This window comes from Diadema antillarum, unplaced genomic scaffold, assembly GCF_040938485.1.
Source record: "Diadema antillarum isolate AM-2024a unplaced genomic scaffold, OU_Dant_1.0 scf00000013, whole genome shotgun sequence".
Classification (NCBI taxonomy): Eukaryota; Metazoa; Echinodermata; class Echinoidea; order Diadematoida; family Diadematidae; genus Diadema; species Diadema antillarum.
The window spans coordinates 1,121,347-1,182,294 of record NW_027270902.1 but is presented as its reverse complement, the minus strand read 5'-3'; the positions used below and the strand labels follow the sequence as shown (position 1 = coordinate 1,182,294).

At 38.1% G+C, this 60,948-nt stretch overlaps 1 protein-coding gene across 1 annotated transcript; it reads left to right on the top strand.

Annotated features, from left to right (window-relative positions):
• Positions 1 to 2,431: 2,431 nt before the first annotated feature.
• Positions 2,432 to 33,454, top strand: LOC139721166 (presequence protease, mitochondrial-like). The gene is made up of 26 exons (XM_071632498.1): positions 2,432 to 2,606; positions 3,869 to 3,998; positions 7,236 to 7,342; positions 7,835 to 7,986; positions 8,873 to 8,987; positions 11,321 to 11,417; positions 12,325 to 12,485; positions 13,064 to 13,190; positions 14,138 to 14,226; positions 16,645 to 16,773; positions 18,253 to 18,366; positions 18,912 to 19,008; positions 19,722 to 19,995; positions 21,500 to 21,616; positions 22,393 to 22,522; positions 23,100 to 23,220; positions 23,981 to 24,057; positions 25,126 to 25,291; positions 26,128 to 26,228; positions 27,078 to 27,189; positions 27,816 to 27,928; positions 28,565 to 28,618; positions 29,597 to 29,668; positions 30,537 to 30,651; positions 31,693 to 31,826; positions 32,825 to 33,454. Exons 1-26 carry the CDS (start codon positions 2,548 to 2,550, stop codon positions 32,919 to 32,921), a joined length of 3,060 nt encoding a protein of 1,019 aa, XP_071488599.1. The 5' UTR covers positions 2,432 to 2,547; the 3' UTR covers positions 32,922 to 33,454.
• Positions 33,455 to 60,948: the final 27,494 nt, after the last annotated feature.

Below are 60,948 nucleotides of genomic sequence, written 5' to 3'. Positions count from 1 at the left end.
GTATTGTGATGTATACTCTCAATAACTTTCCACATGCAGATTTGAGCTACATGACTACCGAACTCTCAACAAGGATTAATAACCTAAAGATGCCGGTCAAGTTCGAATATGGGTAAAGTCCGACAAGGTCAGAGGTCAAAATGTTAATGAACTTTAATTCCCTGATAAGCATTGCTCACACAGAATTATGGTATTTTCTCAACTTTCTATAGATTTGAGTACATCACCTAAAGATGTTGGTCAAGTTGGAATGCAGGTTTATTTGGGTGGATGGTTTGGGGACATTCCTGATTACATGACAGCAGTAATTTGCCATGCATGACTGCAAGCACGGCTGCAAAGCAGAAACAAAACATACAAACAAACAAACAAACAAACAAACAAGCAAACAAACAAACAAACAAACAAACAAGCAAACAAACAACAGGCTGAATAAGTGGATATCGGTTACGGCTTCGTACCCTTGCGTCTCTGTGACCGCTGTATCATATGTGACCGTGCAACTCAAAACCAATAAAAAGTGGCATTTTTACGAGGACTCAGAATAAGGTGAAGTGGGTCTAACGGTCAATCTTTAGATGTTTTCTGAAAGAGCAGTTCTTCTACTTAATTCTGAAGTTTGAGATCATATAATTCATGGGAAATTGTGATTTTTGCAGTTTTTCAGCAACATGTATAGATTGTTAGTGAAGAGTATTGTAATTTTTATCTATCCATTTATTCTTCACGGGATGGATTGCCCTTTCAGCCATAGTTAGGGATGATTTTCAACTGTTAGGGGTCCTTGCTGTACAGTAAAAACAAACATTTTTATTTATAGGCCTACTTGATGTACATTCAACATTGTTTCACTGAAACAGAATAACTTAGATATACACACACATAAAAAATAAATACAAAATGATAACATTAATCAATACCAAAATCGAAACCTAGTGTACCATAATGCGAGTAGGGGCCTATAGTACTATATGAAAAAAAATAGCAATAGAAACATACACTTAACAAAGAAATACAAGCATAAAAAGAAGGGGCAGCTATAAAAGAAACATTATTATGGTGAGAAAAGAGGTGAATCATTTCCAATAGAGGATTTCATTTGGTGTCTATGTATTGATAATTGCAACTTTAAATTTCTTATAAACCCTCTGTACATACTTCACTTTCAACTCTAAGAACTTTTAAAAGTTAATTGAATAGCAAATGGTGTTCTTGGCGTGTGCAAAATTTCAGCTTAATCTGATAATCCGTGCATTGTGGTTACTACGTGTTGTACATCCCGTTTTCCCCCATTGATCATTACGCTTAGTGCAGCTTTGAGACTACGTTCTCAAAAGCCTCTTTTCTCTGTAACACTTTTCTGGAATGTGTCTATACTTTCTTTCCATTTCATATTGAGATGGGTTTGGGAACTCCATTCACATACCAAGTACATCATTTTAAAGCTCGGTCCGTTTCATGAAGTCATTACAAAAGTCTTCTCATTCAGAGTGGCCAAAGGCAAAATCGCTTGAAGACTTTCCTATCCATTGAAGTCTCATGTGTGTCTTCATGATGAGCGAAAAATCTCTCACAAGACTTTCAAGAAACGGACCCCAGGTCTGGCGACTTTTTAGTGTTTTTTCCGCTGGACGCGTTGGCCGCAAGAGTCTTCACCACGGTTTCATCTGTTTTTGTTTTTGTTTTGTTTTTAGATGGCTGCGTGTTTGCTGTACAGAAACAGGTGGTGACTGTACTGGCCCCCAGCAGGGAGGTCTTACCTCCCTGCCCCAGACAGGTTTGACTACTGGTAATTTCCCAGTGCCCGATGCCGGTAGGAGAGCGTGCAACACACGTGTACTGAATTTGTACACACCGTCACACGCAAGTCTCCCTCTTTCTTACGCAATCATTATCATGCCTTGGGTACAGTGTTGCCAGATGGTGATTTCGGGAACCAAAAAGGGTGAAATTTGGTGATTTTTGAAGTTGTTTGGTGACAAAATTTTAGCCTGGTAACCAAATCAAAATTTGGTGATTTTTGGTAACTTTTTGGTGATTTTTAGACCCATAAAAAATAATCACACTAATTGAAAAAGAAAATGCATTTTGCCCAAAGTTTTCCCCTTATTTCCTGCAGAAACATAACATGTGCCCCCCCCCCTTTTTTTTTTTTGGTCACAGCGACACACACAAACACTCATAGTCATATATCCATACACATCGTACACATTTTGCACTTAGTGTGTGTGACTACGGTGCGCCGAAAATTGCACCGAGACTCGCGCAGTGTTTGATAAAGGTTTATTGATATAATTTTGTCTTGAAATTGAAGCTTTACCTACGCTTTTCCAAATTTGGTGATTTTTGATGGCTTTTGGTGATTTTTACAAGCCTTTTGGTGATTTTGCTCTGTTGGGACCTGGCAACGCTGCTTGGGTATGGCGTTTTGTAAGCAGCTGTAGTGTAGCGCCTAACAGATAGTCCTTAGCATGCGGCGACGAAAGTATTGCTGAACATCAATATTCTCCGGGCAAGTCAGCAATCTATGGTGAACTGACATTAGAAATGATGCGAGCATCACTAGCAAGATCTTGGTCACGATGTGCAAGATCAAGAACATCCAGGTTGGTGTTTCACTCGGATTGGTCTCGACGTTAGAGCATACGAGCAATTGTGCAAAAGGAGTACTGTACGTAGTCCCACGTGTATAAATGCATGTTGCATCAGACTTTTTCAATTCAATGATCGCCTTGGAATTGGATCCTTCGTACAGCTACAGTCGACCCCGTTCACAGCAGCCACACTCAAATAATGCTCGGATATAATGGAATATTTAAGAATCAATGCCAATTTTATGTAAATTTATATGGATTCAGTGAACGTGCGCTAAATTTAGTGTAAATTCCTTTCACACCTAATTGTCAAATGATCTCGTAAACATGCACAAACTCACGCTTGTTTATTCAGTAACTACATTGTACCTTGCATCAGAGTCACCAAAGTCGCTCTAGCTGTGCGTTCAAGGATTTTGGTCTGTCGAGATGTCTGTCCATGTTACGCGCATTCACCCCTAAGTCTAGAAATGGTATGTAGAGCTAAGACACAATGTTCATGAGACTTTTACAGAGCTGTCAAATTGAGCTTCTCTCATCAAAATTAAGCCATTCAATTGAAAAACAAAGTTTCATTGACTTTCAATGAGCATTCATAATTTGACCGTAATATGTTAGTACATAGATTTCTGTCCAGCGTTACACACGTTCACCCCAAATCTTAAATTTTGGCATAAATTCTAATAGATTCTGATTGCTTGTGTTGGGGCAGGGGCAGAGTTCGAGTTATCTCTCATTAAAGTGTTCTAGAACAGAAGATCAGATTCAGATTGTATGGGGGGAGGGGTGCTGCACATTGAAAACAGAAAATAAAGAGACATCCCTGAAAAGTACCCTTTTACTGCGGAAATGCCCAATATAAGTATGCTACCAACTGAATGACAAGTCAAACTTAAAAAACAATGTGTAGACTCTACAGAAAACAAATTAGATTTTGTGGAATTACAGTATCTTTATTTACAATTTTGTAGAATGCAGTTACAAATGATCTAGATGTTTATGAGCGGCTTGTATCTACACAGTAGGCCTATGACAAAAACAGAATGATGATATTTTGAAGTAAAGTTTATTTTTTTCTCTCTTTTCGCTATTTCAAAAATAATTCAAATATTTTCAACATTTGACATAGCTTACAGTGTAATTACAAAAAGTTCAGTTCTGAATCGTTAAGTGTCTGGCATTTTTTTTTTTTAATTATTTTATTTTTATCACAGGGACCAACAAATGGAATTTTATGCACTGAAAGTAAAATTTTATCATGTAACTGATTTCAGGTCATTTGGGAGATTGTCACATGCATTGCCCACCATATCAACTAGAGGCTACATTGCAGGAAGCAGAGCTCATGAGCGAGTGTCGGGATATCAACCAGGGCACAGAATTCATGGATTCTCAGTTCAGAAGGTAAGCTACATGTATGTCTGAAGTAAGCTTTCACAGCATCCTGAAATGGAATGAAAACTTAAAAATGTTAAACAATGAATTGTGGCACCATTATTATAAAATAATTTTTCATCAAATTTCATTAAATGTCATTTGTCATTAATTACGACTGGTTAAAGTCAGGTATAGGAAGTCAACAGAACAATAGAAGTTTGAATTGAAGTGGTGCAGACAATAAGAATGATGTGCACACTGAATGTTTCATATTAGAGTGATATGTGTGGGAAGTTCTTGATGTTCTGGGATACATGTTTTAAGCAGCACTTGATTTTCTTGTGTTTTAATCTTTGTGCACTTGTAATTTTTCCTTACCAAATAATTAATGATAGATATTGGGTTTTACATGATGAGTGATAAATTGTATAAGGGGCAATGGATACCATCACATATATTTTAACCAGTTGAGGATGAGTAAATTTTGCTATGAAATAAACACCTGCCTGAGTATACATGTACTTGGAAATAGTCTTCAACGGGTCAATAATTGCCATCACTCTTTTGTCGTCATTAACATTTTGTGTGTGTGTGTGTGTGTGTGTGTATGTGTGTGTGTTTAGTATACTTTAACTGTTTTTTTGCAAGAGATGGGAAATGGTATGCAGTTTATGGAATCAGTCAAATAATACATCGCAAATCTTTTTTTTTTTCCAATTACATGCATCCCTTTTGCATATTGTTGCATTCAATCCCTTGTAGTCCATAGTGAAGTTGTCCTCAACAGCTGTATGTTGGTTAAAGGAGTATGAAGTAGTAAGTTTAAAGTACTGTAAAGTGGGGGGACATTGGACAGGCGGGTGACTTTGGACAGTTCAGAAAAAAAAAAGATTGTTTCACTTACATTTATTTTGCTGTTGGTGTTTCTGAAAATGTTTTTGTAGGTTATGAAAGGGGGATATGTGAATATTTGAATGACTGCACTTCTCTTGTATATTGCATTACCTTTAAATGTTTTTGGGGCTTTTCTTTGCAGGGTCCATGGAATGCTTGAATTTTGTGGCCGTCAAACTTTTGGTACTCTAGGAATACAGAACTATGGAAGCTCAAGCCTATTTGTTGGATAGTGAACATGAAGTGGTCATGAACCCACCTGTATACTCAGGATACCTGACCACCCTTACAAATTTCAAAATAGGTCATGTCCAATTTCACCCCTGGATTTGGGGTCACTTACGGGGTGACTTTGGACACCACAAAAGTACCAAATGTTCGACGGCTATTCAATGTTTTTTCTTTCTTTTACAGATGAAATAGTTAGGATGGGGAGATCATGTAAAAGATGATCTGGGTCAAGAGACTATAGAAACTCTTCAGAAGAAAGCATGAAAGATGCTGTGAAAGCTTGCAAAAATAGAATGTCGATCAGGAAAGCATGCGCAGAATTTAACGTTAAAAGAGGGACTTTGTGTAATAGACTGAACAATTGGCACACAGGCACACAAGATTTCCAGTAGACATTGGTTTTCATTTGTGAATCTAGGTCCAAGAATTTAAGCAAATATTTCCTGTATTTGGTTTTACTTTTGTGATTTCTAGGGCAAGGAAAACCTTGTATTTCCAATAGACATTGGTTTTAAATTTGTGATAACTAGGGCCAATAAAAACCTTGTGTTTCCAGTAGACACAATTTTGTTCTTTCTTTCCAAAGGCATTTAAAAATGAAATAAAAATGTGTTATTTTGCAAACATTTCAAACTGACCTAAAGTTACAATGAACAACATTCAAAGAAAATTACGACATTTTCTTGTAGAACTACATACCCCGGTACTTGAATCTGGCCAACCTCATGTGTACATGCATTTCTTGGGGTAAAACCCCAAATTATTCTTTAAAATGACATGAAAATGATCCATGACCCATTTAGAGGGTAGTTTACCTTATTAACATCTGTAGAATTTGACAACTCAGTGATGGTACATGTACATTGTACAGTACCTCACTTATCCATGTGATCAAAGTTGCTAAGTAGCATCCTTTTTCATTTTTGTTCTAAACTATAATAAATATTTATGTGTTTTGAAAATTCAGATTTTCAAATGTAGGGGTACCAGTAATTCTAGTACTAGTATCTTGAAAAAATTGTGCAAGCAAATATCTGTGAATGCCTCTTTAAACTGAAATTCTTCACATGTTCATTACTGCAGAATTTTGCTTCTAAAAACCACCATACACAATGTATACATTGTAATTCATTAATGTGTACCTGGTATTTGGTATTTTGTAAATCATATTTGCTAGTTGTTATGAAACATTTCAACATGTTAGAGTTGTTAAAACTTTTTAAAAAACTTGTTAGTAGTCAAAACAACCCCCAGAGGGAGTTTATCCTTGGACACTCAACAATCCTGCAGGGTATATTGACAAGGTGTCTATAGTTGTGCAAAGTTGCCCTGAACCCCGTAGGCACTTTGGACAAACTTTGACCAAAAAAAATTAAGATGAAATAGAATAAACTGAAGAAGTCTCTGTATGGCATGATATCCTCTTTATTAGTACTTGTTAACCCCCACATTAACCCCAGAATTCCTTTGTTCTTAATGAAGATACATGTATTGATAAAAATAGTTCAAATTTGTCCAAAGCCACCCCGGTTTACGGTACTGTAAAGAAAAAATGTTTCACACTTTCATACAGATTCATTTACATGTAGATTTTTATAAAGGCTGCATGGCAAATTTCATTTTCCCTAAGGTCTACTGTTTGCAACATATTTCTTTTTGTTTTACGAAGGAAACAAAAATCTCAGGCTGTGTATTTGCCAGAGTGTAGGTCAATAATGAGCTACCTGAATCTACAATATTTAAAGTAGGGTAACATCATAGAACCATCCTGTGCTTAGAATGCATTTTACATTTTCATGTTTTGATGGGAGTGGAATTTGTGCAAAACATGCAGAGATTTTACTATCAATCAGAGTGATAGTGAAATGACCAGCAGTTGCCAAACATCATTTCCATATTTAGTGTAGAGTAGTTTTAATATGTAATTTTACAAGAGTTGTGTACAGCTGAATAATGAAGTACTTTTCTTTTTGTTACCTCCCCAAAAATATTTACATTGAAAACAGCTACAAATATCCTTGCTTACTCCAGGATTGACTTCAAAATTACAAAGATCCACCCAAGCACATCGTTTATCCAAATGTAGCAAGACATTCAATATGCTATTTAATATGATTTATTCATTCTGTGGTCTACCAGGTAGTTCCTATCCCTGAGCTGTACTTGACTGCATTGCAGCTGACTCATGACAAGACTGGTGCACAGTATCTTCACGTCGCTAGAGAAGACACCAACAATGTCTTCAGGTAAGGCTCCCCCCCCCCCCCCCCCCCCCCCCATATCAGGATATGATACAACATACCTGTAGATCATGATGCATGGAAGTTTGTGTTGTTTAACTACCCTGGATAAAAATTTGCAATGTGTGAAATTTGCAGATTTTATGAGTGGCGGTGCTACAATTGTGCAATAACTTAATGCCTCCAATAGATGTCTGTTATACTTAGCTTTTTAGTAGAAGGATAATTGCCATTATCAAATAATGCTAATATGAAGCATGCATGTATGAAATTATGCAACAAACAGAAGAAATATGTGAGTAATGCATTTTGGCAATTTCATCTATGTATTGCTTTCCATTTCATGCCATTCACAAAAGAAAACCGGGACAGATTCATCTACATGAATACTTACAATTGAATCTACCTGACTAGGAGCATGAAAAGCAAAATAGCAGCATAGTTGTCTTCTTTCGGTAATATCAGGTATATCTGAACATGTGTTTGTCATTGATGTAGTGTTGGATTTCGGACCACACCCATGGACAGTAGTGGAGTTTCACACATCTTGGAGCACACAGTCCTCTGTGGTTCTCAGAGATTCCCCGTCAGAGATCCATTCTTCAAGATGCTCAACAGATCTCTCTCAACTTTCATGAATGCTTGGACAGGTAATTCACCATGTCACTTTACTTAGCTCTTTCTAGACATTTTTCAGGGTGTATCATTGAGAGCTCTGTACATTTGTAGTTGCCAAAAGTAATTTGTTGTAACATATGTCCAATTTGACTGAACCTTCAGAGGTAAGTTTAGGATTCATATTTGTGAATTTGCTTCACGAGAATATGACATTTTGTTGTCATTTTAAATAAATGAAAACAGAAATGAGTTTGGTATGAAAACACTGAATACTTTTGAGGAAATGCAAGTGTTGTCATAGTTTCCCTGTACTCGTAATAGCAAATCAGATGTAACGTTCTCAGATACCACTATTATAAATACCCTATATTGTCATGCGCATGGCAGATTGTCATTACAGCGCTTCCTTGCGCCTGGTAGATTGTTGTTACAGTGTGGGAGTGCGCATGGCAGATTGTCGTTAGGGTGTGGGAGTGCGCATAGGGTTAACAACATTCTGCCATGCGCACGGAAGTGCGCTAACAACAATCTGCCATGCGCATGACGATATGTGCATAGAATATGACTCCTAATTTCACACTCTTGAAGACCTAATGTTGGATTTCTTCTTGTCCTGCTTGTATGCTGATTTTTGTTCTGTTTTTGCTGTTGTGATCAATGTGATGTGAGAATGAATGAACTCATAATTGTTTGAAATACAATACTGTGATGTAGTGAATATAGTTCAGAATTTCAGAACCTCTGTGTGAATTACTTATCACCAAGTCATTGGCTTGCAAAAAAAACCACAACAGCAGTATGCATGAAAATATTAATAACTCAAAGGTTTGTACACATTGAATGTCTATTGGAAGTTAAGCAATATTCAGCAGTTTTCAGCCAACAATAATTGTTTCTTTCTGATGATCATATCCACAGCTAGTGACTACACCATGTATCCATTCTCAACCCAGAATGCCACAGATTTTGAGAATCTGCTTTCAGTCTACCTTGACGCTGTGTTCTTCCCTAGATTGAGACAACTGGATTTCATGTAAGTCTACCCTTTGAGGCTCTTTATTCAGACTGATTCCCAAGGAAAACAACAACAACAACAACAATGTTTTGAACTACAACAAACTAGAAGAGCTGATTACATGTGTGTGCAGAACTAGATCCAATAGAGAAAGAGAGAGTTCAGTGAATAAATGAAAATAATGCCAACAAAGGGTAATGATGACTGTCCGGGTTGTGGAAAATGTATCCCACCTTTCTTCCTTGTATGCATTATTTGTTGAGTACATGCTTTGGTGGATTTTGATGATACCATGTGTAGGGATCAATGAATATAAAAAAAAGCAAACAAACAAACAAAAAAGCCACACACACAAACTTGTTGTCAAGGTCAAATGTGCCTATAGAATTATATAACGAACATATACTTGTATGGACCGTGGAGATACAGGCATTGGGTCAGGAGCTGCCCTGAAATTTATGCACTTACTGTATTTACACAGGTATGCATGCCCCCATATACAAGCGCATTGTGACTACAGTGCATAACCTTTTCCTTTTACTTGTTACATGTACATTAGTCCCAAATTCACTCCCTAGGAATTTAACAGTAACACGTATTTAACACGTATGTGAATAACATACTTACATTGTAAATCCATACAGCAAACAGGGTTTACAGAAGACTACATAGATCTGAGGGGAGTTTGATAGTGCAGCTTCTCTGAATGTGTGTAGATTAGTGATATAAACATACTGACCTCACTAGATCCTGATAGACTGGTCCAGATTTGGTTTGTTTGTGGAAATTTTGAGAGCTTGAAGAAAACATGGATGATTGTATTGTGCTGCAGAAGCTGTTATTTTTACAACGATGGGGTTTAATTTTCATGCGAATCACTGTTGGACTACAGATTTAACAACACATGAAAATATTGTGACGGGGCAGGCATTTGTGCACTTACAATAGCCTGGGTGTCAAATTGCGAAAACAACGTCTCACAAAAAATATCTTGTGACCTTATTCGCATAAAAAATATCTGCATGAAAATAAGAGCTCTGACAGTATTGAAGGTACATTGAATGACCATGACTAATGCTAAATGTTTGTGAGGTGAAGTCAAGGAGACAGGTGAAAGATGATTTCTGAGGAACAAATGCTGCCTGCCTCTACATAAACATGAACCCTGTGCATAATTCTCACTCTTGAAACTTTATTGCTGTGAAATGTGTTGTGAATTCATAATTGGATCTAAAAAAAACAGTGACACTGTTTAGGATTAAATATTCTGCTGCAACTGAGTATGGGTGTATTGTGTTGGCCATGGTCTTTACCTCCATTGATGGTGCATGGTAGCAAAGCCTTGGGATAGCACCATGGCAACTATTTATAACTTTTTTTATGTGTCTGATAGTGTGTTATTAAGTCACATTTTGTACCTTTTTTGATAAGTGCCTTGATAATGACCATGCAAGTACAGTATTTCAAGGGCCTAAAGTTTGTTTTTCTAATAAAAGTACCAGTGAAAGGTATTGCCACTTTTTCCATCATCAAATGACAACTATTCAAGATGGGTTTTTGTCCCCGCCGAACGAGTTCGAGCAGGGGACTATGAAACGGGCTCCGTACGTGTGTGTGTCGGTGTGTGTGTGTGTCCGTGTGTGCGTCTGTGTGTGATCAAAATGTTCAATTTGCTACTTCTCTGTCATTTGTGAGCCAATTTTGATTCTGTTTGCTTTATATGATAGCACTACATGGGAGCTTTGAAACTTCTACACAGAATTTCAGTTGTGACCTTTGACCTATATTGTACATTTTGCTACAAAATGCTACTCCTTCGCCATTTCTAACCCGATTTCGATTCCGTTTGCTTTATGTGATAGCACTAGGTGAGGGCTTCAAAACTTCTACACAGAATTTTGACCTTTGACTTCTTTGACCTTTGACCTTGATTTTTGACCTATATTGTACATTTTGCTACAAAATGCTACTCCTTCGCCATTTCTAACCTGATTTCGTTTCCGTTTGCTTTATGTGATGGCACTAGGTGAGGGTTTCGAAAATTCTGCGCAGAATTTTGACCTTTGACTTCTTTGACCTTTGACCTTGATTTTTTACGTATATTGTACATTGGCTACAAAATAATACTCCTTCGCCATTTCTAACCCGATTTCGATTCCGTTTGCTTTAAGTGATGGCACTAGGTGAGGGCTTCAAAGCTTTTGCACAGAATTTTGACCTTTGACTTCTTTGACCTTTGACCTTGATTTTTGACCTATATTGTACATTTTGCTACAAAATGCTACTTCCGGCAGGGACATATATTACGCACCGCGTAATTTCTACTTTTCCTTGTTCCAACCTGATTTCAGGCAGGAAGGCTGGAGGTTAGAGCATGAAGTCACACAAGATTCATCATCTCCAATCATCTACAAAGGTGTTGTCTTCAATGAGATGAAAGGAGCTATGGTGAGAAGAGTAGAGCTGTTCTGACTGCCTCATACGTTTAAAAGCTCAAAAGTAATGATTAAGGTGTAGATAGCTTGAGGATTGAAACTGCAAGGAGCTAAAATGTCTTAGGATTACTGTACAGGTAATATGAGGTCACGTGAATTAATAAAAATGACAAGAACTTCAAACCTTCACTGGTGTCTTCCAGCGACTTGACAGTGTTTTCAGATCACTGGTGTATTCCAATGACATGACGGTGCCTTTAACCCGTTGAGGACGGACTGATTTTGCTACAACATGCATAATTTCCCATTGACACTTGCCCGAGTATACTCTGGACTCGTCCTCAACGGGTTAAGATAGCATGTGATCTTCTGTGAATTCCCTAGTCTTTTGTCAAGGCCCTCTCACTGTATGATGGCTATAAATGGGTGAGCGAAGCGAGACCACCCAAGTGTGACAGCATGAGGGCCTTTTGAGGTCTGCTGTTATTCATGACACATGAACCCTCATCTTAACGGCTTCTAGTAGACCGCTCCCCACATCTTCTGTCTTGCGGTGTCCAGCGTGTTCGCATGCATCTCTGACCACCAGTAGAGGTCTTCGGCATGCATTCGCCGTATGCAAATCGGGTTCGCTCAGAAAGACATGCAAATTGGTCGATTTTTGCTCAAGTTGGTAATTCTAAGGTATGTCAATTAACCCATATTTTCATGACACAACGTATGCACTAGCCAAATAGTTGCTCACAAATCAAGTCAAAGTTGACAAAATGACATTTATTCAATATATTGATACACTGCTCAAATGAAGTTGCATTTTAAAATTTGTTAGTGTCTGTGTTCTAAAGACCAAGCAAGTCATATGACCCGTGATTATCTCTGTGTTTCAAGAGCAATGTCATTTATTTTCTTCTTTCCCACAGTCCAGTCCTGATCAGCTGTATGCACACTGTGCTCAATCAGCTCTTCTTCCATCTCATACATACTCACACAATAGTGGTGGGGATCCACTTCAAATACCTGATCTAACATGGGATCAACTCAAACAGTTTCATGCTACACACTATCATCCAAGCAATTCAAGGTAAAATGTTGTGTATTCATATCCTGGCGTGCAATAATGTAATTGGGGGGGGGGGGGGGGTGGGAGCTTGCAGAGCTTTTATTAAAAGGAACTATCGGTGAAGTCCTTAATGCTAGGCCTGTAACAATGTTACCAATGGTTTGTAGAACACAATTCAGAAAATGAGACTAAAAGCTAGTAGGTTTCAGCACACCATTACAGTATTGTATTGTGAAGTCAATTTGTGGTTTTGTAGATTTTCTATTACTGTGTTCATAAGAGATGATGTTGTAATCAGGATCATATTCTGGTTTGCTCTAGCTCATCAAGGGAGGATAGTTTCAATAGTCATATGTTTCAATGTGAAGGAGTTATCGTACATGTGTGTATGTCAGTCTGTGGTGTGCAGGTACCCAATGTATTTAGGAGCCATTGTTTGGAGAAGATATTTATCCTAATGTAACCCCCCTTTTTTGTGGATGGAAATATGTTTTAAGCAGAGTTTTATCTTCATGGTCACTGGCTCAGTTTGACAAAGGAGTAACTCACTTTATAGATGACTCCCTGTGTTTTCTGCTTGATACTATCCTGAATTACAGGTTTTATACGTATGGTGACTTGCCAGTAGAGCGCCACCTAGAGTTGATAGAGGAGAAGGCACTGTCTCACTTTGGCAGCATAGATCCCAACACCATGGTACCAGATGAAGTGAGATGGACCAGTCCAGTGAGTTTTAAATTCTTAGTTTACCATCTTGTGGTACAAACGTGTATATACCTCTATTTACTCCATAAACTTGTTTAGTGCACACCCTACAATGTCACTGAGCTTCAATGTGTCATTGGTTTAAGTATACTAAAGATTTACACAGGTGAGAAAAGTGTGAACAACTATTGATATGAAATGATCAAATTCAGACCATGGAGGCTGTGGATTTCTATTGTTTTTTAGACTAAACTACATGTAGGTCTACAAATTACCTGCACAGTCAAATTGTACTGAATAGTATTACAACTGTATTAGTTTTAGTATGCTATGGTATAATGCCCTGGCTTTGTTGTCATCCAAACAAATGTACAACAACCATTATGATGTAGAATATAAATGTTCTGATGATGAGGTATTTTCTCTGGACATCTTCTTGTAGAACATAGACTCTTTTTAAAAATATTCTCCCATACCTTTGCTGTCGTCCTGGACCCCGTTTACAGTGCAGGGCCGGGCCGAGCCTGGGCCGAGCCTGGGCCGAGCCCGGCCTCAATTGCGGTACTCGGCCCCGCAATTTTGTCCATTTACAGTGCCGGGCTTGGCGCGGGCTTTTAATTCAAACCTTTCAATATTCTGTCGTAGTGGCGCTCTGCTTGTAAACAAACGACTATTATTGGGAGCGCGCCAGTGGCAATTTGGTACCGCATTTGGCCCAGTTTGTGTTTACAGTGAGAAAAGGCCGGGCTCGGCTGCGGCCAAGCCGCGGCCGAGACTACCTCCAGAGCTTGGCCAAATGCACGGCCGATTTTGGTACCACATTTGGCCTTTTGCGCGTTCACAGTGAAATGAAGGCCGGGCTTGGCCGCGGCCGAGCTCGGCCTTTTCACTCACTGTAAACGGGGTCTATTAGACTGTGTAGTAAAATGTCTTGAGTTATGACTAAGATCAATGTTTCTGTCGCACAGCGAGAGCACACAGTATTTTGCCCTCCTGACCCCATGACCCCTGACCCCAGCAAGCAGACAGTACTGAGTGCAAGCTACATGATGGGAAGGTATGTCATGCTTGCAGAATTCACATAGTAATGTACAATGTACAAGTCTCTAGGGGGACTGAAAGTTTTGAGCCTCCAAGAGATGGTAAGAGGCAGAAGCACTTTATTGCCTTCATTGTCCCCCTGTGAGTCCACACACTTCCTGCAGTGGTGATGAAGTGCCTCCATGCCACTGTGATATAAACAAGACCCATTTTGTGATCATTCTTTGCCTCTTTTCTATTTTTTTTTTCCCGGTAGGAGCTTCAGAAGATTAGAGTAGTCTTGTTCATTGATAGTACAATGTACCTTCCTTCTGGAGGTACACGTTAACAGTCTACCATACCATGACCAAGAAGTTTGATGAGTAGGGTTAAGATATAATAAAAAATTAAAGGCTCAAGTGAGCTATTGCGATCGCCCTTCGTCCGGCGTCCGTCGTGCGTCGTGCGTCGTCCGTCGTCCGTCGTCCGTCGTCCGTCGTCCGTCGTCCGTCGTGCGTCGTGCGTAAACTTTTTACATTTTCATCTTCTTCTTGAAAACCCCAAGACCGATTTTCATCAAACTTGGCAGGTAGCATCCCTAGGGGGTTAGGAACTCAATTTGTTAAAATGGGCACCATGCCCCACCCAGGGGGCCCCCAGGGGGGCCCAAACCCCCCAAAATTAAGGAATCTGTAAAAATCTTCTTCTCTAGAACCAGAAGTGATAGAGCTAAGTTAATACTATGAGTTAGTACATTGATGACTGTAGTTTCAAGTTTGTTCATGGCAGAATCAGGGGTGCCCCCCTTGGGACCCAGGGGAGGGGGGTGGGGAAGGGTTCTAATGGGGCCTAAATTGTACATTTTCATCTTCTTCTTGAGAACCCCATGACCCATTTTCACCAAACTTGGCAGGTAGCATCCCTAGGGGGTTAGGAACTCAATTTGTTAAAATGGGCACCATGCCCCACCCAGGGGGCCCTCAGGGGGCCCAAGCCCCCCCAAAATTAAGGATTCTGCAAAAATCTTCTTCTCTAGAACCAGAAGTGATAGTGCTTAGTTAATACTATGAGTTAGTACATTGATGACTGTAGTTTCAAGTTTGTTCATGGCAGAATCAGGGGTGCCCCCCTTGGGACCCAGGGGAGGGGGTGAGGAGGGGTCCTAATGGGGCCTAAATTGTACATTTTTATCGTCTTCTTGAGAACCCCATGACCCATTTTCACCAAACTTGGCAGGTAGCATCCCTAGGGGGTTAGGATCTCAAGTTGTTAAAATGGGCACCATGCCCCACCCAGGGGGCCCCCAGGGGTCCCAAACCCCCCAAATGAAGGAATCTTTATAAATCTTCTCTAGAATCAGAAGTTATAGAGCTGAGATAATACTATGAGTGAGTACATTAATGACTGTAGTTTCAAGTTTGTTCATAGGAGATCCAGGGGTGCCCCTCTTGGGTGGGGGGGGGGGGGGGGGGGTGGTTGGAAGGGTCCAAATGGGGGCCTGAATTGTACATTTTCATCTTCTTCCTGAAAACCTCATGATGGATTTTTGTCAAACTTGGCAGGTAGCATCCCTAGGGGGTCAGGATCTCAATTTATCAAAATGGGCACCATGCCCCACCCAGAGGGCCCCAGGGGGCCCCAATCCCCCCAAATTAAGGAATCTTAAAAAAAATTGGGCCTTTATTGTACATTTTCATCTTCTACTTGAGAATGCCTGGTCAAATTTTGGTAGAGCTGTGAATAATTTAGGTTAGTGACTGCGTGAAAGGTGAACTTGCGATACTCAGGTGAGCGCTAGACCCGCGGGTCTCTTGTATATTATTCCTCTCCCGTTCGGCTCGAAACATTTTAGTCACCCCTTGTATCTGCTTGACAGTTTAACCTTTACATCATTTTATCTTGACAACATCGTAATAGTGACAATGACCTACAGCGTATCCTAAAACCAAGTACATGTGTATGTTGTGGGACATAGTTGTAGGGACTGAGATTACAGTCTTCGTATCATATTAGGCATGTAGGAGAGAATTGAGGTAATTGAAAACTAAGCATTGAATTGTTTTATGATTCTATTACGTTGAGCTATAAACTAGACTCTATTTTAAATAAAGTGGATCAATTTCTGATGAACCAGAAAACAGAAGTTTTGATCATATTTTTTTTCTGTGTTGAGTATGGTTTTCTTTCTTTACACATATTCACCATATTAAGGACTATTCTTTACACATTCTAAAAGAATTTTAAGAATGGCCAATTTGAATGGTAGTATTGCTGATTGTGCTATGATTGAATAATTTGAACTTGTATTTGAGTTTATGTGTTTATTTCTCTTGTAAAGTAATTGTTAATATATAATAATTTAGTGTTAATTCTTAATATCTTGAACTGTATAGTGTTTTGATATACTTTCATAAAAGGTGTTGTTCAAATGTGTCCTACATTTATTATTCTACAGCATAACTGATGCTGAAGAAGTCTTTACATGTCAGCTGTTGGGTTCTCTGCTGGTTGACGGACCAACCTCACCTTTCTACCGCTCTCTGGTAGAAGCCAATATTGGATCTGACTATGCACCAGTTGTGGGGTAGGTTCACCCAACAATTTGTGTCAGGTTTTTATTTGAGCTTAGTGATTTTTGCTAAGCTTCAATGAAACTTACCTTATTCAACATCGCCATTATCATTAAACAAACTTTCCCCATTAATATTAATCATAAAAATTATTAAATGTTTGAATGCTGTATCTTCTTGTTGACCAACTCCAAAGGATAATCGGTAATTCATGGTGGGACCCTGCTTGCATGAATGCAGACCCGGCGTTCATTAATGTACAGAATGTGCTTTGGACAAATCATATCAACACCGCACTAATTTGTAAATCACAGAAAAATGGAGTGGATGTGTAGGAGTGCAATTTTGTAGGTCTAGTTGCAAAAAAGAAAAAAGGAAAAAAGAAAAGGAACTGACAAGCTGTTTAACTCCATTTGATTTGTGTTTGATAGTAAGTTTTATGCAGCGGAACATAGATACAGTATATGATTTGTCAACAAGAGTTTTTTTCTCTCTTCCACAGTCTCATCTTTTCTTCTTTCATCCACGTACAAGAGTTTGTGTCTGCAGCATAATTTAGTATTAAAACAATTGGTGTGGATCATACCCCCATCATCATGTAAACAACACCCTCATCAAGCCACATGCACACTACTAAAACATGCATCATGTGCAACTAGACTCCTATGCATAGCATGCTGCAGTGTGCTGCAGCAAGTTCTGCTATAGTGATATGGTGAATAGATTGTACACTGAATGTTCAACATGTTAAAAGGTTGGTGTAGTTTCAGTTGAAATGGGACTTCAGGTTTTTAACATTTTTTTATGATTATTTTTCAAGATAATGAGAAACCTCTTATGGAATGTGAAAGAGCATATAATTTTAGAGGAATGCAAAGTTTAGTTGATGAAAATTGGTTTTGAAATAGCTGAGATATCAAAAACAAAGCAATCTTAATACATGGTGGGACCCACCTTTTATTAGGATTGTTTTGTGTTACTTTGTTTCTGGATATCTAAGCCATTGCAAAACTCATTTTCATCAAGTAAACTTTGCATTCCTCTTAAAATCGTATGCTCTAACATTTCATAAAGTGGTTCTATGTATCTCATAAAAAGTTGAAAGCTGAATCCTTATCTCGACCAATACTAAACTGACCCAAACCTCAGTGCTCTATATCAATTTGCAGCACCTCACAGTTTCTTCAAAATTATGATATTTGCAACCATTAGGAATTTTCCAAGTAGGCCCTATGCAGTTGCAGATTACCTGGTAAACAATACAAGATTATATAGACATAATTTGTGTTAATAGCTAATGGCCCTCCCCTTCAGGCAATCACTGTTACTGCAGCTGTAGACAAGTTTCAGCTGCATTTCTTAGATGAAGTTTCCTACAAAGCTGTAGTAAGCTAGTCACTCTACTGCAGAGCACTGCTAGGTAGTGACTGTGGAGAGTTGTATGGTATCCTTGTATAGTGATGCTTGTTTGAATCCTTTGTTCACCTCCCCAGATTCAGCAACCATACCAAAGACTGCACATTTAGTGTTGGGCTTCGTGGTATCTCGGAGGAGGACACTGACCAAGTTAAGCAGATCATTGAGAAAACTTTTCAGGAGGTCATTGAGTGAGTTTTATGTTCTTGAGTTTGAATTATGACACAATCTTACCAACCTAAATGCTGTACACTTACACAAAATTCAATATATCTCCAAATCTAAGCAATCAGTTTGTAAGGCTATTCGCACAAAAATTTGCCACATTTCACCAGTAGTACAAACAAGCAATAAATGTGTATACCCGCTTTTTTAGGTAGAAGCAGTCTATTATTCAGTTCACATTTTTGTAATTTGCAGTGCATACATTTCAACTTTTATTACATGCATATATTTAGTTTGTATTCATGATGAATTTAATTCCTTCAAAGTAGCTAGCTTATATGATAATGAAGGAGAAATGTATTCTTTGAATTACAATATGCCTTTTAGTCACTTGACAAAGCAGTTGATTATGTTCCATTCATTCATCCCCTTGCCAACCAGAGCATGAAAGTGTGTGTATTTTGTATGGATTATTTGCTTTTGTCCTCATTTGTACGTGTGAATTGCCCACTATCATTTCATTAGAGTTTGAAACAAAAGTTTTATTATTACAATTTTTTTTTTTCCACAGGACAGGATTTGAAGCTGAGCGCATTGAAGCCATTTTGCACAAGATAGAACTCTCTCAGAAGCACCAGACCACTCACTTTGGCCTTGGCCTTGTTGCTGTATGTATACTCAATTTTCTCTTGGCCTTGTTAATGCATGTATGCTAAATTTTCTCTCGACCTTGTTGCTGTAGTTTGTTCACCTTTCTCTAGGCCTTGGTGTATGTATGTTCATCTTTCTGTAGACCTTGTTTTTGTTCATGTTTGTTTGTTTATAATTCCTGTCACCATTTATATCTTATCAAATGAATTTTCTCATCAGCTGTAAAACTTGAATCAATTTTTAGGTGTTTTTAAATGACTTATTTTGTGACAAGACTGCGTCAGTTATTGAAGACATAATTCATATAATGTACTATTAGAAAAGGAGTCTTGTGGAAAGCGGAGTAGGTGTTCAAATCAACAAGTCAAGTAGGAATTAAGAAACAAGAAATGTACCAAATTATCCACCAGTCACTCACCTTGAAATTGGCCAACACTAATGAAAATGTATAATGTACCATAATGTGGAAGGTGTTGTAGGCACTGTTACACCACTTTTATGTGAAATGTTGTTGATTACTTCTCAGTTTATTTAATGTGTGTCCGCCAAAACCAAAATAATATATCATTTAAATGATTTGTGTTATGACAGATTAGTACATGTAATGACTATTGTGATTTTTTTTTTATGCCTCCGCCACAAAGTGTCGTTGGAGGCATATGTTTTTGTTTTCATATTTGTGATAACATCAGTAAGATCTGTTTGTAATTTGCCATCTTTTTTTTTCCAGGGTCTGATGCCTTTCTGGAACCATGGTGATGACCCAACACCATTCCTCAAGCTCAGTCAACTGGTGGAACATTTCAAGTCAAAGATGACCTCTGACCCCAAGTTTCTGCAGATGAAGGTCAAAGACTACTTCCAGGTCAACCAGCACAAGTTATGGCTGACGATGAAGCCAAAGGAGAGTTACATAGAAGAACTAGAGAAGGAGGAAAGAGGGAAGTTAGCTGGAATGATTAGTGATCTGGATGAGACACACAGAAAAGCAGTGTATGAGAAAGGTGAGTTTTAAAAAATTCTTGCCTCTCCCATACTGCTCGGGCATGAAAATCTTTTGTTTTATTAAGAACTCTGAAGTTTGTATCAACCAAGATCCATATTAGCTACATTGTACAATACCTGTACATTTAGGAATCAATAGACTGTAAATTTGAAGTTGTAATGATAAAGAAGTTACATTTATTGTTTGTATTGCATTAATGCAACTATTTTAACTGTAATACTTGGGATCAGCCATAGAAAGACCAACTGTCTATGTTGATCCCCCACAAACTGAAATAACTGCTTTTTTGTTGTGTTTGTCTGTTGTGAAATTGTTATAAGTTGTACATTTTTCCTGTATTGTTCCAATGTTCTACTGTGTATGCATCATCCTGTATTCTTTGTAAATGCTTTTTATTAGGATGTGGAAATTAATGAATGGAGAAAAAAAATGAAAGTTACATTTGTTCAAAGAGCAACAGTACAGCATGTCCCCCCACAAAAAAAAGAACAAAACAAAATTGAGTTTCATTGCAACTTTTTGCTATCAAATTCATTGATTTGCTTCATGAGATGTACATCAATGGAAAGATATACTTCTCTTCTTTCATTTGATGCCAAACTCAATGTTCATAATTCATGCATGACTGAGCTAGAACAATGGATAGTGGGTCTACCAAATTTTCATTTGCCTACAGAATTGCAACTTTTGAGTCAAGTTTTTGAGACTTTTACAGTGACAAGTATCTTTTCGAAAACAAAGTTAATAACTGAAATATCTATACTTTTTTCTTCCATCATATGAGACCTTATGCATTAAATATGAATGACGCATGCTCGAGAAAAGGTTGCATGAAAACATGCTTCATTTCTACCTATTCCATGGATAGCTGAAAAAAAAAATCCAGCTTTCCCGACTTAGCACTAAACAATAGTCTTGATATCTGCATGAGTGAATTCCCTTTTATCACATTCCACCCTCATGTTTGTGTAAATTCATCAAAGCATGAAGGCCATTGTTTTCTGCCAAGTTGGGAAGGCCAAATGGCCCCATATTTTACTTAACTATGCATCTGTGTGAGTAAAATTGAAGCAAATTTTCAAATTAAGTTGTCTCCAGCAGATGTTAATCATTGTTTATGCATGAGCTGTCTTATGAATGGAAAAAATAGGGATATTAAAGCTATGATTTTTTTTTGTGGCAAAAGTTTGTCAAAGAGGCGTGAAAACCTCACTCAAAATCACAATTTACATGTGCAAATAAAAATTTAGTAGTGTCTGTCCATCAGTGTCCTTTGTTTTAACTCAGTCATTTATGAGTTATGAACATTGAGTTGTGCATTAAATGAAAGACGAGAAGCTTTTATCTTTCCATTCATGTATATCTCATATAGCTTATGATATAATTTTGATAGCAAAAAGTTGCAATGAAACTCAGATTAATTTTTTTTTTTAATGAGACACACTTTATAATTTTAAAGCTTGTTGTCTTTGTTTTTATGTCCGACAATGGTTGGTTCAAAGGCTGTAAGCTCTTTGAGGAGCAGAAGAAGGAGGAAGATTTGACCTGTCTGCCAACTTTAAAGGTCAATGACATTGACCGAAAGGTCATAAGAACATCTGTGGAAACCAGAGAGATAGGTAAGACTGAAATTAAATATTTGCTGGGAGACAACACAAACATATATATATATATATATATATATATATATATATATTTTTTTTTTTTTTTTTTTTTTTACAAAGTACAAGCATGTCACTTTGCGGTGAGATCTGTTTGCATTCATGCTCTGCCTTTCTCAGAAAGAATATTTCCCCTACAAATGCTTTGAATTTGATGAGTGTAGAATAAAAGGCTGTAATATATGGTGTAGTTTCATTATGTCCTCAGTGCTAGCTATGAGGTAGTGAAACAGTTGATAAAGGAAATTCAGGAAAAATCATGTGGAAAGATGCAAACAGAAAAGTAAGAAGGGGATTGCCAGGAAATGATTGAGGAATGTAAAGTTAAAGGTTTTGTACCATTAAAAAAGAAGAAGAAGAAATAGATAGACTCTAGGAATGTACTGATTGAGGAGAAGTGAATGTTTTACGTGGAGGAGAGGAGTGATGAAGTAAGTAGTAATTTTATTGAGGAAGAGATTTAAAGTCTTGAGTGGAATGTGATGTAGACAGAAAGCTTGAACAATACATGTAAACAGGGAGGAAATATGGATTTGATTTGATGAGCGTGAGTGGTCAGGGTGCTTAATTCCCATAGGTAAGAAGGTAAGGTATTAATATAACGTCAGAAGAGTTTCTGAGAAAGTCAATCCAGAAGTTAAAGTACAAAGGAACAAATGGCAAGAATGTCTTTCTTTATTCTTATGGCTGTAATTCTTGTTATTTTTTTTTCATTATTTCTATGCCCAAACTAGCTGGTGTCCATGTACAGTGCTGTGAGCAGCCAACCAATGGCATTACATACTTCAGGGCAATGCTCACCCCTTCCAACATCCCTGAGGAACTACAGATCTACCTTCCACTCTTCTCTAACATCATCACAAAGTGAGTACTGGTTTCATCAGGTTTTGAAATGACCGGCATCCACAAATACAATATTGCCCAGTCTCTTAACTTTACTATTCTGTTTGTGTGTAGGTTTGTGTATACAGCTGTACACAAGTGTGTGCTCATACTACAACTTTATTTTAATGGATTAACTTATTTCTTTCTGTAGAATGAATGTCTTGAGATATTGATGAAGTTACAGCTGTATTGCTGACCTATGAGTTCATACACGTCTTTCCCAATCAGAGAAAAAAGCACTCCAGAATGGCTGCACAAAACAGTCCTGGTTAATATCCATGCATTGACAGTTAGTTTCCAGACATTTGTGCATGCCAGTGTGCAAACAAAGTACTGTAAGGGGTTAACAAGACATCTGTTCACTGAGCTGTAACATGTTATTGCACACTGAAAATATGCTCTAAAGTGTGTGTAAATATATATAGAGGTTCAATGTTTACACCTTCAATTTGCTGTAAGGCATCAGTGAATAATGTAAAGCAAGTTTGATTAATCTTTGTATACTCTGTTCCAGCATATAAAAATAAAAAGCTATTGATATGTTTCTTTTGACAAGGATGGGTGCCGGTGATCTAAACTTTCGTGAATTTGCACAGCGAGAGGAATTGAAGACTGGTGGGATCACTGCGTTCAGACGCATCGCTCAGTTTCACAGTGACATCATGCAGTATGAACAGGTAGTGTGAATAGTTCCCTAGTGTTGTTCTATCGTCTGAATATGTAGCGTGGTCAATTTCACAGTGGTCTTAGCAAACAGGTAGTGTGACACACAAAGTAGTTCAAAAGGTAAGTTGTGCTGTAAAGACCACCATGTCAAATGTTATATGAGATAATGGTTTTATCATACACCTCGTTTCTTAATCATGTGAAAGCAGAGTATGATACACTTGTACATCACTCAATACTACAAGCCAGACATACATCATCAAGAAGCTGTGTTGTATCAAATTTGAATGGCACTTGGTGTTAAAAATGGTGCGGTAGATCTCCATTCAGAGAATACATGTATATCAAGCTTATCTGAATGAAGAGAGTCTCATCAACATTTGGAAATAATTCACATCCCTGGTATCGGGTTGAACAGTTGCCATGAAAACCTAGTTATGAAATCTAATCCAGTAATTGTCAGAGGATTATATTGGATCTAGAGAGAATTTTATCAATATGTGAAGAAATATCAGTCAGTGCTGCCCAACACACACAATTACTATGAAAATTACAAAAAAAAAATTTCTTCATGATGCTTTGCGAGCATACGTCATCCAAAACTCATTGATATTGTATATCAAACATGCTATATTTTGTATGTACATATTGTAGTTAAAAACTTGCACAGAAGAGGTACAAATGTAATATAAAGAGAATGACACAAATGATTCAAGCTTTGTATGGAGCTCTGTCTGTAGTGACTTGTGTTTTGATCTCTTTTCACTTCAGGGAATTGGCCTGTTTTCCTTCTGTTTGGACAGAAATCTTCAAGAAATGTTTGACTTACTCTGCAGTGTATTCACCAGGTTTGTCTTCATCATGTTTGCTATCATTCTATGTTTACTATGTCATGTACTTCTTTGATTTGTCTTCGTATGTCGATGTTGAAACTTTCTACCAGAGGTCGTTTGATACAAGTGAAACAATTCTTGGTTTGACAAATAATAAGTGCAATCCAAAGTCAGTGTGTTTTATTAAAGCAAAGTCTCTGATGTGTTCACCACTGTAGTGAATTGTTACAAGTTGTATCTACTGGAGATGTGATCTACTAGAGAAAAATAGTTGTTATTATGAACTTTTAAAAAATGACCATGTATGTCTTAAAATTCATGATGTCCTGTAAAGGCTTATTTCAGAAAAGAAAAATCTGAATACAGCCATACATATTTTGTATTCATGATGTAACCTTTAAAGGCACTCAGTCGTGGCGAGTGGTTTGTGCGGCACGGAGACGAACGCAACATGCTGCCTCCCCCATTCTGTATCAAATGTAGTGACCCCGAATGAGAATAGCGCTGGCTCAATGGGTCAGCGAACAAAACGCGTAGGCTACAAGAGCGCTCTCTGTGCTAATCTCCTAACCCAAAATGGCTGTCCGAGCGAGCCATGTGAGCTTCCGAATGGACGCACACACTCAGTGCGCATGCGCATGAAGAGAGGCCAAAAGAGCCTCGCGTCTTCTGGCCTCTCTCCTCTAATCACCGCAGCTCGCGGTGACAATATTTGTGTATGATGCATACACACACATGCACACACACACACACACACGTCTTCTGGCCTCTCTCCTCCAATCACCGCATCTCGCGGTGACAATGTTTGTGTATGATGCATACACACACATGCACACACACACACGTGTCTCAGTGGCAGCATTGTCCCACACGTTTATGGATATAGCACCGAGTCTGGCATTGCGCAATTGCATGCACAAACTTTGGTCGTTCGGAGTTTACGTACCATTAGGGATGGCGATCGGCTGCCTTTAAGCAATTCGTGGCTTGGAAAACAAAAGGTGTTACACAATAGGTGAACTTTTTCTGAACAAATCTGGCCAGTATAAGTTTAGTGAAATAACTTGTCTTTACCAAATGCAGCCCAAGACTTGAGGATAAAGAGCATTTGACCACTCTAGTGAGGATGGAGGCAGCTGACCTGTCCAGCTCTCTGACCAACATGGGACATGCCTATGCCATGAAGAGAGCAAGCAGCAGTCTGTCGCCCTCTGGAAGGCTCCATGAAATAGCAAGTGGCATGTCACAAGTGAGTCGTGTGGTCAATGAATGACTAGTTCAAGGAAGTCTGCATACCTATCCATTTCTTTTTGCACTGTACATTCAGAAAACTTGGATGAGTTGTAACACATAATTTTGAATTGATGTCAGAAATCCGGGGGGGGGGGGGGGGGGGAAGAGCTGGGGTTAGCTGCAGATAATACCTTGTCACCGTTTGATGGTGGTGAGGGGATAAGAGGGGAAGGGGGTTAGCTGCAGATGATACCTTGTCACCACTAGATTAACACTTGTGAAGTTCACTGCATATCTCAGCTGAGCTGGAACTAGTGGAATTTATCAAATCTGTACGAAATCTGAAAAAAATTTACAAAACATTGCCGATTTGAGAGAGGAACAGAAACAGTAATTTTCTGAAATGTGTTGCCAACTTTGGAATCAGTAATGAATTCAGCATTTCAGAAGTGTTTGAAATTTCTGTACCTGAAGCAAAGAGTTATTCAGGAACAACAAAAAGCTACGATAAAGAGAGAATGTTGCAGTCTACCTTATAAAACAGGAAGAATGGATGATAAAATGTTGAATAAGCAAGATGTAGCAACAAATCAAAATCATGTGGTTTCCTTCACTTGGTCAGTTGCTATCAAGATTAAAAGCAATGGCACATATGATTGTTGTGCATTTGTGTATGTGTGTATGTAATTGTGTGTGTGTTTTTGCAAGAAATTGTGAAAATGTGAAATAGTGTTTACAGTTGCATATGAAGCAGCAAGAAATGCTAGTATTGAAGCATTGTGTCTTTGTCATTGCATTGCGGTAGTAAAGTCATGACAGTGAATTAATATTTGTTTTGTGTAACCTTTGTAGGTAGCATTCCTGAAGGAACTAGCTGAGAAGGAAGACATTGATCCACTTCTTGGCCAGCTACAGACCATAGCTTCCTTGGTGCTCAATAAAGATAACCTGAGGTAGGGGTGTGTGTGTGTGTGTGTGTGTGTGTGTGTGTGTGTGTGTGCAGGCAGTTCATGTCATGACAACTAATCTCTCAGGCTTCCAAGAATATCATCAAGGGTTAATGGAAACTAACCAAAAATTAACACAGACATCTCATGGATATCTTGGACTAGTATTTCTTACAAATAGTGTGTCATTCCTTTGAACGAACCTAGTCCAATTGTGCATGGACTACATGGATTATGTGTCTTTATTAAAATAAATGTAAAATCAGAACCCACATATGTATCATTTTTGTCATGCTTGCTGAAAAAAAAAACAACAGTGAAAAATGGTATGTATTTATGTCAATGTGAGGTGATTTGTCTATCACCTGCTGTGAAGACAACCTGATGCAAGAAACAGTAATTTGAATAACAAAAAACTTAATACAGAAAGGGAAAACAAACGAACCCGTACACTTTCAGATTTGTCATGCATCACGTATACAGGATGTGTGTGAATGAAGAAATGGGGGGGGGGGGGATCAAAGCCATAGGTTTTCTTACAGGCCCTCTCTGAGTTGTTGTACAGTATATCTTTGCACACAGATTGCCAGGTTTGGGGTTACGAACCAGTTTTGTGAGCTTTGTTAGTATACTTGTATACATATATATATTGTATTTGTACAATGTATGTGGAATTGTGTAGAAAGAGGGACATGGATTTGTTATCTTGTGGTGTATTAAAAATGTTGAATTTGTACATATGTAATGAAAAACATTTTAATGAAAAACATTTTACACTGAATTATCAATACAGGTAGTGTAATGTATTCCACTAACTCTGTAAATTATTTTGCTCTTTATTTATTCATGCCATAGGTGTGCAATTAACTCCAGCCCAGAAGGAATGGATCAAGCAATGAATGAGGTTGAGAGACTCATCAGGAATATTCCAGGGACACCAAGAATACATGACCAACAACTGACCAAGGTTAGTCTATACAGTATGGTAAAAAAAAAAAAAAAATTACTACAGATTTTGGCATTGATAACACCCAAAATGATTAAACTGTCAAAATGCTACTTCAGGGTCTTAAAATGTAACAGCTTAGCTCTATGTTGCTGAAAGCCCCATTCAATTTGGTTAAGCGGTCACAGAGAAATGTGGATTGTTGTAAAGCATGTCATGAATCAGATTCTTCCGAGTTTAGCATTTCGATGATCTTGTGTGTGAACAATAGACAGAACTTGGACAAAAGAGATTCCCGACATCCTCTACAAAATTCCTCATTTCTCTTTGACCACTGAAGCAAATCGAATGGGGTTTTCTGTAAGATGTGGGCAATGATTTATAGTCTCATACCCTGAATTTGTATTTGGATTGATCCACTATTTCTAAAGATATCATTGCGGAGGGTCCCGTTGTAATTTTTTTTTTTTTTTTTTTTTTTGGGGGGGGGGGGAACATACGGTACAGAGGGAGCCTTTACCAATGAGATGATATTAGTAATGACATATTTTAATCTTCTGAGGGAAGTGGAAAGAGAATGACTTGTTTTTATATACATATCTATTAATAATTGATCAAAAATTCAACAATTTTATGTCTCTCTGCAGGTTGATACATTCTCACCATCAGAAGAGAAGACACACTATGAACTTCCTTTCCCTGTCAATTACATGAGCCATGCTGTTTGTGGTGTACCATTCACACATCCAGACTTCCCAAAGTAAGTTTTAGAGTTTATGTTTCATGTGACCTGAGTGAGCCACACTGTTTAATATGTTTGTTATATTAATTTGGCACTAGAAATTGTATGAATTACACCTCACAATTAAAGAGTTTTAAAGCTGGGTAAAGAATGTTCTCTTCTAAGTAAAGAGTACATCACATAGTAACAGGGGGTGTTTTACACACCAATTCAGTGCGAGGTGTTCCATTCAGCTGTTTGTGTTATAATGTACCATTGACAATGATCTCAGATTTTTAAATTGTCAGTCAGGAAAAATAAATTTGAGGATGCAGTTCATATGCACACTGCACAACTCTATTCAAGGATTGGACTAGGGCTATAGAGGTAATTGAAAAAAAAAAAGTTTTGAACAACTACATTTGTAAAAAGGCTTCTCTTTCCCAATAAGTTTTGGGGACCTTTTACTGCAATTAGTAAAGAATTTTAGGTAGAATGGTCTTAAGTTGTGCAGTTGTAGATGTAACATGTGTCAAACTTCTTCTAGCCACACCAAGTTTGATGGGAAATACAAGATTTCATTTAGAATGAAGACTTTAAGATGATCAAAATAAAGCAAGATAAAATACATGTGAAAATAAAGTTCATTAATCATGCTTTGTCGTTTTTTAACAGATTGAGGGTTCTTGCGAGGTTGATGTCTGCCAAATTTCTACACAGAGAAATCAGGTAAACAAAAAAGAAATTGAAATTTTACATGCTTGTGCAGTATGCAGTACAATATTATTATTATTTCTTGTTCGAATGTAAAATTTTAATGTTGTGAAATGAGTGTCTGAGGCAAGATGATATGTTACAAGAGATTGCGTCTTCACAGTCTAATGTGTACGGTGTGAATGAGATATGAGAGAGTCATTTATCTTCATCAGTTTTATCCAGAACCACAGTGTCAAGACAAATGTAAGGATACTGTTTTCTCATTTTGAAACTGACAAACTCAATTTTAAGCTAGGAATATTGAATAGTTTAATCAAGCTCAAGAACTTTGTTCCCAATCATATACTAGCTATGTAGCATTTTTTCCCTGCACTGAGTAGAGATCTTCAGATCCGTTTTGGGAAAAGATACAGGTTGTCATGTTGTTATCAGTGGTGTTGTAATCATCTCAGTTTTCCAGGCAAATACCACTTTCTTTTCAATTCTCTCCCTGAAAGCACATAGAGACAGTATGGTGGTGATATGTGCTATATAAGAACTGTATTATCAGTGGGGTATCCAGGAGGGAGTGCACTGGGTGTGCGCAAAAAAAGAAGAAAATAAAAGAAAAAAAATTGGATGCTTGCACCCCCCCCCCCCATTAATTTTGTAAAGGCGCCTCTCCTTTAAGGAATTCCTTGGATGCACTCTTGGATCTGCCCTTGTATAAATTTTGTTGTTGTTATTATTGTTATTATTGTTATTATTATTATTATAATTATTATTATTATTATGATTATTGTCAATATCATTTTTATTATTCCTTGTGACTTTTATCAGAATATTTTTTATTCTTGTCCACATCTATCTTTAGAGCCAGGAGTATCTAATCCTAGCAAAGAACATCATTAGCACTAACTGCAGGTTTGAGTATAATTTTCACTGTAGTGAAAATATATTACTTCCAAGACTTACTGTAGATAACCTTTCAACCCTTATCTCACATTGAAGGGAAAAAGGTGGGGCATATGGTGGAGGAGCATCCATGGGAACGGAGGGAGCTTTCAAATTCTACTCTTACAGGTGAGATGGATGTCACACATTGTCACTGAATGGTACGTTGGGGATCATAGGTTTGGGGCTTTGAAATCTCTGTGATAGAAGTCAGTGGTATAAAGACTCATTGAAGGTTTGAGTCAGAGGTATTGTGATTTATTTTACCATCAGGAGTCAGTTACCTTAGGAGTCAGGGTTTAGAGTCACTAGGAGGCAGTTTGGTAAGACTAAATCCTCCATGGAAACAGTGGTCTAATAAATCTGATGCATTGGAAAAAAATGAGATGTGTGTTTAACTCGTTTCGAGGGATCATTTTGTTTTGAAGTCAGACACAAATTTTAGTGTAGTATGAGAGTGAGTAGGATTGATATTCACTAGGTTTGAGAGTCATTTCACAAATGAAACTGTGCCTTTGGAAATCAGGGCTACTATCAATATTATCAATCTAAAGTGTATTACAAAAGCAGTAAATCTGAAATATTGTATCTCATAGAGATTGCAAGTAGATAACCTTGTAACTGCCTGATTGATTATTTTAGGGGAATATCAAAGGATTCTGATTTATGTATTATAAAAATGTTCACCTTCATTGTGACCAAAAGAAATTGTCCCAGGAAATTCTAAACAGTGATATTGTCTGTCATTGCTGTTTAAAATGGTAGAAACAGTTGAAAACAGACATGAAATTGAAAGAAATATGTGAGTTGGAAGGGCTGAAAAATAGCAGTGGGATAAAGATGTGAATGAAGAAAGTAGAAAGATAAGACAGGAGAATCTTGACCAATATAGAGACACAGAATGCATTCCAGGTAGTGAGATGTACTAAAAGGAGAAAGCTTACATAGGTATTCCTGCTTTTAATACACAAAGCTGTATCTCCTTACTTAATTGCAGAGATCCAAATACTGTAGAAACTCTAGCAGCCTTTGAGTCTTCAGCACAGTGGGCGATGGATGGTAACTTCACTCAGCAAGATATTGATGAAGCCAAACTGTCAGTCTTCTCTGTGGTAAGTATCCTGCAGCTGATCTGACACCCTTACCTCGTCTTCCCATCTTTTTCTCTCTGTCACTTCTTTCTTTCTTTCTCTCTCTGTCTGTTGTTTCTTTATCTCCTTCTTTCTTTATTTCTCACCCACTGTTTTACTTCTACAATCTGTTCCAATTGCATTGTGAGTTTTATGAGAAGAATGAAATCTTGCTTTTACCAATGACCCCAAACATTTATCTTCACAGTATACTTACAACACCAATTTTTTTCTAATGCCACCAGCAGGTAGAAGGAAGCTCACTTACCAGATATCTCTTCCATCTTGGTCCAAAAAAAGGTTAATGTACAGCGATTATCTTTAAGTAGAAAGGGTTTCCAATATATTAGTGCATTCCTCTGTGTTCATCATGCTCTGAGAAAACTTTATAGCTTTCCAGCCACTATCTGAGACTGCCATCCTTACATTGTAGATGACCAGCAGGTGGTTTAATCTTGTGTATCTATCATGAAAACTTTTTTTTTTTAACCTTTGCATGATCACACATTCCTTTTCTCATGAATATTGACAGGTTTTTTTTTTAGGAGCTAGGAAATCAGAAATGTTTAATCCTAGCAAACTATGTGGAATTAAAGGCCGCAAAGACTGGTAATTCATATACCCAGTTTGGATGGATTAATGCTCTCATTCATTGCCATTTACACGTTGCTTTGATATTACACGTGCAATTTGTCCTGGAGTTGGCTACCTGATCCTCACAGCTTTTGATTCCTGCTACCCCTTGTCCGTTATTCGATGTTCTTTCATCATATTGTACATTTACGTACTCTAAGCTCTATGCCTTCTTAAGCAGTTGTGTTTACAATAAAAATTGAATAGTTAACTCCACAAATTGTGTTTTTTGTTTTGTGATCACAGCTATTTTTGTGAGTTCTCATTTCATTGTGCAACCTGGATGTGACATGTTGATTCCTTAAATTTTGCTGATTGATGTAAATTTGTAGTGCAGGATTCCTAGTGATAGGATGGAAAGCTAAAGTGAGTTTATTGTCATTGTGACAGGTGGATAGTCCTGTGTCTCCATCAGATAAGGGTGTGTCCCTCTTCTTGTCTGGTGTCACAGATGACATGAGACAAACAAACCGAGACAGACTTTTCCTCGTCTCCAAGGAGGACCTCATACACGTTGCTGAGAAGTGAGTGAAGACCAAGAGATTCTCTCTTTCCTTACTAATGAGCATCACTCCAAATCTGTAATGTTGTGAGATGGGGTCTTATTTTTCTGTATGCACCATTTCACTAGGAAAGAAACAGCTCTTTTCCATTACCTGGTCTGGTTGTGCATAGTTCGTTATTTCAACCATGATATCCAAAGAAATACCTGTAATAATGTCATTATGCAGTTGATTATACAAAGGGTATTTGTGGAGAATTTTAGTCACAATGTCAATGGTCAATGAATAAATTCCACTAATTATGAAAGGAAGTGGTCAAGGATATGCATTAAGAGTTTCTTTTTAACAATAGACTGAAACTAAGACTAATAAGTACAATGAAAGGAAAATTGAATCTTTGTAATGGTTCGAAAAAAGTGATTTAATTAAAATTCAGTTAGATATGTTTATACACAATGTCTAACAATGTACATTGTACGTATCAGAGTTATCACATCCCGATATCACACCTGTCTTTAGAATCTATGAGAAAGACCAAGTATTTTGTTAAAGAGTAGATGATTACTTTCAAAATTGAAAGGTGTTCATTAAGCTGTGTGCATGTGATTAGTATTTGTCTCTTGATAAGGTTATTTCAGACAAACAGGGTTACCCTCATTAAGCATAGTTGAAATTGTTATTCAAATTCAAATGTGTAGTACTCACTTTGGCTTAATGATTGAATGTGGATTGCTATACACTGATCTTAAAGTCATATGTCACTGTGCAGATACGACCTTACAATCGCAATACATTTAACTGACATGGAAATCTATATCTTGATACCTTTTCAGTGACATCCATCTACAGTTACATGTGTGTAGTCATTTTCACAGTAACTTGGTTTTTAATAAAGTACTTTTATACCTGTATTTTTAGATAAACTGAGCTAGTGTCTGTTTCAGCTAACATATTATGATGTCACTGAGTGCCATGGCAGTAGCTTGACTGACTCCTTATCACATATTTTTTCATTCCAGGTATTTGAAGCCAGGTCAAAGGACAGCTGCTACAGCCATGTTGGGTCCAGCCACAGATTTGACCACTACTGCTGATTGGACTGTCCATCGAGAATGACCAGTCAATATCATCCCATGATAGAGATCTTTCTTCTTTTGCTTTATCCTGCCCACTACAGAGAAGACAAGGTCAGGTTGGATGGTTCCGTGAGGAATGGTTTGAGAAAAGATAAAATCTACTGTATCTGTGGACATCATTTTGTCTGCAATATGAAGCTTTGATTCATTCTTAATGAAGAGACTTTTTCCCATCTTGTGGAACGTTGCAGGCAGGATTAACCCGTTGAGGATGAGTCCCGAGTATACTCGGGCAAGGGTCTACGGGAAATGCGTGTTGTAGCAAAATCAGTCCGTCCTCAACGGGTTAAGATGAAGTATGAGAGTAGGCCTACTGGGTAATTTAATACTATCAGAGGTCTTTGAAATAAGACTTTTATTTCAATATGATGTATCAGACTTTAGCTGTGACAAGATAATATTGTGTAGACATTTCTCATTTAAAGCCCAAAAGTAAATGACCATCTTATTTCAGGTGTCTATTGAGTCATTATTCAGGAAATACCTCAATGTTCAAGATTACTCATCTCAAAAGTGGATCCATGGTCATTATGTGTGTCACATAGCTTTGTAGACTGAAGCCCACGACGTTTTATGTTGATCATAAATTTCATGAAAATGTAGAAGAATATTTTCAGTCCTTCATGTAAGCCATAAGTTTGGGCAACTTGCTATTATACGTACAAGTGATGCCTACATTGAAGGACCTGAGTGCATCAGTAAGAATTGTGCACATAAAGGTAACTATGCAATGTTTAATGGCAAGGTTGAGTCGGTGTACACTTAATTCCATATTTACTGCATGTACTTGTACATGTGCATGTACATTATTCTTGCTGCTGATGCACAAAAAGACGTGCACCCAGAATTTGTATTACAGAATGGGGAGATTTTGTTTTTTGTTTTTTTTAGTCAGAAATTCATTGTTTGCTCATGAAACCTGATGGCAAGTTTACTTGAATGCATTTGCTTTTTTGCTTGCCATAGATGTAAACCATGCATCCATTAATTACTGGATGCACACTAAATTTTACTGGATGCATGGTGAGCCAACCAATAGGTGTCTCTTTCCGGGTACATGAGCGCTTACTTAGTGCGCAGACTCTTGCTACAATTGCGTGATGATAACGTTTACAGTGGCTTTGGTCAGTGAGGCAATGTGCAGCCAGTAAAAATCAGCTCACAGCTCTAGATCATGGTCGTCCAAACTTTCTTGAGCAGTCCCTCTGAAATATTATAGACTTTGTATTGGTTATGAAATTTCTATCGAATATTGTTGACTGCTAAAAAGTGTTGTTTCAAGACTTGAAGAACAATGTTTTGGAAGAATAAATCATTGCAGCTGGAAGAAAATTTGGTTCCTTATACGAGAAATATAAGAAAGTTTCAAAGGCAGGTATCAAAGTGGTATCAAATATTAATTACTTTTACATGGTTCCATGAAAAGATCACATCTAACTATGGACATAAAAGGATGACATCTTGTACAAATACTAAAAGAGGGAATTTAGTACAGAATACAGAAAACACCAAATGTTAAAACCCTTAATTTGTTGTTGTTTTGTTGTTGTTGTTTTTTTTTGCCTAAGAACACTCTCAACTAAAGCTTCCTTGAATTAAACATGTCCAAGGCCTTTTTGAAGTGCTTTTGGTGGATATAATGCTAGTACACAATAAAACTTGCAATCTACTGAGTTGTACTGAAAGAAGCAGCAGGCAAGTGTGACCTCAATTCATATGACAGGAATTGATTAAATTCTACAGAGGTATCCTGTTATATGACTAAGACTTTATTTTCCTCATGAGCTGATTGTTGGAGCAGTAATTGTTCAGACAACCATGCAGGTAACGTCATACATCATTACTGTATGAGGTTAATTCATGCTTTGTGTTGTAACTATACAATGTAGTTTGGTTTAACAGTGAGCATCAAGGAGACATAGATTATGGAATTGCCAGTAAGAAGAAAACTGATTCAGTTATAAACCCCTCAAGAAAATCAATTTGTAGGGGTCATGTATCTCTTATTGCCTTTTCATATGTAAATGTTGTATCAATATAAACTATGATGAATCCTTTTTACATTGATGTGTCATTTGTATTGAATATGCAGTTCGGTCAAAATGGAATGTTGCAAAATTTATTGTTTTCAATAGTGTATTGTCATATGAAGATGATTTGAGTTTTTATGATGTTGATGTTGCTGTGGTGATGCATGAAAGTTGACACATGGTGTATTCTCATCTTCTTTATAATATGTGGGTGAAATCTGGATAATATTGAGTTTTCATTTAAAGTTGAAGGTGCTTAGTTTGTTGATAAGGTTTATATTCTGAAGTTGAAATGTGTCCTCATGTACTGAATCTTTGTGCCAAAGTCAGGTTTTGGGCCTAACCTTGTTTTGCCATCTGCCCAATGTTGTTTGATGCTTTGATGATGCTAAATTGATTCTGGATGATGTGACTATTGCATCCCCAAGGTATTCAAGATTTTTGATGGCCATTTTGGTGGCCATCTTGAATATCTCAAAACCGTCAACTACGCAAGAGTTTCATCTCATATTCATCACCCTCAAAATAGGGTAAAACCATGGATATATTCTTGATTTTTCGCTTTTCTTAATAAAGGATTTTTATTTTTTGAATTTCAATTTTTAATGGCCATTTTGGATATCTTAGATCCCTCAGTTTGCAGTGTTGTCTCATCTAGATTCAGATTCAGCACCACAAAATAGATTGAAAAACCATGAACTTTTCAAATTTTTCACCATTTAGAGGGAAATACATGGCAATTTCAAGTTTTGGCAGCCATCTTGACTATCTCAAATTCCTCAAGGATCAAATGTTGCATCATTCAAATTCGGATTCAGAACCCTTGAATTAAGTCAAAACCTTCAGTTTGGTGTCCCATTTGTCACAATTTATAAATGAATATATAGGAATTTCAGGTTTTAGCTGCCATTTTGGCAGCCACCTTGAATATCTCAAAACCCTCATTGACCAGGATGCCAGAGTTGCATCATCCAGATTCAGATTCGGCACCCATTAAATAGAGAGAAATCATCACTAAATATTGGGTGGATGATAAAACAGGGTTCAGCCTCTGGCTTGTGGAGGATAAGCTTGTATTTTTCATTACTACAATGTAGTAATTATTTTTGAGTGGGAATTTTTAGCTTTTCAGGTGTCATCTGAAATACTCAATAACAGATGGTAGAAACATACAAACCACTCAGACCAAACTGATGCTGATACAATGAATGCACAAACACACACACACACACACACACACACACACACACACACATAATTATATACCAAATTGTGCAGTTGATGTAGTTCTTTTCTTTTAATGTACTTTTGATAAATACTGTGCTGCTAGATCTCACTATTAATAGTCTGGTAGGAATGGGGGGTCCCCATGCACCCCCCGAACACATTTTTTTAACTTGTTTTTTTGTAACCCTTAGGGTGTCTAGTTAATGAATTTTTTTGTTCCCAAGAAAAAATCGTGTCCCATGGGGGTCATTGGCGGCCATCTTAGCAGCCATCTTGGATTTTCAGGGAAAATCATTATTTTCCATAACTTTTGAAGTACACAGCATAAAATTAGAAATGAAGCATTTTTCAGGGTATAAACTTGACACGAGGAATCGATTGCAATGGTTATTTACATGATTAAAGCAAGTTTGAAACAAGAAAAGCCTAAAAGCATGCAAATTTCGGTGTCATTTTCACCGAAAAATACCCAAATAGTTTAACTTTTCAATTACAAAACATGCAGGGAAAAACAAAACAGTACTCCAGAGTTAATACGGTATGAGGAATCGTTTGAGATAGTTATTTACATGATTAAATCAAGTTACATACAAGAAAAGTCCAAAAATGCGAGGAAAACCAGTGTCGTTTACTCTAGAAATATTCCCAAGTAGTCCATATATACATGTACATGAAAATCTCATACCACCAAAGAGTGACTAACCACTTTTTCTTAACAGTCCGGTAGAAATGGGGGAGGGGGGTGCATGGGAATGCACCCTCCTTTTTTTATCCCTTAGGGTGTCTATTTGATGATTTTTTTTTTGTTTCAAGTAAAAATCGTGTCACATGGGAGTTATTGGCGGCCATCTTGAATTTCCAAGGAAAATCATTAATTTCTATAACTTTTGAACTTTCCAACATACAAGGAATAATAAAACATTTCTTCAGGGTAAATGTGACATGAGGAATCGAGCGAGATGGTTATTTTCATGATTTAAAAAACGTCTCATACAAGAAAAGTCCAAAATATGAAAAAATTTATATCGGTTACACCGATCACTACCTCACAAAGTGACTAACAACTTTGTCTTTTGATCATTGCCCAAATAGGCCTTTTTTGTTTTGTGTCAAAAACATTAAATAAAATCTGAAGAGAAAATTAATTTCAAGCATTGTTATCCACTCACTTGGTAAAATCGAATAAGAATTTAAGCACTATGGTAATTCATATGCAACTACCCTTAAAAGGAGATGACACGTGATAATGATGTTGATCACAACACGTGAAAGCGACTAATGGACAAAGATAAAACTTGAACTGTAATTTAACATTCTTTGTGCGAGTTCAATTTCGTTTCATTGTGTATTACCTGTGTATATTGATTGGAAATGAAAATAAAGCATACATGTGAACATGCATGCATGTGTGAAGGGAAGTGAACGTAGGAGGCCATTATTTTGAAAGATTCATGACACATGATAGCGTTTAATTACATGCGTTAAAACATCAACGGCATATAAGTAGACCTCTTCAACTGTCTTGACATAATTATAGGTTTTTCTCTGTTTCATCCATTTTCAATGTATATCAGTCAATCGATCATATAATTTCTTGCATTACGTGTGGGGGGAATGTATCCTACAAACCGAGCTTTTTAGCATTCCTCCCCATTTCCAACATTTTCGTATACTTACAATTTTTCTGTAAACTTATCCTTTATTTTGTATTATGGTGGAATTTATGTACTGTATTCAATTCCTGTAATATATTTATATGTTTTTGTTGGAAATGAAAAATAAATGAATGAAATGAATGAATGAATGAATAAATGACATGAAAACGAGTTTGAGTTGGGATTTTTTTCAAGGAAACAATCACTGTGCCAAAATCTTGAGCCGATTTCAAAAATTTAGATGCCAAAATATTTTTAATTTATACTCAGGTTAAAAAAGCAATTGATTCGAATGTATTTGTTGAAAGCTTATTGTCCGAAAACAAAGAGAAAATTTTCATTTGACAGCCGAAAATCTACCCTGTGAATAGGGACTGTAAATCAATGTGGATTGCTGCTACTTCAATTTAGAAATATTTGCATATGAATCGCTTTTGTGCTTACATCCTGTATACATTCAATTCAAGTTCACATTGATTGGAATTAAGTTTTCTTTCGAATTCGGTGAAAAGTTGTCTGATACAAGACACAATATTCAAGCTACTTTCAGCAGACAAAATTATATTTTAAATGGGTTAGTCAAATACCGATTAGTGATTGGCTGAACACAGTCACGTGATGGAGGTACATTCGTTCTTGTAATGTTCTTCCATGGGAAAACATTTTCACGTAACAAATGACAGAATTAAGGCCTAGGACCACACCACACTTATAACCTCCCTCAATAGCATTTCAAACCCTTCGGATGGAATATTGGGTATGTTCCCTCTGCCGCCAGTCATCATCTATTATTTTAACATCTGTGACATGTGTATATGCTTTCCATGAAGTACGGAATTAACGTATATTGAACAAATAAAGAAACACAATATGACTTCGCTTTCCTAAAAGTATTCTGAATTCTCATCCTGTGTAACTGTACAAACCACAGAAGCGGTTATGCGATATATCAGCTTTTAATTTCTGGTCATCATCAAAACGATCATTGTAATCAATGTCTGGCTCCTCTTCTTCATCCTCCCTCATCTCCTCAGTAATTTTCTGAAACAAGTCAATGAGGTCGGTCGGAAAGAAAGGGCCACTTGACCACACTGGCTCCATCATAACAAAGGCTATCTTCTGCTATCCTTGCCCAGGTTCAAAGTGGTCATAGAGCATCAGAAGATTGGTTGGTCAGATCTCTTTTAGATGGCAAGGCAAAGGGTCACACATTTATTGTGTGGGATAAAGTTGTCTCTGCAAGGTGGGAGCATGAAGAAATCCACATTGGAGTTTGTCGTCATTTGTTCGCCCTCTCCCATCATTTACTTTGGATGATGCTGCTGTAAATAGACTTCTCCAGCTCTTATGGTCATACCAAGGAAGTTTATATGAGAGAAGCCATACCTCCTTGGTCATACATTAGGCATGTGAATGCTCCAATGTCTTCTGTCACCTCTTATTGGCTCTACAGACCACCCATCACCAAGATTTAAGTGGGGGATAAAAACATTGGCACATTTTAAAGTCATGTTCTAAGATTTCAGCAGTGTTCATTATAATGTAATATTGAACAATTTACCACATTTCAGTAAAATATTGCAGAAATCATAATGTCATATCCTACTCTCACCTGAATGCTGTGTGTTACAATGGGGTGGCTTTGTAGATTCGTTAGGGGTTCGACTTTGCCCCTACTCTTGAAGGCACTTGTTACATCTTCCCCTGTAAACACATGTAGTTCAAGTATATTGTGGTACAGTAGCCAGCTCCCTTTGATTCTGTATGCCAGTCCAATGACATTCACAATCTGGCAATGCTCGACAGTCCATTTATCAAGAAAGATAGTGAGGGTGACGGAGTAAGCATGGTGCAAGAAGATCAAGAAAATGCCTGTGTCTGGTTTCCTTACCACAGCTGCTTTGCACCCAAGCTTAATAGTGGAATACTGCGAGGTAGGGCGCTACCCTGGTGTCCTTCTCCTGGTTGGACAGCAGCTCATGGACAGAGCTTTTTGTCCCCTGGGATGATTGGATGAACAAAAAGAATGTAACAGGAATCACAAGCTTCAGAGAATGTGATTTCTGTTATACATTCCTTTTGTTTACACAATGTCATGTTCCAGGAGACAATGGTGCAATATCCATGAGTGACTGTCTAACCAGTATAAGGAGACGGACACCAGGGTCGTGCTCTACCTCAAGTGCGCTGCTAAGCTTGGATACAAGGTAGCTTTGGCGAAGAATACAGACACACATTTTCTTGATCCCCTTGGTCCATGCTTAATCCATTCTACAATGTAGTATCTTTCTTAATAAACGGACGGTCACGTATTGCCGGGTTGTGAATGTCAATTAACTTGCATATAGAATCAACGGGAGCTCATTACTGTACCAAAATACTTGGACTGTACATGTATAAATGTTTTCACCGGGGAAGATGTAACAATTAAAGTGCCTTCATGGGTTGGGAAAAGTTGGACTCCTAAAGAATCTACAAAGCCACCCACATAGCATTCAGGTGAGAGTTGTTTGATATGATGATTTCAGAAGTATTTCACTGAAATCTAATAAGTTGCTCAGTATTATATCATATTAAAGACTACTGAAATCTTAGAATACGACTTTACAATATGCCAAGTTGAGTGTTTTTTCCTCACAAATCTTGGTGATGGGTGGTCTGTGGAGCCAGAGGTGACAGATGACATTGAAGCATTCACATGCATAAAATGTATAGCAAGGCCCGGGAGAAGTCTATTATAATGGCGTTCGCAGCATCATGCTGAAACAGATGGTGGGACAGGGCGAGCAACTGATGACCAAATCCAAGGTGGATTTCTCCTTGCTCCCACCTGGCAGAGGCAACCTTATTTCACACTTTCAATGTGTGAACGACGGGTACCACCTTGCCATCTTCAAGCGATCTGACTAGCAAATCTTCTGCTGCGCTACCTCGTTTATCCTGGACAAAGGTGGCAGAAGACAGCCTTCGGTATCATGGATCCGGTGTGGCCAAGTGGCCCTATCCTTCCCTTTCCCTCATTGACTTGCTTCAGAAAGTTACTGCGTAGACTGAGGAGGATGAAGAGGAGGAGCCAGATATTGATTACAATGATCGTATTGGTGATGACTGGAAATTACAGAAGTGTAAAGCCAGAAGCTAACATATCGCTTACCGCATCTGTGGTTTGTATGATTGCACAGGATGAGAATGATGATGATGAAAATTTCATATTATATTGTCTTACTTTTTTCGATATGCGTTAATTCCATACTTGATATGTAAAAACCAAAACGGCAAATATATATACATATATATATATATATATATATATATATATATATGTATATATATTGCAACTGATTGACAACTGATATATATATATATATATATATATATATATATATATATATATATATATACATATAGAGTGGATTTCTGGCTGTCGAGTAAAATTCATATGTTTTTTTTCAGACAGGAAGGCTTTAAACAAATACGTTTGAATGAACCATTTTCAACTTAATCTTAAATAAGTTTTAATGATAACAATCTGGCACCTAAATTTGTGAAACCGACAGAGCATTTTGGCACAGTGATTTCCTTTCTAAAAGTACCCTTACTCAAACTCTTCAAATACAAAATTAAATGAAATAAAAAATGCACACAAAAAGTGTTCAATTATATTTTAGATTTGAATTTTGTTGATTAGTCACTTTCACATGTTGTGATCAAAATTTGTATGTTCACCTCTTTTGATCTGCTATTTCAGGGGTATCTGCATATGAATTGCCATCGTGCTTACATTTTTCATTTGATTTCAACAAGTGAGGCGTCAAAATGCTTAGAGTTGCATGTTGCATCTTTTTTTTTTAATATACAAAACACCATATTTGAGCTATGATCTAAAGACAAAGTGCTAAGTCATTTTTTTTTTGAGGTAGTCTGTCATGTATGTATACGGATTTGGGGTAGTCTACAGTGTAATGACACCAAATTTTTCGTATTTTGGCCTTTCTTGTATCAAACTTGCTTTAATCATATAAATAACCATCTCAATCGATTTCTCATGACACAGTTACCCTGAAGAAATGTAATATTCATCTCTGTATGTTGTAAAGTTCAAAAGTTACAGAATTTACTGACTTTCCTCTCAAATCAAAAATGGCCGCCAATGACCCCCCCCCCATGTTTACTTGGAAACAAAAAAAAAATAAAATAGACACCCTGAGGGGTGCATGGGGATCCCCCATTCCTACAAGACTATCAAGACTTTAGTGGTTAGTCAATCATATGAGGTATATAATTGTCATGTATGTATATGCACTATTTGGGCAATTTCCAGAGTTACAACGACATTGGTTTTTTTTTCGCATTTTGGATTTTTCATGTATCATACTTGTTTTAATCATGTAAATAACCATCTCAATCGATTCCTCATGCCAAATTTACCCTGGAGATATTATTTTTATGTCCTTGTATGTTGGAAAGTTCAAAAGTTATAGAAATTAATGCTATTCTTCGCAAATCCAAGATGGCTGCCAATGACCCCCCATGTGACACGATTTTCACTTGGAAACAAAAAAAAAATCAAATAGACACCCTAAGGGATACAAAAAGGAGGGTGCATGGGACCCCCCAACCCCGTTCCTGCCAGACCGTGTTAAGAAAGAGTAGTTAGTTTACTCTTAGGAAGTATGAGATTGTCATGTATATGTATATGTCCTACTTCGGAATATTTCTAGAGTAAACGACACTGGTTTTCCTCGCATTTTTGGACTTTTCTTGTATGTAACTTGATTTAATCATGTAAATAACTATCTCAAACGATTCCTCGTGCCGTATTAACTCTGGAGTACTGTTTTATTTGTCCCTGTATGTTGTGTGATTGAAAAGTTAAACTACTTGGGTATTTTTCGGCGAAAATGACACGGAAATTTGCATATTTTTAGGCTTTTCTTGTTTCAAACTTGCTTTAATCATGTAAATAACCATTGCAATCGATTCCTCGTGTCACATTTACCCTGAAAAAAATGCTTTATTTCTGATTTTATGCTGTGTAGTTCAAAAGTTATAGAAAATAATGATTTTCCCTGAAAATCCAAGATGGCTGCCAAGATGGCCGCCAATGACCCCCATGGGACACGATTTTTTCTTGGGAACAAAAAAATTCATTAACTAGACACCCTAAGGGTTACAAAAAAGTAAGTTAAAAAAATGTGTTCGGGGGGTGCATGGGGACCCCCCTTTCCTACCAGACTATAAAGGTAGTACCAGAATGCAGCAACCACAACCTGACACCTCATGTTTTGCACCAGTCTTGCCATGAAAAGCTGTAGGGTGGCGTTCCACTATTTAGCCAGGGAGATGGACTCTTTCCACTTCCCTGATTTAACAAGGATCAGCAGCAGGTGTGCTTATGTATGGTTAGTCACTCTCTCTCTCTCTCTCTCTGAAAGACCAGCCAAGTTGATTGATCCTATACTAGTGTTTGATTGGGTTGAGGTCAGGCGTGTTTACTCGCCATTCCATTCTCTAAATGCCCTCATTGTGCTGGTACCCATTAATGATTGTTGTTATAGCTGTGCAGGAAAGAGTTCACCATTTGGTCCAAGGTCAGGGGCAAATACAGAAGTGCCACTGGCTAGATGACTTTTAATATCTCTGCGTTGTTGGACCATCGTGTGGCCATCAGTGACAATAAGCGACACTTTGCTCTTTGCTGTGATACCATCCTATAGGGCCTCCCCTCCAAATACTCTCACTCTGTTGATCCAACAAATTGCAAACCTTATGCCAAGATGACGCCAAAACTTGATCCTGTATCAAGCTTCCTGAGACAGAACCTTGACACCAGAAAAGAGAACAGATTGTCACATCTCTTGGTTCTATCACAAGTGTTCACTACACCACTGGATATGGGCATATCAGTGAAAAGGAGTCAGTATTGGTCTTCTTGAGCCTGCAAGCAGGGTGTTCGGATGAAATTCCTGATTGTGTGATCAGACATTCTTCTGCCAAATTACCTTGCAAATCTGTCCCTCAGATTCTTTTAAAAAATTATTATGATTGGATAGCCTTCAATTCCTTAATGAAGGGTTGTCTTTGAGGGTCCCCACTTTAATGTTCATTTGGTTTGATGACCTTTATTATTCTAGAGATTGAAGAACAAGTCCTCGACTATTTGGATCATTTTTAACTGATTTGTGCCTTTGTCTGTGTCTCGGATGTCTATGGGTAAATGTTCTTGCTTAATCATATGACCTTCCCTCACTGAATTGCTGTTGTCGACTGCATTCTAGGGATGGACACCTCCTGCTGTAGTGCTACTCTTGCTAGCTCATATATGAACTTTCTCTTCATTTTGCTTATGCAGATGGGTGACACTACCATACTATACAGCCCTTCTCACATGCATCAGAAGAATGATTAATGCAGGGTGACAGCATCTGATCGAAATCTCATGGATTTAGGCACCTTGCCATTTTAAGTGCATGGGCTTTGATAATTTATCTTCTGGTTGTGCCATTTCCTCAACAGGTTAGGTAGAATCTCTGCACCCCAACTCAACTTAGATGTTCATAGCATTTTGGTGAAAACTATATGACTAGCAACAGAATTTGTACTGTACCAGTCTTGTTGGGTCGCATGAGTTGTAACTGAATCGTTTTTAACTGGTCTTAAATGATTCCAATACATGAAATAGATTGATGCTTTCTCAATACGTGGTCATATGCAAATGCACTGTAGTAGTAAACATTTGGGGCTACAAATGTTGCCAAGGGGCTGATGTTCTCTGGGACTTCACAAGGTTGGATGCAGCCAATAAGTGACTTCTGTTCATGTGATCTAATATGTGTCATAAATTGACGTCTCGAACCGTTGTCTTCATGCCCCTGGACCTATAGGACAATGGCAAGTTTAGTCTGGGTGCCAAAGTCAGATTTTTGGCATATCCTTGTTTTACCATCCACCCAATGTTTGATCTTGTGTGTGTGTGTGTGTGTGTGTGTGTGTGTGTGTGTGTGTGTGGTTTTACCCCGTTTTGAAGGTGCTGAATCCGAATTTGGTTGATTCAAGTCTTGCATCCCTGAGAGTTTTAATATACATGTATTCAAGATTTTTGGTAACCATTTTGGCTGCCATTTTGAACATCTCAAAAATCGTCACAGATGCAAGAGTTGCATCATCCAGACTCGAATTAAGCACCTTCGGAGTAGGGTAAAACTATGAAGAACACTGGGTAAAAGAAGATTCAGCATCAGGCACCCAAACTATTTGGCGCGTGGTCGTGGCCAACACTGAGTCCCCGCTGAATTCCCTAAAATTGGAGGGCCGTTTGTCGTCAGTGAGGAAAACTTTTTCTTGCTAAAAGTGAATTCTGCTGCTGCCTTGTAGATTTCCCTTCTTAAACAGATGTCCTTCATAAATTATGACAGTTTTTATACACTGTACTACCCCGAAAACTCTTTCAAATTTCCATTAGTGTCTCATCTGGGTTAAGAAAGTGATTGAGAAGGTTATGGGGAACGTGAATGTGCAGGAAAAACAAACTAGTAATAGCCTTGTGATTGTGTAAAAGGTAAACTGACATGTTTTGCGCGAATGGATGAATGCGGAAAATAGAGCAGAGGTGCCGCACAGACACTTCCTAACATATTACATTGTGTATTATCATAAAATATAATCAGGCGCGGTTTTTTAGGTTGGGACAATTCCGTTCCCCCCCCCCCCCCGCGGCCTTCTTGGAACTGCTGGAAATTTGCACGCACTGAAGTGGAATCTCTTCCCATTTTATGTGTATGACAGTTGTGATATGCTGAACATTTTACTGGCTGTATGTTCCGTGCTCCAAGCTGTTCTTTTTTTCATTCATTCATTCATTCATTTCATTTATTTTCACTTAATAAAACATGCATACATAAGAATATGACAATAGTATGACAAGTCTAACATGAAAAAGTGACAAAACAAACAAGCAAACAAACAACCACAGTTATCAAGTGAAGGGGTTAATGAGAAGGCGCTGGGCCTTATTTAAAACTAACCCCGGGATAGTAAATATAGTGTATTGTCTCTTCTTTCTACAAACTAATATAACCAGTATTACTGACAAAAAAAAGTCGGCACACGCGCGCACATTCACATACATACACACATACACAAACAAAACATACATAAGCACATTAACAATACACAAGACGCCATTTATACAAACCCACCCCTGCCATGCTACTCTACTGTTAATTCAGAATGATATTGAGTGATTCCCGATTACTTTTCAATTAAAATACGCTTGAAAGCTTTCTTAAAACTTTTTACTGTCTTCTTACATTTCACATCAGAGTGTATAGAATTCCAGATTTGCGGGCCTTGAAAAAATATTGACTTTTTGTAAGAGGATGTACGAATCAGAGGCAAATTGCACAATTTCTTGTGCCATAATTATGATTATATTTGTTTGATTTGAAATACCCAAGTAGTGATACAGGTAAAATATCATTATAGCATAAGAACATAATTATTATATATTGTACTCTGTAATAAATACATATGACACACAGTTAAAATAGACAAAGAAGAAGAAAAAAAATGGCAAAGAAGGCGCCCTAAACGGGGAATGCGAGTTCTTCTTCGCTCGACCAAAGAAAATATGGTCGTGCTATTGTACTTATTATCGTGGGTATCTTATTGGCCTGGAGACAAGGTGGCGACCTTGTGGATCCCTTCGTTTTATTGTACATTGTATATTACGTTTGAAACATTACTCAGTTTGTCTTTCATAATTTGCAATGATTAATAAACATATGCATGCATCTCTTTGATCCGCATATGCTTTTCTGTAGCTAAGTTTTTTTTTTTCCGTTCGCTTGTTATGTGCATGTCTATGTTTGTGAGGATGAGATGTATTTTGTTGTGTATGTTGCAACAAAGATTTGATTATCACGCAACGACGTAACTTATAGTAAGAGAAACATGTTGGGAAGAATTTCTTTGCTGTTATTAGTTAATGATTTTTATGCATGGATAAAAATATTACTTAAACAGCAAGTGTGCTTCTTCTGACTACAGTGAGGAAATAAAAACAAAAATATAACACTGGATTAGAGTATGTAACATGACACATAAATGAAATCATCAAATCTGAATTGTGTAGACAGACTAATCGAGAGAATGAGAAACTTCTGACAAGACAGATGATGTGGCTACTATAATACAGTAGTATGGTATACGCACATTCCAGAGATATGACGGATTTCTTTGTATCGTCAAACAATAGAACATTTCTTGTTGAACAATAGATCCAGTCAGACCAAACAATAGATCAGGTCGAATCAAAGCGTAAATACAGATCATGTCATTCACCGATACACTATTAAGGGCGCCTCACAAACAGTTTTTCCAATAAAGAATATCAACCGACAAATTAATGGGTTTGAAATCATCAGACGGTTGCGAAATGTGTGAATAAGTGTTCAAAGGAAGAACGTCAGATACACTTCAGCCCCAATAAAGAGAGAGTATGCTTATACTGAACTATTTACCAAAACGTCATTGCATTCATCACATCGCAAAAAAGTTTAAAATACATTACTGCTAGACGAACATAAATCAATCAAGAAACCCTAAAGGGATACTTTTTAATGGTTTCTTATAGTAAATCGTGGGCATTGTTACTACACATAATAGACACCCTATGTGAAAGAATGAATGGTGTTATATTAAGGTGATGATTTGAAGAGCAGCACAAAAAAGAACTGACACTAAAATGTTTTTGTTTCCATCTTATGTGTCCTACACGCGAGAAATTAATGCGAAGGTACAACTGCTCCTGTACAAACATATCATAAACACGCAACAAAACACAAAAGCACCCTTAACAATACAACGCAATTAATGAATACATGTCAAATAGACAGACACAAACATGTGAAGCCTACTCCAGTTTTTTTTTTCTTGATACATGTGTTGAAACCCGGCTATTACATCTATATTACAGTTTAGTTTATGTAGTATAGTTTAGTATAATTTAGTATAGTTTAGTATAATTTAGTAATTATACAACCCTAATTGTTAACTTGTCGAACATGCATTTTCGAACTCTGGATTTAGTCCTCGAAGTAAACTGTATGGCTCTTCATGTCGTATATAAATACATGTACATGTCCAGACCTCCAAATTTGTGTACGAAGATGTACATCTGGATATACTTTTTGACAAAAAAAAAATGTTCCGCGTATCGTCTTGCAGTCCAAACAGTCTTCTTTTCTCCGTATTTCACACTCAATACGAACAAGAAAACGTTTACAGGGGTTCCTAACTTCGTTAACGCGGCTAAGGTAGACAACCGCAGTTAGCAAATTAAAGCAACGGGTCATTTCCGTTGCTCCGCTTGGTCACAAGGACGCAGACAGTGCACAGCTTTGCAATGTGTGTTTTGTGTAGCAAAGAGGTCATTTTGCTGGGAACAGAGGAAATTGATGACTCTGATGTGACATAAGTACATTAGGAGAGCCGGGAACTATGGACAATGATGGAAACTCTAAATTGCGCTGCGGCTTAATCTTTTCCAGTTTTGAATAAGAGTTAATTACTGCTCAGTATCGTCAAGGATTGACATTGTTGCTTGTGGGACATAACTCTCGAACAAATAAGTTACACAAATATTTTTTCATTATACGATTATTTTTTTCTTGCATAAATTGATGACAATGAATATCATAAATAACAATAAATGATATCAATCTTAAACATAGAATGTACAACAAAGAGTGTAAAGAGTATCCATTATTTTTCCTCGACAGACATAGTGTTTTCTCTCCCAGTCTTTATGATAAGTCTCTCATCCTTCCGGGAGAAGGCAAGTCGTAGTTTTCGTTTTCTTCTATTTCTCATTCTATGCACGAAGCATCCCATGCCAATACCGACAATGACGATTCCTCCTCCGATTGCAACGACGATGACCCATGAAAACGCATCGTGATCGGTAGATGACCTCACTATGGCAGGAAGCAGGAGAAAGAAGAGACTAACGGCTGCCACCAGGAAAACGAGAAAGACGATGAGAACAGATTTCCCTACGGCCCCAACGACTCGCCTAGGTTTCTGTCTCTTAGAACGAGTTTTCCTGATACAAATTTTCGCTGTCTTGATCTCTTCTTCTTGCAAAACCGAATTGTCATCCCATTCACTCTCCTTGCTCTGTGTTAAAAGGTCGCCGTTACAGCTCGCCATTGTTACGTCATCTAGCGGAGGTAAAAGATTTCAAATCTTATGTGGATCCAGCATGATAAACAAGAGTGTTGCAAGATATATCTTTGCAGAAATCTTGAGATGAATCTGCTCTGGGAACTATCGAAAACTCGTCGCGTTGAACACAACAGATCGTGGATAGTATACCACAGCAGCAATATCACAACTTCAATCGATCCAGTGACATCAGAAACTTGCCGCTTCAGCACTCGCTGGCTGTATAAATTAACCTATTTCATTGTGATTCATTGCGTCATTTCGTACAGTGCACAAGTGACATAAAAAATCAAGAGATCCCAATAAATGAATTCGTATATAGCAGAAATGATTTCACTATATATACATGTATAGTGATTACAAGACAGCAAGTGTTGAGATAAAACGAAGATAGTGTCGACACGTTCACACCTTTGGTCGGATCTTTCTGTCTAGTCCGTTAAACGATAGGGTGATGACTCGGTCGTATGGAGATGCCACTTCACAATTCTTCCTTGTCTGTTTAGGCACGACTAAGAAAAGTGAAACGTGTCGGCCATTTACGGAAGTTTCATTCAAATCAGAAAGTATAATAGTTTCCACACTCTACAACTTATAAAAGTAAAGAAAGAATTCCGTGTCAGCTAGGAGATTGACGTGTCGAGTCTGGCCGTGTTTCGCAGTGGGAATAATTTGCTCGTGCAGGGCGGGCTGTTCAACTTTCACGTCTTAGATGTTGAAACAATGATGATTCTTATCAGCACAAAGGCCTCGTGCTCTGCGTCATTCCATTGAAGTCTTACTCAACAGTAGGCCTACTCCTCTGTTTTGCAGACGATATGTACATCATAGTACAGTCAACGTGGCATGTAGATTGTATAGTGCCTTGCGTGCGAGGGACTGTTTTTAGATATAAAGCTGGGAAGTATGCCAAGCAAAGTCTGGCACGGAACACAACATCTTTTTTATTTTATGATACCTGGCCTTCCAAACACGTCACATGTACGAGCGCAGGTCATGTGTTGCCTTGACTCGTTTCCATGCCAACATAAACTTAGCCAAAGATATCGTCATGGGATTCGTTTAAAGGACCAGCTGCTATTTCTCAATGTCGATGTAATGCCTTGGATTCTTACCATCTTAAATGATGCCGTAATCGGAAGATAAGTACATTTATACACTTCTCTATTTATGAACATCAATATGAGGGAAATAAAATTGGTAAAATTCAACATATTTTCACTTTCCGAAAATGAAACAGCACTTAAAACTTACGTACCTCTTTAAGAGAGCAAGGGGAATGATATTGCCCTAGTTAACACATATATGTCAGTAACAGGTCAATGGAATGTTCACTTTTCATGTTAATTACATTTTTTTTAAAATCCTCATTTTTTTTTTCTTTTTATCGTTCTTCACAAAGCTGCTTTCGCAATGAGGGAAGCAGGATGGGTTAGGGTTAGGGTTAAAGAAGAAGTTTACACTCAGAAAATGACAATTTATTCGAAAAAGCCAGCCATGAACGATTATGGATTGAAAGACTGTTCTATCTCTAATCATTATTGGTCATTTTTGTGTGGTATTTGTTCACGCTTGGTTGACCAAGAGGCATTGTTTGCCAGACTTAAAAAAAGACTTGCGCCAACGTATTCAAGTGCATGATACAACAAATTGAATGTATCTCATGAAATGTATTGCACATGCGTTTGTCAGGAGGAAATTTACACTCACACACACACCACATAGCACATTAAGGTGCTCGGCAGATTAGTTGGGTCGTTTGGGAGAATAAATTGTGATATTAATGCACTGAACTCTCGCCAAGCCATTATGATTTTAGTTTGAATTGCATGTTTATATCAAATGGAATATTATGGGACTAAGACTGTTTGTGCGTGGGAGTGTGCGCTTGTTTCTTGTGTGTGTGTGTATGTGTGTGTGTGTGTGTGTATGGATGTGTGTGCGCGGGAATTTACTTCTGGACAAAGCATATGCAATGCATTTCATTCTGGTCCAATATTCACTTCGTTTTCTCAATTTGATAAGATGGCGCAAGGGGTCTGGACAGCTACCCTGGAAAAACGGGTGCACGTCACGAGACCGACACCCACGAGTCATACAGCTCACAAGTCATACAGCTCACGAGTCATACAGCTCACAAGTCATACAGCCCACTAGTTATACAGCCCACTAGTTCGACATCATGTAAAATAAGCTCACGAGTTATACTGCCCATGAGTTCAACACTACGCACAAGAGGCTCACGAGACCGACAGTACGCAAACAAAGCCCACGAGACTGACACTAGGCAAAAGAGGGTCACGAGACCGACACTAAGCAAAGGAGGCCCACGAGACCGACAGGATAAACAGCGCCACCTATAGACCAATTGTATAGGATGTCCAGATAATGGCATAAGGAAGATATGAGAGATGGAAAAGGAGAATTGCTACGGTATTACCCCGTCAACTGCTAGGGGATTACCCCGTCAGTTGCCCTCCCTCATCCCCTGAACTGTTCAAGATCTTTTTGTATTTGCGTGCGTGTTTGTGAAAAAACAAACAAAATTCAGTAAAAGTGTGCATAAGATTTGAAATACAGAGTCTGTAAACCAATGCAAGAATGTGAAGGGCTTGAATCTCTTTGTATTGAATTATTATCTGGAATTTGTAAGCATAATATTGTTCAAGTTTTGTACCGTCAGCCGAAATGTAATGTGCAATCATTTATTGCTTATTTTGAAACATTTTTAAATCATGAATTTATTAAAGATAAATCTGTATTTATTATGGGAGATTTCAATATCAACATACTCAATGTGTATAATATTTCTTATGTAAGTGATTTTGTTAATTTGTTGTTTTCAGCCGGTGTGTATCCATTAGTAGATAAGCCTACCCGTATTCAAGGAAACTCTGCTTCTCTTATAGATAATATAATGACAAATGTTGTAAATAAATCTATTCATTCTGGAATTTTTTTGACTGATATGACAGATCATTTTCCAATTTATAGCATTATATATCCCTCACATGGTAAAGACACTGAAAAAGTAAACTTGTTCACATTTCGAGAGATCAACCCAAGTAATATTTTGAAATTTAATAATATTTTACAATCGATTGATTGGTCATTTGTATACAGTGAAAGTGATGCAAATGATGCATATAATGTTTTTCTTGAATTTTTCTGTGCGGAGTATGACAAATGTATTCCTAAGGTGAAAAAAAGTAAACGGAAATGTATTATAAAGAAACCATGGGTTACATTTGCTATTTTGAAAGATACACGAAAGAAAAATAAGCTTTTTAAGCGATATATGAATAATCCGTCTGAAAAAAACAAAGTAATGTATCAAAAATGTCGTAATGAATTGAACTCGTGTTTACGTCGAGCGAAAAGATCTTATTATCATAAAAAGTTTTCATATGTAAAGAATAACTTTAAAAAGACATGGTCGTTAATAAATGATGTACTTGGACGTAAACAGAGTAAGCAAATTTTATGTAATTCATTTAAGATAGATGATAATATTATATACGACCCTGATATTATAGCAAATAATTTTAATGAATATTTTGTTGATATTGGTTACTGCTATTGTTTGAAAATGAATGAGAATTTTTCTGAAAATGAATATGCTTTCTCTGAATATATGAATACACCCATAAATGAAAGTTTGTTTTTGAAACCTGTAACAAAAAAGGAAATCCTGGATATATGTGCAGAAATAAGATCCGGGAAAAGTTCAGGATTTGATGATGTTGATGGTGAAGTAGTTAAAGGGGTAATTGATGCAATAATTGAACCATTAATTTATGTTTTGAATTTGTCTTTTTCTAACGGTATTGTACCTGATAAGTTGAAAATAGCCAAAGTGATTCCTGTTTTTAAAAAAGGTGACTCTCAAGTTTTTAGTAATTATCGACCCATTTCAATTCTACCTTCTCTCTTAATTTCTAGGACTTAAATTTTAAATCTTTCTTACGACTTAAAATATTTTAAGTATTTAAGACTTATTTTAGGTGGCTTCGATTAAAAGTTGAGTGTCGAAGCTGTTCGCAATCTAAATCTAACAAGGAGCCGCACCCCTACGGAAGTGTTTAGGCAGACAAATCATTTATCCCTCAAGCAATTCCCGAGATGAGGACAAATCTCGAACTTTCTTAATGGAAAATTGTCCAAATATCGCCAGAACTATGCACCAGATCGTTGTATTGAAATCATAAACATGCAAAAGCTCCGCTATACAGGATCCCTTTCGATAGACTTTGTACACTTTTGAGATTGACGTATATTTCCCTAATTTATCAAAGAGTGTGCAGCAGATCTTTCACTTAACAAAAGCACCCTCATATGCAGAGGCGTCGATGGGGGGGGGGGGATGGTTCCCCTATAAAAGTGGGACAAACAAAAGCGAAAAATATAGCCACAAACGGCAGTGTTTTGAGTGTAAAATGTCAAAATTTTAAAGCTCGCTCGCTCCGCTCGCTCGCATTTAATCGCTATGCCATTCTCCTGATGCTGCTGCCAGTGAATGGCAGCAGTTGCGCCAGGTGCGCCCCGGCCCCTTAATTTCCAAAGCGAAAAATATAGCTACAAACGGCAGTTTTTGGACTGTAAAATGTCAAAATTTTGAAGCTCGCTCGCTTCGCTCGCTCGCATTTAATCATTATGCCATTCTCCTGATGTTGCAGCTAGTAATTACCAAGCAGTTTTCGCCCGATACGCCCCCCCCCTTAATTTCCAAAGCGAAAAATATAGCTACAAACGGCAGTTTTGGGACTGTAAAATGTCAAAATTTTGAAGCTCGCTCGCTTCGCTCGCTCGCATTTAATCATTGTGCCATTCTCCTGATGTTGCAGCTAGTAATTGCCAGCAGTTTTCGCCCGGTGCGCCCCCCTTAATTTCCAAAGCGAAAAATATGGCTACAAGCGGCAATTTGGGGACTGTAAAATGTCAAAATTTTGAAGCTCGCTCGCTTCGCTCGCTCGCATTTTAATAATTATGCCATCCTCCTGATGCTGCTGCCAGTAACTGCCAGCAATTTTCGCCCGGTGCGCCCCCTTAATTTCCAAAGCGAAAAAATACAGCCACAAAGGACAGTTTTGGGGACTGTAAAATATCAAAATTTTCAAGCTCACTCGCTTCGCTCGCTCGCATTTAATCGTTATGCCATTCTCCTGATGTTACTGCCAGTAATTGCCGGCAGTTACGCCCGGTGTGTCCCCCCCCCCCCCCTGGATTTCCAAAGCGAAAAAATACAGCCACAAACGACAATTTGGGGACTGTAAAATGTCAAAATTTTCAAACTCGCTCGCTTTCACTTAATCGTTATGCCATTCTCCTGGGGCCCGTTGCATAAAACTTACCGTTGAATTTCAATGGTAACTACCTTCAAAATTAGGTGTCACAGCCAATCAGCATCAAGGATTATAAAATTTACCGCTAATTTGAAGACTTACCGCTAGAAAGGAGCAGTAAGTCCAGCGGTAAGGGTTTTATGCAACAGGGCCCTGATGTTGCATGCTGCCAGTAATTGCCAGCAGTTGTGCCCGGTGCCCCCCCCCCCCCCCCTTAATTTCCAAAGCAAAAAATATAGCTACAAACGACAGTTTTGGGACTGTAAAAAGTCAAAATTTTAAAGCTCACTCGCTTCGCTCGCTCGTATTCAATCGTTATGCCATTCCCCTTATGTTGCTGCCAGTAACTGCCTGTAGTTGCGCCCGGTGCGCCCCCCCTTAATTTCCAAAGCGAAAAAATACAGCCAAAAGCGGCAGTTTTGGGACTGCAAAATGTCAACATTTTCAAGCTCGCTCGCTTCACTCGCTCGCATTTAATTGTTATGCCATTCTCCTGATGTTGCTGCCAGTAATTGCCAGCAGTTGACCCCGGTGCGCCCCCCTTAATTTCCAAAGCAAAAAAATACAGCCACAAACGGCAGTTTTTGGACTGTAAAATGTCAAATTTTTCAAGCTCGCTCGCTTCGCTCGCTCGCATCTAATCGCTATACCATTCTCCTGATGTTGCTGCCAGTGATTGACAACAGTTGCGCCCGGTGCGGCCCCCCTTGATTTCCAAAGCGAAGAAGTATAGCTACAAACGGCAATTTTTAGCATGTAAAAGCATTATGTCAAAATTTTCAAGCTCGCTCGCTCCGCTCGCTCGCATTTAATCGCTATGCCATTCTCCTGATGTTGCTGCAGTGATTGACAGCAGTTGCGCACGGTGTGCCCCCTCTTAATTTCCAAAAGCGAAGAATATAGCTACAAACGGCAGTTTTTGGACTGTAAAATGTCAAAATTTTCAATGTAAAAAGATTTCACCGTGGGAGGGAGAAACCCCCCTACCATACCCCTCCCCCCCCCCCCCCCCCTCGCTTGCTTCGCTCCCTCACGATCTCATAACCGCTCCCCCAAGATCAAATCCTGTCTACGCCGGTGATAGGCCCCACTATTTAGTAGGCCTTCGCAGTGATGTCGCACAGGCGGAGCAAGAGCTGAAATACCACGATTTAGTCTTTCAATAATATGTTGTGAATATTTCATTTTCTATTGGTTTTTTAAAGAAAAAACAAACACAAATTTCACCAAAAGTGTGCACCAGATCGCTGAATTTCAGGTCTGAAAATGCAAAATCTTCCTCGTGTGGGAGAGGGACACACCCCCTCCCCATACACACCCTCCCCCCGTTAACCCGGTCGCTCCGCTCTCTCTCACAGATATTTCAAAAACAAAAAATGTCTTCATACTTTTAAGGTCTGATTTTCCGCCGCAAGTCATCTGACAAGCAAAAAAAAAGCAACAACAAGAACAAAAAGTCTTCATATTTTTGCTTCCACTTTCCTCCCACTTTATATTTCATGCAAAAGAGTGGGACATCCGATCCCTGTAAAGTGTGCGTGTGTGTGGGGGGGGGGGGCACCAAGCTTCTCCCCCCCCCCCCCCCCCCCCCCCCCAAGGCTGCGCCGGTCCGGTTATGGGCTTGTAATCGTGGTGATGGTGACCATCCCCCCCCCCCCCCACTCCTCAGTACGGATTTACGCCGCTGCCTATACATGAAATCGCTTTGAATCGAGCGAAGTGCCTAACCGACTGAGAAAATGAATGGTCATTTTTGTGCCCATGTGCACATGAGCTCTCTCCGAACTGGCGTATTACCCTGTCTAAAATAATAGAGAAAGTAACATTTCTTACAGTGTTGTGATGATCAGGAAATGCATGTTGTCGAACGTGAAGCCCATGGAGTCACGTCCAAGATCGCTGTAGATCGTCTGTACGAGCTCTGCTTCGTTGAAGTATTCTGAAAGATAACAGCATTTAGAGCTCACAAAAATGCAACAAACCTCTACAGAGCGCGTACTAATATTTCTTTTAATGTTTATACAATTCTCGGCCGACTTACCAGAAAGCACAAAGAAATAACATTCGGGGACCAAAAATGAATATTAAAGTATCAAAGATTATTATAAAAAGATAGGAGAAGACAGGGAGGAAGAATGAGGAAGGGGAATGAGAGAGAGAGAGAGAGAGAGAGAGAGAGAGAGAGAGAGAGGGGGGGGGAGGGGAGGGGAAGAGGAGGGGGATTTCAAGTTCAGAAAGTTTAGAAAAGGGGCCCAAAAGGATAGATGTATGATAGGGTCTATCGACGATGCTACTTACACTCCACCCTACCTGAAAAGGCTGGCTCATGCGGACCACAGCTACTATACTTGATGTAGAAGTTGTACAAAAGCTCACTATTAGTATAAAAACCAAAATATTATACAAAAAAAACGTATTTCCATGTAAATCATTTTTCACGTCCGGTTTCTGTTACTTTTAATTCCATTTTAATACATGTTTTTGCTTTATTTGTGTTTATCGTCAGTGCGTTTATACCCACCTGTCTCGCACAACTCTCCGTGGTAACCGTCGGCACACTTGCAGTAGTAGCCTTGGTCAGAGCAATCCGTTCGGCAGGCCCCTCCGTTCCGACACTGGTTCACGTTGCATGTGCCCCCGTAATGCTGAAGAAAGGATTAAAAAAGAGAGATTAGAAACAAGAAATATTAACAAAGATTTCAAAAAATAAAAAAGAGAAAGGATAACAAAGAGAGATCACAGAAATAAATATAGATTTTCTTACATCTTCAATAGCTAAAGGGCCTGACGATATCCTGCAAAATGTGTATCTGAACTTCGGGAAGGAAACGGGAACTTGAAGAATTCTCTTGTCAACATGGTCAATTAATGTTGTCGAATCAACGTTAATCACGAGAAGAATTGTTAATTTGTTCCCTGCGTCTTTTCGTGCGTTTTTAGGATGGGCAGGGGATTTGTTGATTACATTCCTCTTTTAAGCAAAAGTTGTGCAGTGACATTATCAGTCACGTATATAATTATAGTGACATAAAAATCCAACGTGACAATGTATGACCCTTTGACAAAATTAGGAAGATAAAAGACAACAATTTATGAAAGGTTTATAACAGTATCATTGATCGGAACAAACAGCAGTATACTGGTGTCTTGATATTATCGTTGATAACTCAATCAACAAGGAGAAAGGGTGAAGCATTTTACTGCTTCTTCCCATCGCAATATAATGATACATGTATTACTTTTCATAAAAATGGGAGCCGCTCTCATCAATAGGGTATAAATTTATGGTTTATTCCACACCCCCCCCCCCCCCCCCAAAAAAAAAAAATGAATAAAATCGGATATCCGCGTTTAAACTTCCAATGCTATTTCAGGGTGTGAAAATATAGCATCTTACCAATATTTTGCAGAAAACCTCATTCAATTTAGTTGAGCGGTCATAGAGAAATACAGATCATTGTAAAGCATGCCATGGATCTATTTCCTCCTAGTTCAGCACTTGACTGCTCTTGGAACTGCATATCATTAATATGTGAACACAATGGACAGAACTTGAAGGGAAGGAATTCATGACGTGCTCTACAAAGATCCTCATTTCTCTTTGACTACTGAAGCAAATCGGATATGGGTAATAATTTATATTTTGATACCTGAAATTGTATTTGGACTGATTCACTATTACGAAGGGTTCCGTTGTATTTTCTTTCTTTTTTTTTTCTTTTTTTTGTGGGGGGGGGGGCATACGGTATATAAGGAGTGGCGATTAGGCTTGACACTAACCGGGTTGTCCGTTTTCTGCTCGATCATGTCATAGTAGTCGTGGCCGGTGGAAGACACGAGGAGCTCGGGCGCAGTCTCCCGGTCGTAGACGAAGTGCCGGCACATCTCCAAGTTCTTCGAGTAGCTGTAGCTGAGGCACACGGTGTCGGCCCGACATTGTCGGGCGCAGTCGTAGACGGTGATGTTCTGTTCCTCGAAGTAGGCGACCTCCATGGAGGAGTCCTGGACGCCGTAAAAGCGGGCCGACGAACCGCTCTTCTTGGCGCACTCGATGATGGCCTGCCATGACAGCGGGAGCACGAGGGAGAGGGCGAGCAGGGGGACGACCACGACTCGGCGTGTTGACGTTAACATGATGTCTCTTTATACTCTGTGGGACGTTCCTTACGATTTTGGTTCCTTGGTATTTAGGGAGGAAGAAGCGGAAAACGAACCTTAGGGCCCCGTCACACCTACAGCGAATGCCCAACGAATGTCAAGCGAAAGCCCAACGAATTCGAAAATGTGAAGACAGTTTGCATGTCTGACGTTCTTTGAATTCATTAGCTGTTCGCAGGGATTCGCAGAGACACGCTGGAGATTTTGGACATGTTTAAAAAAAAAAAAAATCGGCTCCAGCGTATCTCTGCGAATCCTGACGAATAGCTAATGAATACAAAGAACGCCAAGCATGTTACGAACTATTCCAGTATTACCAAAGGATGTGAACATATCTTCAAATTTTCAAATTTATCGGACATTCGTTGGGCATTCGTTGGGCATTCGCTATAGTGTGACGGGGGCCTTTAGTGTGTTTGGTGCGCTGTAATGCATGTGTCTGAAATCTTATATTCCACTGTTGAGTGAAACCAGCCATAAACACAGATTGGACGTTCATCATCCAAAAATAAATACAAAGAAGGGCGTTTTGTTTACAATTTACTGCTAAACATTAGATTTCTTGTTCAATATCACAGGAAAACTTTAGCATATTATCACATGTGGTCTGATTCATTTTTCCCTTCATGAATATTCTTTTTATTTAAAGTCAATAATAATTGTTGATAAGAGATTTGCAAGTTATGTTTACACTGTATATCCTGTTGTCAATAATATCTAAAAAATATCGTCAATGATTTATCAATTATCAATTTATCATCGTTGGATTTTCAGGAATACTTTCCTCAATATAACAGCAACAGGGAAGCCGCATTTCCTCTTATCTCTCTCTCTCTCTCTCCTATGTAGTGGCTAAAGTTACTAATTTGGAGGTCCACCACAAACAGACGCCTTTTATTAAAGTGCAGGTTGTTTTTGACAAAAACACTGTTTAAGTAAAATCAGCCGAACAAATATTCGATATTGGAATTTATCCTAAATAATATATCATAAGTGGGTTCAGCAGATGCAAGAGTGTTACATAAACATGTCAGTAAAGTTTAAGGAAAGTCGGGCAATCCTTTCAACACTAAGAATTGTTGAAAGTATAAAAATTCCATCAAACGTTCATTTTCCAAGCAAAGTATACACATCATACCTCTACTTGTTACTGACATAAAAATAAAATGGTAATATCATATTCCTCCTGCTTTCTAAAAGAGGTAAGTCATGAACACTTTCATTATGGTAAAAAAAAATTAAATAAATACAATGTTTATATGAATATATTCCTTACATTTACTTAATATCGTTCCCCCACTGCACGTGACACCCCTTATTTTTTGTTCATTTTCATTGATTTTTATGATGGCACATGTTTTTAACTTTAAATAAACTCAGCACGACCTATGGGAACGGATCGTCCGATTTTCCTCTAAAACTTTGCTATATGATTTACATTCCACTAATATTTGAACATTCACTGAACTCATAATACGTATCATTTTGGAGTAAGAACCCCCTTAAGTTATCAGAAATATGTTAGAATTGCGAAGATTCAACATTTTCATCGAATGCAAAATCTGGACAATGGCATCGTCACCTAACAAAAATTCTCTCACAGGTTTGTGCACATAAATTTCATCAAGAAATGTGTCAATTGACAATTTGGCAACTACAACTCCGTCCCATCAAAGGCAAACTAAGTTTGTGCAACAAGACCCCCCCCCCCCCCCTCCAAAAAAAAAAAAAAGGGGGGGGGGTTGGGTCCTGTGATAGAATTGAATCAGATTTGTGTTTTGTGTGAGATTTGAGAGAAACTTCAAAATCTCATAGAAAATGGATGAACATGGATTAAGTTCAGATAGAAAACGAATAGCTCTGAAAAAAAGAAGAAATCAAAGCAAACTAAGTTACGAGCAGGCTATCTCTTGAAGAAAAAAAAAATTAGACAAATGATGAACACAGGATGCGAAGGCGCGCTAACAACCATTCTCCGGAGGTATAACGTTGGTGAATCTGCTAGTGAACATGGAACACTTCTTGCCAAACATGTCTCACTATCTGTAAATCCTGCTCTTTCTATCGGCAATGAGTCTGGGGTATCTCTTTGCCACCTGCCTGTAGACAATATCAACGATTATAATTCGAGATGACTGCCCCGAAAGAGTTATTATAGGGGATGGCTATAGTAACCGATCAGCGGGAATCAGTGGGGATGCTGAGGGATGATTGTTCCAATCCTTGTGGGATTCATTTAAGAGTACATTATATATCTACTGTTGTGTGAAAATTATTTGCTTCAGAATGGTCTCATATTCAAATAATGTGCAGATTAATGCCCCGTCACTGACCAGGCACGCTAACCTGGAAACATTAAACTGCACATT

Excerpts from the sequence above, each read along its gene's own strand:
- LOC139721166 (XM_071632498.1), top strand. The coding sequence starts at position 2,548 with ATGATGCGAGCATCACTAGCAAGATCTTGGTCACGATGTGCAAGATCA. Across the intron at positions 3,999-7,235 it reads ATGGATTCTCAGTTCAGAAG|GTAGTTCCTATCCCTGAGCT; the intron begins GTAAGCTACATG and ends GTGGTCTACCAG. Across the intron at positions 28,619-29,596 it reads TTTCTACACAGAGAAATCAG|GGAAAAAGGTGGGGCATATG; the intron begins GTAAACAAAAAA and ends CTCACATTGAAG.